This window comes from Lepisma saccharinum, chromosome 15 (assembly GCF_977018435.1).
Source record: "Lepisma saccharinum chromosome 15, izLepSacc3.1, whole genome shotgun sequence".
Lineage (NCBI taxonomy): Eukaryota > Metazoa > Arthropoda > Insecta > Zygentoma > Lepismatidae > Lepisma > Lepisma saccharinum.
Genome location: NC_139243.1, coordinates 41259743 through 41331831, shown reverse-complemented (window position 1 = coordinate 41331831; position 72089 = coordinate 41259743). Strand labels below are relative to the sequence as shown.

The 72089-nt window shown below is 36.4% G+C and overlaps 3 protein-coding genes across 3 annotated transcripts; 2 read left to right on the top strand and 1 right to left on the bottom strand.

The window, feature by feature from the left end:
* Window positions 1-33008: 33008 nt before the first annotated feature.
* Window positions 33009-47848, top strand: LOC145999215 (uncharacterized). Its single transcript, XM_083136148.1, has 2 exons — window positions 33009-34609; window positions 47764-47848. The coding sequence occupies exons 1-2, from the start codon at window positions 33009-33011 to the stop codon at window positions 47846-47848; spliced, it is 1686 nt and encodes a 561-aa protein (XP_082992274.1).
* An 11002-nt stretch (window positions 47849-58850) lies between these two features.
* LOC145999214 (uncharacterized) lies at window positions 58851-60756 on the top strand. The gene is made up of 2 exons (XM_083136147.1): window positions 58851-58881; window positions 59690-60756. Exons 1-2 carry the CDS (start codon window positions 58851-58853, stop codon window positions 60754-60756), a joined length of 1098 nt encoding a protein of 365 aa, XP_082992273.1.
* Window positions 60757-65567: 4811 nt separating this feature from the next.
* Window positions 65568-71529, bottom strand: LOC145999462 (uncharacterized). The gene is made up of 4 exons (XM_083136424.1): window positions 71050-71529; window positions 70263-70392; window positions 67876-68013; window positions 65568-66741 (listed from the first exon to the last, which is right to left on the bottom strand). The coding sequence occupies exons 1-4, from the start codon at window positions 71472-71474 to the stop codon at window positions 65899-65901; spliced, it is 1536 nt and encodes a 511-aa protein (XP_082992550.1). The 5' UTR covers window positions 71475-71529; the 3' UTR covers window positions 65568-65898.
* Window positions 71530-72089: the final 560 nt, after the last annotated feature.

Here is a 72089-nt window from a genome sequence, read left to right as displayed (position 1 = left end):
GTCGTTTCACATGGAGAAACTACAACTTAGAAAATTGAGGTTGTGACGTGGCTTCTTGTAGTGGTAGGGTAGATATTGGTATCCATTTTTTTTAAAAAAATACCACTTCTTTCTAATGATTTTTGAAAATTATTTTTCAGAATAGGTTTTCGAATTTCTCATCAAATTACAAACATTTGCATAAAAATCATCCATGTGTTATATTCGACGAAATGTCATAAATTTTTATTTTAGGGAAAATGAACAAGAAAGAAAAGAAATAAATACTATTGACATTTTTTGTGAGTACTATTTATTTTTCATTTTTTTGTTCACCATGCTTACATGTGTTCTTGTAATAGCATGAAAAATAATATATTTTTCTACATTTCGCAAAGCAAATAATATACGAATTTTTGCAATAAGTAAAATGCAATAAATATTTTTCGGTTTAATGAAAAAGAAAAATCGCAGGTTTAACCGAACGGGGAATCGAACACAGAATTCTACACCCCATAAAACACCTTGCAGTATTTGCAATGAAGTAATGTAGAGACAAGTATAAAAATTTCATGCAAAATCGCACGTTATAAGATTGTTCAAATAGATTTACTCATTTCAATGTGTCCACAACTTATTTTTCTGTCAGCAATTCTGCACATCTCGTTACAATGTCTCAGCATATCACCATTCACTAATTATTCGAATTGAATATTGATCCACTTCACAGTTCATCTCCTGCGTCTTTGGAGGCACATAGTGGTTCGGATCCCACTTTAAACTGTAGGTCCAGACTCGATTAGCCTTACTGTGCATAAAGTGGACTTAACACAACAAATCAATCAATCAATCTTCTCTTGCGTTTTGCTGCCAGACATTCTACGTTCCTGTTTGCTCCAGGTCTCTTCTGCATTTCATTATCATTGTTTTTATCTCTGTTTCATTCTCATCGTCGTTATCAACCTACGTAATTTCTACTGTATACTGTAGACAGAATCTACTGTTATCAATTGTCTCACTCTACTGTGTCTCTCGGAATATCTATTCAAAATCAATGATTTCCTACTGAACACTTCCAGTAGACCTAATATGCAATTACAGTTGAGGAACTACAAGTGAAATATTCTCTTCAGTATGCATGTAGTGTTAGCTCAGCATGTTGGATGTAAATATAACTTTTTATTCCTCCTGATTAACAATTTGTTTTTATATCTATTTAAAATCTAAACCACCCTCACTTCCAAATAGTACACCCTGGACTACATTTTGCACACTAACGAGGCTCTGTCGTTTAAACCTACTGCCAGTATAATCTTCGTATAGGACTGTGTGTGTTGTCCTGTGTTTTATCCTTGTCTGTGCTGATGTCCCTCAGCTTTTAACCCAGGTAAGGATATTTTAGTTTTCAGACACGCTTTTATTGTTGTAATGATAAGTGGCTGGGCCCCGTATAGTGTAACGGGTAAAAAATACCCTAAGTTTTGACGCACCCAAATTTTAATTGAAATTTAAAAAAAATCTTAACATATATGTTTCAAAACACCTATTGATCTACCGAAAGCAGTACAGTAGAGAAACTACAAGTGAAAATAATTTATTCAGTATAGTGTATATATAATATGTTAAGCTTAATATATTGGCTGTAAATATTACATTTCATTCCCCCTTATTATTTTATTTATATATTTTTGAAAATCTGAACAAAGTAGATGTTTCAAAACACCTATTGATCTACTGAAAACAGTAGACAAAAGTTTCAGAGGAGTAAGTAAAAAAGTGACATGAAATAATACCCAAAGAAGCCAACCATTATGAATTTATGTTACATACTTTTTTCTTTATTTCACTTTCCAAAACCTAGGAGCTCGAAATAATATATGGCATGCGATTTACTAGACAGTCTACTTTTCTGTGAATGTTTCGTCTTGCCCAGTCACAGGGATTACTACCGTTAAAGGTAAAAGGGGAAGGGGAAGGGGGAGAAATTCAGCCGTGACGTATGAAGTAACATGTTCAGAGGCATCCAATACAACTGATAAGAGTTCACCTGACCTTGCAAATGTGGGAAACACATTTCACGATGGTGTCCAGAATGCATATATGCTGTGGCTAAATCTGGAACTAACGGTGGAATGAGCAATCGTTTGTAACAATTAACAATGACACTTAGCATTTACAAAATATGAGATATGTATACCTTGATTTATTTATTATAGTAGACGATAGAAAATTACTTACCACAAAAGTCTAGTTCTAAATTGCAGTCCTCACAATCTATTCCAGGTTGTAAAATAGGTTCCAGATACGTTAATAATGTGTTCAAGATTGCTAACGACTCCTAAGACAAACGCTCGACGAAGCTTTTTGAGTGAGAAATTGTTAAAAATAGCGACCTAGTTGAGTGAAGATCGAAGGTTCAAATCTCTTATAGAACAGGCTATTTTTCGCACTCATTTTTGGTGCGTAATAGAATTAATGTATTGTCGACATTTATTATAAGAAACGAAATATGAAAGATCTCCTCCTCCGTGGCGTTGTGCTTTGGACTCCGACTGAGGGCCAGCATAGGTTCGAGTCCGCCTGGGTTCTCGGTCTGTGTATATATATAGGACCGGTGGCAACCCACCATGGCGAGAAAATTGGGGAGCTACGAGTGACTGGTGTAACCCGGTTTCAGATATCATCTATAATGGCTGAGGGTTCGACGTGTTGATCCACGTCACCTAGTTACCAGTTGAAGATCTCCACACCTCTAGATAGGATTTTGGGAGGGAGACTGACAGTCGAGAGATAGGCCAAGGCCCTTCGAGGGCTGTCGCGTCTTGGGTTATAAAATATGAAAACTATTCCTTCGGTAAATTTAATTGCTCGTCATTGTCACGTGTGATTTTTTCAGTATGATTCCTGTAATACTAATTAGTTCCCAAGTGAGATAATGAGATGGACAGAGGTGAAATTCGTAACTATTCGTAACCCAGCTGATATTAAAATATGAGTTAAATGTTTAAAAAATGAAGGAGCACTAACACCACTTTATATCCACATACATTTTTACAATTCCTGAGCACGTCACTCCAAATGAACCAAACTAGTGCACACTAGAGCCTTTACTTGTCAATACCTATGGGGTATACTACAGTTACAGTCACAACCACAACCTCAATTTTCTAAGTTGTAGTTTCTCCATGTGAAACGACTTCGACGTAAAAGTAGTAGACTTTGCTTTAATGTTTTGTGACATTCAATCATCTTTCTTTATATTTGCTAAAAAAAAGAGTGTGTGTTTGGACGTTTTGTTTATAAATAGGCGGGTGAGGATTATATTTCTAATTCACATTGAACGAATTCGTCTTCCTTATAATCATGCCGTATGAAGGAACGAACTCGTAGGATAGTGGTTAAAGCACTGGGTTGTCACTCTCATGGTCGTAGGTTCAAATCCCCAGCGTGGCAAAAACTTTTTGTAAGCTCTATTCGTTCCCCATTGTTACTATTTGAATTAGTCTTCTTTAAAATTAACAACGAAAGATTATACAATTAACTCTCTTTCTCTTTCAAAATGAAAAGATAAGGACAGGTTTCTTATTATAAGAATTGGTAATTTTAGTGGTCTCAACGCACCTAAATTCCAAAATACTAGACCGACGTTATTTTCCTACTGAATTTTAAGTCCATGTGCACTTTATGCACAGATGGGTTAATCGGGTCTGGATCTACAGTTAAAAGTGAGATACGAACCACTATGTGTCTCCACCGGGTATACGATCCGAACCCCTTGTTATCCTGCACTGAACTAAAAAAAGAAAAAAACAGATCACGCCCCCATTTCTAAAATAAATGTACATTAAATATGGCGTTTATAAGATAATCATTATTGATTGTTTTCATTACTGAATGTCAAATAAAATATTTTCTACAACTTCGTCCCATCTCTCCCAATATAATTCTGTTCCTCTCTTTCCCCCTTCCCCATCACACACATGTATCAAAATAAATCTTTTTAGGCTTGTATGTGTCTAAATATAAAATTCAATATCCAAAAAAATACTATATATCTTCTACTTTCCGTCAGCCCTCTCCCTCCCACAACTCCTCATTATTATAGGCGTTCGTCAGAGCATAGTGGTAATGTAATGACGTCTTGTAATCAGTGTGTCCTTTTCTGAGTTCCAGTCAGGTAGTATAATGTTTCAGATTCCAATTTAAATGTATCCCGAGTCGTGATTAGCCTATGTGTGCAAAAAGTGATGTTAAAACGCACTCTTGACCTCAATAATGCAATTTGTGTATTTTCTTTCAGCTGTTGTTCCCTCTTATCCCGAAAATAAACGAATTAACTTAATCATCAACTCAACAAATAAAAATTCATCTCTAACTCAATTAATGAAAAGTGTTATTACATCCAAACCACTATTTTAGCGTAAATGTAAATTAAATATCATCTCACGGAGTGAAAACTATTCTAATGAGTGATATATGATTGTCAAACACATACATGAATACATATATTAAGTTCGTGAACTATAATTGGGACAATTTAATACTAATTTGAAACGATTAAAGGCAATTAAAGAGACAAAGTAAACTTTTGCGCAATATTTCTGCTGAAACAATATTTAACCAATGGGGACGTTATCTCATATTTGAAAATGCTGTATTGGTTGAACTTCCTGTGAAGAAGACCGTGAGTCACGCCTCCTGCTCCTCCGAATCGAACTTCACTCTGATTGGAGGATCGTATATTTCACAACACTTCCTTGTTTCAGAGCTACCAACATAATTTCGTAAGACGTTGGACTTAGAAAAATTCCATGCGACAGATTTTTCTAACATGACTGTACCTTACAAAGTGAAATCAGCTCATGACTTTCTCTTCCTTTCTCTAGAACGAAGCAAAAAATAAAATATGAAAAAAATATTAATAGACGTTACTTGATGGTCTTTTCTGTGAACGTTGCCAAGAAGTTATCTTATCATTATATGAATATCTCCTGCTGGCTTGGTCTCGCCACCTCATGCAGCGATTAGATAATTACAGACACTAGTTTGTCGATGGTGCTTCAGAGATTGAGAGCTGCTTGCTTGTTAGATTTGCTTTATTTTATTTCACCTCTTGTGCCACTTTTGGCTAATTTGCAAAGATGGGGATGAATGATGATATGATGAAATAGATGAATGGACACTCACAAACATCCATGCCCAGGCCAGGATAAGAGCTGCTTGCTACGAGGAAACGTGTAGATCCTTTGAGTGGATGAAGGTAAGCCTACAACTAGCCATTTTTATGTTTTGTAATGCGATTGTAAGAAAAAAGGTTTCACTATAATAACCAGAGAATTACAGTGAATGGTTAGGCTGAGGACTTATTTTAAAATTTTAAATGGATACACCCAAAACTTACAAACATTCCCGTAAAAATTGCATGATATTTATGTAGTTAGGCATTTACTTTAGTAACTTTAATACGACTCATATAAATGCAAATATACTTACATTATACATCTATTAGTACACTGATTATTAATGCGCATTTATAATGACAACAATTTAAGTTCAGAAAACCCGGTGTGTGTTTTTCTCTAACAGTCTATATCTGATTCTGTTCTAATTGTCAGTATAATAGAGTTATGAAACATTCGGTCAGATCTCCGTGGTGCAATGGTTCGAACAACGTTCTACGACGTCAGGGATACCGGCTTTGAAAATCCGCTTGGTCATGGGCGTTCTTTGTGAGTATCCCTTCATCAATTTCATCATATCATCACTGATCCTCATCCTCGCGATTAAACAAATGTGGGACAAAATCGAATGACATAAACCATGTCAATATGGGTTATTTGTTCTCAATTCTGACTGAAGAAAAACTGATAAAACGTACTTTCTCCAAAATGTAGTTCCTTGTTTATTTTCTTCTCATAGCATGTCTAACATTTATGTAACACGTGCAGTTTATAGAAGAAGAACAAATGTTATCTGTGGAGAAAGATCTTCCCATGTCATTCTCTTTCTCTAGATATCAGGAATAAGAACACTAATCTTGTAGACGATTATAATAAATACTATTAATACGTTACCTGATTATCTTTTCTGCCACCTTTGTATAGAAATTATGTCATTATTACATTAACCTCTTCTACTTTCGGAATGTTGTCAGCGTCATACAGAGATTAGATAATTACAGACGCTATTTTCTAATGAAGACTGAGAGGTTGTGAGAAGTTTCGTCTGAGGAAAGATGTAGATCCCTTAACTGCCAAAGGTAAGCCTCAACCAGACAATTCCCATGTAAATTATGTGAGGATTACCATGAGTGGTTGGGATTCAATTAATTCAATTAATTCAATTATGCTTGTACCCAAAATTTTAACTGGACACACCCAACTTGCTACATTTAGTCATATTGCTTTATATTCGTATAATAATAATATTACTCTCAGAAGTATCAAGAGTAAATACTGGAAATGACTATAAAATAAAATAAAAAAACATTCTGCCTTTTTCTATATATTGTAACATGCTTCTAATAACAGCAATTTCAGACCTCCATGATGGCGCAGTGGTACCGTCGTCTCCTTGTAATCAAGGGGTCCTGGGTTCGGTACCCAGTGGAGGCACATAGTGGTTCGGATCCCACTTTAAACTGTAGGTCCAGTCCCGATTAGCCTTACTGTGCATAAAGTGGACTTAAAGAAACCAAATCAATCAATCAACAACAATTTCAGATTCGAAAATATCATACGTGTCACTTTTGAGCGATTTGTGCCCGCTAGTCTTCTAATATTCAGTATATTATAGTTGTGTAACGCAAAGTATCCTTATCTACGTTATAACCAGAAAAAGGATTTGTATGTAGTAAAAATGTGTTGAATATGTTAATACATATTTAGTTATTTTCACCAAAATAGGTATTTAAACATGGACTTAAAATTGTAAAACATATACGTATTTTTAATAATATAACACATTACATGAGCTACATTAAATACAGTCTCGGCATTGTAACTATTACTATGGCTGTCTTGAAGAGAAACCCGTTGGTGAGCTACAATATCGTTGCTTCTGACGCTGCTGTCGAGCGTGGAACTACAGGCAAAAGAGCCTGCGCAGACCTGCGACTCCCTTGCATCCTACTCCCACTTAGAGTAGAGTAGAGTAGAGTGGAGTTGAACCGATGGAGGGGAAGGTACGCGAGACTTTCAGCAGAACGAGAGTGGGGTTAGCAATGGGCTGGTGGATTTGGAACCAGTGGCGCAACCACAGGGGGCAGGGAGGTATTACCTCCCCAACCTTGGAAGGAAACCTATTGTAAGGGGCGCAAACATTGATGTAATGAAAAGCAAGGCTAGCAAAACCTAAGAGTAGAAGGACAAAATGATACTCAAGATGAAATTAGTTTTCATATATTTCATGCATTTTTCTTCCAGACGGCCAATAACACTTACAGGGAGAGGGAGCACATAGGGGCAATTTACCCCTCCCCTGGATTTCACATTTTATGCAACTATAAATACGATTCGTAAAATTTTATTCTTTGCTTCGCTTGCAACAACTGGTTTTCTTAGTCTCATCAAGTTCAGAACCGTAGCTAGATATTATCCCTCACCTGGATGCCGAACGATCTAAAGGAAAAAAGTTGTAAAAGAGAGAATTCCATGGCGCCCCGTGAAATTATTTGCGCCCTATTAAATCAATATTGTTTTCAGTTTGCAAAACTTGGATGTAAAAATTTTCTTGCTCGCTTCGCTCGCAATACCATTCTCCTTACTAGCGAATGAAGTAAGACCAAATATGTACTTCAGACTAAACAGTTTTCTTTTAAATGAACGAATGATAATTTTCAGGAAAAGAAGCAAACACATGTGAGAGAGAACTTACATCATTTTTGCTGTTGGTGTGTTATGAGTTGGATGAATTGATTATGTAACGTATTGAATACGTGCAAAATTTAGTGTTAACGTGTTGCATATGTATTTTCTTATTTTACGTCGCTCTATGTAGCACATGTAAAACATATGTTCTACATGAAAGTTACACATGTACAAAAATAATTGTAGTTGTCATTTGTATCTTTCAAAAAAAAAAGTTTGTGTTCTTGTTTTCAATTATTAACTAATGTGAAATTGAAAGTGTTGAAAAAATACCAGGATAAATGCCAATAATAACAACAACAATAATAATGCCATTATTAGAATTCCTATTATCATTATTATTGGCACGTTTATGCTCCTAGTACTTGCTACCCCCACCCCCCCCCCCCCCCGACAAAAAAATTGTGGTTGCACACTGCACTGCCAAAATAACGTTTGTAACAAGCAATAAGGTGAGAGGTGTAAAATTTAAAAAAAATAAACATGATTGTTCGGATGGAAAAAAACTTGCAATTAACGCAATTGGAGAGTACGAAAAAGGTCGTAAACTTTCGTTTGTTTAACGTCGCTTCGGACTTTGTCAGTTTTCACAAGAAATTCGCCCAACTCTCTCGGCCACATCTAGTAGTTGAGAAGTATTCTGAAATAACTCAAATATGTAACATTTGAGTCAAAACCTAATATATGCACAAATATGGAATATAAGAACTGACGTTTTCGAGTCTACATGACATGATGTGCTAAGATTATACAAAATATAACTGATTTCAGCTTCATACATATAAATCTGTTCCCTGCCTTCATGGCGTGGTGGAAAGCACAGGGGAGCACTTTACTTTTTTATTTTAAATTTAAATAAACCAGTTACAAGATCGAACTTTTTTTTCTTTTTTTTACAATTCAATGTCTCATATTTCTGCAATCTTCTTATAAATCGAAAATAACATTATTGGACTGAATTACTTAAAACATTACACCCTAAAATTCGCCCAAATTTGGCACCTTAAATGCTACACCTCGTTTTCTTTCCATTATATGATACTTTGTGTTGTACTGTAAGTCGAGGAAAGATAATGTCGTCTGGTTAACTAATTGCAATAGAAATGAAACCAACTGCCCCTGTAGTTAGAAAATGTGAGGAATCCGATTTTGATGAGTTTACCACTCTCTGACCTGTATCGCCGCTATCTTCATTAGTTGATTATGTGTTTTAAGATCACTTTATGCACAGTAAGGCTAATCGGGACTGGAACTACAGTTTAAAGTGAGATCCGAATCACTATGTGCCTCCACCGGGAATCGAACCCGGGACCCATTGATTGCGAGGTGACGGCGCTACGACTGTGCCATCGGGGAGGCCAAACCGCCATTCTGAGAAAATGACGCCAAAAATTCACCTTGAAAAGCAAAATAATAATCATGATAATAATATCTCGAAAACAGTGCATTGTACACAAAACGTGAAGATAACGAAAATGAGAGCGGAGAAAATCTGCTAATTATCATTTTTTGCTTGACAGAGCTACCACAATCCTTAATTGAATTACAAATCTGTGAAAAGTTTCTTTAATTTTTAGAATTATCGTAGACACAAATAACAGCAAATATGTAAGAAAGTATGTAATTTACGTCCCAAAGTCACTGAACCACAATCATAGATCACGATTGCCTCTAGAGAATTGTTTTTGATTCGTGCCTTTCGATTCAGGGGTTGAAGAGAGTCATGTGTTTCCCGATATTTTACGTGTTCCATTTCTTATGATATTGGTGAGAACGTAGTATATTTTTTTCTGCAGTGTTTTGTTCGCTTGTGTTTTTAACATGTTGTTTTTGTTGTTTTAAAATGTATGCACAAGTAGCGGCGAGTAGGTTTCTTAACTGACCGAGGGAAGGGGGGGAGGGACAGGGGCAGTTTACTTTCTGCTTTCTGCAATTAGAAAGAATCGTATTAAAAATGGAATGCGGGCAGATGATTTTGGGTCAAATCCACTGGTAGACAAAGCTTAGCATTAAGATACCGTAGTTCGGAGGCAAGAAGTGTGCGTTTGGAGTGGGGGACTGCTTCACATGCCTCGACCTCGCCGCCACTATCAATATATTGAACTAATATGATACGTAACCAGCTGCTTTATGTAACTTGGAATGCATTGCAGAATTTTTCGTAGCTACCTGATGGTAACATGTTCAATTTCATCATTTCCTGTACATACAGAAGTGCACTTGTAGCACAGGTATTACTCCTGATGCAGCAAAGAAGAACATATGCTTATCTGATTGAAGGTGTAATTTTTACTTCTCAATACGCTCGGAAGCAGCCCCACGCCCACACACACTTTCTGGACAAAGAACTATGATGCTAAGTCTTGTGTACCAGTTGATTTGACCCATAATCATCTGCTTGAATTCCATTTTGAATACGATTCTTTCTAATTGCAGTAAGTAGAAAGTAAACTGTCCTTGCCCCTTCCTCAGTTTAGACACCTGTGCGCATATATTTTTAACAAACGTAAGGGAACGAAACACTGAAGCAAAAAAACATACTACTTTCTCATCAATATCATACGAAATGGAACACGTACTGCATTAAACTATGTACTTATCTTCTCAACCCCTGACTCTCAAGACAAGAATCAAAAAACAACCTTTATAAGAAATCATGAGCTATGAATTTGGTCCAGTGAATTTGGGACGTAAATTACATAGCGTCTTACATACGTCTAGTATCTACTGTCATTTCGGTCAGAAACCAACTTCTATACTAATTATAGAAATTAAAGAACATTTTGAAGCTTTGTACTTCAAACAATATTTGTGGTAGCGCTATTAAACAAAAACGTAATTTAGCAATGTTTCTGCTCTTTCATTTTGGATATCTTCATTTTTTGTGTACAATGGATTGTTTTTGAGATATTATTTATTTTTACTCTTCAAGGTGAATTTGGGCGCCATTTTTCAAGATGGCGGCGAACCTACAGGTCAGAGTGTGGTAAACTCTTCAAAATCGGATTCCTCACATTTTTTTACTGCAGGGGCAGTTGATTTCATTTCTGTTGCATTTAGTTTCTCAAATGGACAAAAAAATTCTTAACTTTCCTCGACTATGTTGTTTTTGATAAATTTGTTAATTAAGAATATTTGTAAGATTTGTATATACTCGTATTTCAGATACGTAATGAAACTGAGCAAGTTGCATATTTACACCAATAAGAAAAAGTCAACCTGTTTATTCTGTTGGAAAAGTCCTTATTACTGAAGAGAGATCTTCATCTGTGTGATGAACTTCCGGCGAAATGGTAATTGATGATTTTAAAAACCTTTTAAGTTAACGTTGACAATAAAATCTACAATAAAAAGTTAGGAAGCCATTTCGAGTCATTTTTTCAGTAATGAAAGCTTCCATCTTTCCAAAATAATTCTTAAGGATCATCTTGGCGAAAGATAAAATACAAAAAAAGGAAAACTTATGAAAATAGTCTATTTGAATAACAAAGACAAGAGTTTTCATATAGTGTGGGCAGTTAATGAAATTTGAGAGTAAATATTGCACTCATGCGTACAAGCATCCCGTTTGACCCAGTCATGTACTACAAAGTTTTAAACAGAATTTAGACTCCACAGCAAAGACTTAGAAGAGAGAACTCTTTGTAAGCTCTTTTCAAAAATAAAAGCAATAGGAAGTTATAATCTTAATTGTAGTATACGTGGAGCCCGAAAGTAAGTTTAAAATGCACCATTGAAAAATATTAATACATTTTTATGTGATCATTTTCACACACAGATATTTTAAACATACTCTTGCAGTCTCAGTGGCCGAGCCCCTTGGGTGATGCACTAAAGATTTCGGTTTCGAAGTCTCCACGTTCGAGTCCTGGAGTGAGCATCAGTATTTTCTTGTGTTCCTTCATAAATTGCATTTATCATTACAATGAGCCAAATGTCGACAAGAGGATTTAAATTGATAGTAAAAGGCAAATTCAGAATCGTCATATATTAAACAACACATTTTGAACCGAACCTTAAGATCCTTATTTAAAAGGAGAGAGTCACTTCAGCATCTAGGCTAATTCTACTTTGACATTCAACATTAATCTTTTTGGTACAGAATTTGAATCCAGGAACTTCTCACTTGTAATGTACTACAAATACATTACTAGAAGTGAGATCTATACTTCATCATGGAAGTCTAAATACAAGCAAACTATGAGCAACATAGAAATGTTATGTTTTTAAAATAATATGTGGTCTTTGTGTTTGCTACTCGACTCATAATTTCTGCAGCTGCAGTCTATTCAAACAGAATGCAACACCTAACTCACACAACACAGAGTTGTTTTTCTTTTTTGTTGAAGTACTTCTATCAGTGGCGGCGATTAGAGGGGGCAGTTGCACCCCCCTTACTTTTTACCACTTTTGTTTCTACCAAGGGAAGGTGAACTGTCCTTGCCCCCCCCCCCCCCCCAGTTTTGTCACCTTGCCCCTTCCCCAGTTTTGGAACCCAATCGCCTCCACTACTCTTGTATTTCTTTTTACGTTATTTCCGTAGATTTTATTACCTTAGCAGTACTATATGTAGTTTTACTGTCTTGTCTGATTTCTCGTATTTTTTATAAAATGCATGTTAATTGTGACAATGAATTCGAATGGTTAATTAAGGAAATACATGAAGCTCCAGACACAATGAAATGTGATTGTGTTACCTGGGATTCGAACCTGGGATATTTGGCTTTGTTGTCCACCTTGGAAAGTAACTCCTAGTGACTCTTTACTTATTATATTACTTACGAATCCTTCATTATTTATTTTCAATATATTATTCATTATATGGACAGAAGAAACAAGACATGTGGGACATATTTGGAATCCTAGAAGATGGAAGAAAATATGAATGAAGATAAGGCATGGCTGAGAGATAGGGCTTCTAGAAGGTTTCCTTACTTTATATTCTCCACCCTTTTGAGCCCTGCAAAGTCATGGGTTCAAAGGGTGGAGAATAACAAGTGAAGATTCCAGCACTGTTTACGACCTAATCCATGTAGAAAGACAACGTTGGATACAATCTATTGGTTGAAGAAAAATCTGCTGGGAAGTTTGATGACGAAGTCTTCAAAGTTTATGAACACTCATAAGGAATACGGTTGTGCCTTTAAGACAAGCACAAGGAAGTAAGAGCAAAAATAAGTGAGACGTGTCACTTGTAAGCAGACCCTCAGTAATCCATTCAACCTTTTGACCCAAAGTGCAACAACGAGCTAAACATGACACTTGCAAGTTCCTCGGATTATATTGTTTTCTCAATGGCGTACATTGTGCAGTTTCGGTCTGTTGTTCTTCCATGCACGGTGAATGTTTTGCTTTATATTGAAGAAGACTTGTCATCTGTGACTTCAGTCTGAGAGTTCCTTTAATAGATTACATCATATCGCCTAAGTCTTGTTTGTGCATGTGTGGTGGATGCTTGCTTAGACTGAAGGGGCCCTTGTCAATTGTCAAACCCCCACTGGCATGTGTTGCTCCGGTCTGAATGTTCTATATACTTAACAAGACTGTCAGCTACTTCATCAGTGAAGATTTAATTTAACCTGTAAATCGCATAGAACAAATTGCAAGTACTATTGTTCAATCCTCAGTGGAGGCAGAGTGCTTCGGATCTCGTTTCAAAAAGTAGGTCCAGTCCACATTTCTTGAATAGATTTCTTTTTGCCATTTGCGGCCAGTCTTATTTGCTTCTGGATCATTTTTAGTGCCAGTGTTTTGCATCCGCCGGGCTGCAAAAGGTCCGTTGCACCCAGGGTTTGACGACTAATTTAAATCTAATTTTATATTTGACAGCAAGTCTATACATAATTGAACTATGATTATGCCATTGGTGATATATAGTATTAATATTAATTAAGGGTGCATATTAATTTCCATATGAAATTTAAAGATTAGAAATGTATTTATGAGTGAAATTTTTGGGATCAGGGGATTGACTTGTAAGAAATAAATTTGCTGGGCTGTGGTCTCACAAAGGTTGAGAACAACAGCAACAAGCAGCCAAAATACATCACTAGTTGCTCCGTGACCAGGTTTAGCGGCCATTTAATCAAATTACACATGATGTAATGGAAAAACAGAATACAAATATATTTTACTGAACACAAAATTTAATGTTAAGAGATTTGATACTAGGTTTTCAAAAGCTAGAGCAGTATTTTCCTTTTTGCTTCATGTGCATGTTCGTACAAAAAATTCAAACATTGAAAATCATATCATACTATCAGTATCTATTAAAACACATACAAAACTACTCTAGTTATGTGAATATGTTTATACTACATACATATATTAAATAAGCCTACCGAAATATGTAAACAACACTCGGAAAGAACAGCCCATTTAAAAAGGACAGCTTTCTTAAAAACACTGTTTATATCTACGAATTTCATATTGTAAATTGTATTTTATATTTAGAAATAAGTGCCTTTTTACAGCAGGAAGATAAACGAAAACCATGGAACAATAAAAATACTGCCAACTCCTGTATTTTCATTGATTTGAGACACTTTTGTGAAAAAAGCCGAAAAAACCAACCAAAAAAGGCATGAAAAAAAAACGGAGTAGGTTTTTTGGACCACTTCCAACTCTAGTTCCAAGTTTCAAGAGGACGTGCATTTCAACAATATAGCTGCTTAAGCTACAGGTAAAAAATGTAAAGTGTTCCCCTGTGCTTAGCACCACGCCATGAAGGCTACAATAAATTACTGAAATTAGCATGCGAATTTACTCACCACATGGTGATGATGATTGTCACAAACACGATTTTGTTTCTTGGTTACAACACAATTACAACCAATAAAATGTTTACTTTCTGCACTGAGAAATTTGTTTTGTCCAGAGAATTAACGCTTTGTAACAAAACAAACCAGATCTTCTGTCAGAGCTATCTATCCACATTGCCTGCAACTTAGTTGAGTTAGGGCGCGCTGCGTGGTAGCAATACTCAGAACCAATAAATATTCTAAGGTGCACTATGCTGTAGGTACAATTAGTCTCCCCTACCACAGCATGTTACTATTTATGTGTTGCGCACGTGTCTATACACGTAATGAAGCTCAAAAACTCATAATTATATTTAACATTAAAGAGACTAAAGCACACAATGCCATTATCTTTAAAGTTGTGTATACTTAAAACTAAGAAATCAGAAAATGTATTCGATATAAACTAGTATTTAAGAATTAATAAAAATTTCATACATGATTGTCAACATCCCCATCTCTTACGATGGATGGGCCAAAATAGAATGCTCATTTAAAGCTCCTTCTGTACGAAATGTTCTTGAACATAATTTACACATGTAAGGTTTTATTGCATAAATTTTTATATGAACTTTTAAATTTGATTGCTGATTGATGGCTTGTCACATATTGGACACGAATATGATTTGACTCCTGTGTGGATTCTTGAATTTAATCGAAGATTTCCCTTCACAGCAAATCCTCTGTTGCATGTTGAACATACGGAAGGCTTCTCACCAGTGTGAATTCTTGAATGAACATTCAGATGCTCTTTTGTCTTGAAACGTTTGTTGCAAGTTAAACACACACGAGGCTTTTCTCCCGTACGAATTTTCATGTGATATTTAAGCTTAGACTTATGATGAAACACCTTTCTATAATGACTGCAAGGAAAAGTAGTTTTGTGAGCTGCAGAAAATGGAGATACTTCTCTTCTTGGAAGATTGAGATTACTTGCATTACATTCCTTTTCAGAACCAACAAATGATGATGTGCTCGAGATTTGCAGTTTTCCTCTTGTTTGTGAGAAGTTGGAGTTAGGGAGGCATTTACTGGAAACCAAACCAGGTCCTCTGGATTGTGAATGTTCCTGTGCTGCATCTATTTTCTTAGTATATTCCAATAAGTACCTGTAATAAGAGTATATTCTGTAAACATGACTTTAGACACCAAGACTTTTTAGACATCATTATTATTATAATTCACAATGACCACTCAATATAGTCAAACATATGCAGGACAGAACAACTATACAGAACTGAATTTTGCAGACTAACGAGGTTCTGGCATCTGAAATCACTGTCAGTATAATCCTCTGTGGATTTGTGTTGTTCATGTGTGTTTTTGATTGTCCTTTCATTCATTTTATCACCACTTTCTCTCATACTCATAAATATTTAATGATCTAGTGATACCGTATGTTACCTACACAAATGCTAGGTGAGCAGTAGTATTCATCTGAGAAACTATGCAAATCGTTACGAGTTAAAGTTCTGTCTCAGGGCTGGTCCCTAGAGACACAATTGGAGGCGTTGAAACTTTAGCCGTACCGTATTTCACCCTCTGTATTTGAGGGTAGACCTAGTTGACCAACGGGCGACGGGTCAGAAGGACAGCAAGTAACTAACAACACAAATTGAGTAGCTATTTGACTGAGTTTATTTAGTAAGCTTCAATAGAATAATGAAAGGGAGAAGTTAGGGGCGAAAGGATTAGGACCATAAAGGGACAGGTACTTATCTCGGGATCGCCTGGACGTTGGAACGGTCGGCTGGGCGTTGTTCCCGCTGGCTGGCCTGAGGTGTCTCGCCTCTTAGACTGGGACAATTTTCGAAAATTCTGACTGTGGTAAGCATTTTTGAGGAAAAGCGGGCAAACAACATTTTCTGAATGTATTTGATGTGCTGATTACGAATATTTTGTTTGCCACTCTCGATTTTGGTGTTATATGCTCCAAATCGCTGAAAAACAAAATGGCGGCCATACGAAATGAGTTCCTATTAACTTTTGAAGGAGTAGAAACAAAATAGTGATCTTGGTGTCAAACATTATGTTTTTGGGTATGCTGAATCCAAATATTATGTCTTATAATCTGAAATTTTAAGCTATGTGCTCCAAATCGCTAAAACAACAAAATGGCGGCAATACGAAATGAGGTCCTAATAACTTTTGAGGGAGCAGAAAGAAAATAGTGATCTTGGAGTCAAACATTATGTTTTTGGGTATGCTGAATCCAAATATTATGTTTTCTAATCTGAAATTTTAAACTATGTGCTACAAATCGCTAAAAAACAAAATGGCGGCCATACGATATGAGCTCCTATTAACTTTTGAGTGAGCAAAATAAAATAGTGATCTTGGTGTCAAACATTATGTTTTTGGGTATGCTGAATCCAAATATTATGTTTTCTAATCTGAAATTTTAAGCTTTTTGTTCCAAATCGCTTAAAAACAAAATGGCGGCTACGTGCATCCATTCAATGTTTCGTATCCATCTTTTGAACTTGGAATAAAACAGTGTAACAATAGGTTTTTAATACAGAAAAAAGTATAGAACATTTCTGAAGTAAAGATGCAAAATAATAATATTATTCAAAGCATAAGACCATATTGAAATATTAACAGTATCAGTGTATGATAAATCCGCACGTTATCCTTATTCAACCTTATTTTGCCTAAAAAAAATATTATAACTAGTCACGGATAGTAATGCACTCCTTAGTGCTAGTATCTGCACATTTGCAAGCTGCAGTACATACAAGCTGGCCTTTCCTGTAGGGAAATGTAGCGGATGTACAACCACCCAAACATCCACAGGTGACAATGTCGTAGCAGGGTTGTGGAATTGGTGGCAGCGATTGAAGTTTTGGAACGAGCTGTCCATCAACCATTTTCCATCCCAAGATAGTAAGTAGCTGGTGGTAACACAGGTTTTGGTATGACCGACTGCCTCCACACCATGGCTTGATAGTGGGCCCGTTGTACATGTAACCGTAGAGCATCGGTAGTGGGGGGGGCAGTGTTTGTGGTGTTTTTCCTTTGCTGAACAGCTTTACTCTGGCTTCATCACAGCTGCTTGCCTCCGGTTCACCATACAACTCGCATATGAACTTCTCTGCCTTGTGTGCTGTTTCTTGTTTCAATTCGTCAACACCAAGATTTATTAGATCATTACTATTAGTGTTAAATATTTTCTATGCTGTCTTCTTACTGATCCCAGCAATGTAGGATACTGTGTCGCATCCTGTTATGGCGTGGAATGGGATGAGGATCCGTAAATGAGAGCTTCTGCCTGACTTATGTTCCTGCTTGTAACCACAATTTCGTACATCTAATCTTGTGAAATAACGCTACCAATTGCACTAATACATCTGCATCACGTGCTGAGACAACAATGTTATCAGCACCAGAATTAAGACAGTGATCTACAATGCTCGTCTCCGCATCTTCGTGGTTTGCCTGCAATCCTTCAATAGACAAATCACGATTGTTTGTTCGTACGTCATCCTTCTTGTGAAATCCACCGGAAACCACAAATATTTTGTCTTCAGGAGCATTGTTGATCAAATGATTAGAGAGAAAACAGGCCAAATCTTTTTTATTCTCCGAGTTAGCAAGAAAGTCACTGAATTTGTTGGGGATTGGCACGGATCCATTTTCTATTATTCTCCTTACTAAATGAGCATGTTTCAAGCGCCTATCCTTGTTCCAGCCTTTATTGAAGTTGCGTTATACCGATCAAAGGTGACATCAATCCTCTTAAAGCTTCTTCCCATAGAAAGATCAAGGTTAAGAAATACATCTGTCAGTTGACCAAAGTTTAAAAACTCCTGCAGGCTTTCCAAGTGCAACAACTAATGCTTGACCATCTATTATAAGGCATGACGCAGACGGAATTGATATATCAGGTGGACAAATTACATCCTTGGTCATCACATCAGCTAGAATGGCTTTGTTTCCTGTTCTCAGACTTCCGTTTGTGTTGGCAAGGGAGATTGGAATTGGCATTAGTTCATGACACAAAATGCGATTTAGATCCACATTACGACCTGCCTCATAGGCAGTTACGAGGCGCTGTAGAGGATCACTTAACTTGACTTGTGTGTAACTTTTACCAGGGGCCATCATCCTTTCCTTCACGAAGGTGTCTAGCTTTACCTGGTCCAGTGTTTCTGCTTTGAGGAGAGTATCTTGAATATCTGAAGTAAATAAATCCTTTGTTTGTGGCAATGTTCTGGAGGAACTGATAAGAAATATCTAAAGATGATGGCTCACAGGTGCAGGTCTTTTCAAATTTATAAGTGGATCCATGGTTCTATGTTTCTATCATCCTGAAATAAAGTAAAAAGAGAAAAAAATGTATCATAGGTTTAGTCATTTTTGTGGTTCTTTTGCTTAAAAAACAGGAAAAAACTACAACAACTTTCAAACATGTCAGATTAGAAAACATAATATTCGGATTCAGCATACACAAAAATATAATGTTTGACACCAAGATCACTATTTTCTTTCTGCTCCTTCAAAAGTTATTTGGAGCTCATTTCGTATGGCCGCCATTTTGTTTTTTAGCGATTTGGAGCACATAGCTTAAAATTTCAGATTGGAAAACATAATATTTGGATTCAGCATGCCCAAAAACATAATGTTTGACTAAAAGATAACTATTTTCTTTCTGCTCCTTCAAAAGTTATTTGGAGCTCATTTCGTATGGCCGCCATTTTGTTTTTTAGCGATTTGGAGCACATAGCTTAAAATTTCAGATTGGAAAACATAATATTTGGATTCAGCATACCCAAAAACATAATGTTTGACACCAAGATCACTATTTTGTTTCTGTTCCTTCAAAAGTTATTTGGAGCTCATTTCGTATGGCCGCCATTTTGTTTTTTAGCGATTTGAAGCACATAACATCAAAATCGAGAGTGGCAAACAAAATATTCAGAATCAGCACATCAATTACATTCAGAAAATGTTGTTTGCCCGCTTTTCCTCAAAAATGCTTCCTACACTTTTTACAGCCACATTTCTGAGAATTTGCACCAGGCTATCTGGACAGGTCCCGTCTTGGGCCCCACGGCTTCTGGATGGCCCTGTAGTCGATTTTCCACGTCCGGCAATGTCGCGCTCTCACGACACGATCTCGATCCCTTGGCGTTCTCGTTGGCTTCTCCCCTTTTGTAGTGCTCTTGGGAGTTGGGAAATGCTGAGGATAAGGTTTCCAGGAAAAAAATTATAGTATTTAGTCAGTAGTCCTGGTGTATAGTTCTAGAGTCCATAGTGTGAGTGATCTTGGATAGTGTTGCCCACGAGACGAGACTTCGGCCTGTCTCGTCTCGTGGAGCCTCGTGGAAATGCTGTCTCGTCTCGAAAATATTCGTTTGTCTTATGACACATGGTCAATCTCGTCTCGTCTCGAATTTTTAAAAGCCTGTCCCGTCTCGTCCCGTGGGCAACACTAATCTTGGAGATGTCTTCTTCCGTGGTTCTGCAATTATAGAATGAGAAGTTGAGAGATTCGATTAGTGGATGATGTTTTGGACCTGCCTGTGTTAAGGTGTTTTTCATGATTTAGGAAGGAGTAATGTGGAAGTAGAATTGATAGAAGGAGTGTTACAGTAAGTTAAGTGAATATGACATGTAGTGCTTTATTAAAAATATATGTTTATTCCTCCTCATTATTATTTTCAAGAGTGCTCCTCCGAACATGTCTACCACTGAAGAATAACAAAGAGCCTATCTCTTTAGAGGGTTTATGTCGTATCTTTGCTTTGTATTCCCAATGCAGGCACATTCGGTTGGGCGTGTTTGTTGATAGTACAGATACCTGGATTTACTGATAGCGGCGGAGCAAGCGGTCAGTGCTGCTGTGTTAAGTGATTCCTTTTTTCCCCTGACAGTGTGTTACTGGCACATATCGGGTATGATGACGTAATGTTAGAGTCGACACTTTTTGTTTGCCTTGCAGTTGCATCTCTCATGAGTCAGCCTTTCATTTTACATCCTGAGTGAGTGAAGGTACTTGGAATTGTAAGACTTGTGTTTATTTTTTTTCTAGTATATTCTATAAATATTACGAGCCAAATTTACTAAAGCAGAATGTTCCTGTTCGTTTCTGGTTGACTGTTAGTTTCTTAGTTACTAAACTGTTCGGGAAAATAAATGTTAAAAGGTCGTTGTAACGTTCTGTGTCTTTTTCATTGCTTATAACAAAGGAGATTGTCATGTTGGTGTTAGTATTTTCTTGTAGATAGTTTCTAACAGATTTAATTTGAACACTTGCAGCGTAGTCGCTCTCATAGTAAAATACATGGGTAACTAATGGTGGTAGGGCTATAGATTTAACTTTGAGTTCGAAATCCAATCTTAATGTGTTCTTGTATCCTTCCTGTAGCTACTTTATCTAGATCTTGTACTTGTGGTATTGATAGATGTATGATGCCATTGAATGGTAGATCGGATGAAGAGAGGTCAATGGCTTCTCCATGCAACACAGGTGCCACTATTTGATAGGTTTGGCTGTAACCAAGGCCGGCTGTTGCTGCAATTGATTTTGCGAGAGTGCTTTAATTACATAGAAGTTCATCTTTTGGGACTACGATCGCATCCACGGTCATGATTTGTACATCACATGTATCATGATGTATTTTGCCTTGTTTTGGGGTTTTGAGGCGGATGATTACTTGTTGTGAAAGTGTTGCCTTCTGTTGATTGTGGTTTCCTTTCTTGTTTGCATTTTTTAACAGCAAAGTTTACGCATTTCTTCGGTGTGTTTTCTTTTTGTTTGATGTCCGTTTCCTCCTGATCGGGTGAGATTTCGGGTTCTTCCAGGGGTATCGACTCAATCGCTCAACTGCTATGACATCTGTGGATGTGTGTTCCCAGCATTTGTAATTTCCACATCAACTGTATTTGGAGTCAGTATATTTGTGATGGTGACTGATACTTTGCATTTACACGAAAACGCTTTCACTTGCCCATTCTTTCTTGCTGGGTCATATATCAAAATTGTTCGTCCATTTTATAATTCAGTTTTGAAAATTTTAGGCTTTCCCTCGCTTTGTCTGTTTGAAAGCGGTTCAAGAGTTTCCAAGTGGCCAATACACTTGCTTCTTCGAGCGCTGTTAGACGATCCTGATTCGATATTTCTAGATCTTTCACGTGCATCTCATTATCTACTTCCGTGAAGAAGTTTGAAAGGGGAGACTCTCGTCGATGAATGATCTGTTATGTTAATCGCTAATATCGCACTAGGCAAGTACTTGTCCCAATTGTTTTGTTTGGAATTTACAAAGTGTTTTAGAATGAATTGTATGGTTGCGTGGGATCGTTCAACTTGTCCAATCTGGTTGTGTGCAAATGTACTTGCGAATTTAAGTTCGATTTTAATTTCTTAGCCAGTTGATTAGGCAACTCATATCTTGTGTGTGTGTGGATTACTCATAATTGCAGAATAATAAGAATTCTAAAAAATATTCAAAAAAGAAAATATTTAAAAAAACTAAACTTATTTTACTTACGATTAGTGAGTATGTAAAATTTCCAAACAACGTTTCAGCAATCAACTGTTCCCTTCATTAGGTTCCTCCTTGACTAGCGAGATCGCCTCAAGCCCACGTCAGATTGAATTGAAAACAAGGATAAAGGATATAGGAATAACTATGGTACAAAAGGAATCCTAAAAGCTCGTCCAATCCTGTTAAAAGTTCCATACCCACTACCGTCCCTAGGTAAAACCACAAAAGTTAAAAAGGCATTCTTAAAAGAACATTACGATCTGAAAAATTAAAAGGCGCACGACAATACACTTTCGCCCGTGAGGGTTTCGGATTGCCTTCTAGCAGAATGCAGGAAGTTGTCCGATTCCACTCCCCGCCCACAAATTTCCCCTTCCCACCATCTACCTGCTTTCGTCACTTCGTACTCAAAGTCACGGGTTTACCGAGCCTCCCGAATTACGTCCGGGGTGACATGAAAACCTATTTTATTTATACTCACGCTTTTCCCATCTTTTGAACATCCTAATCCAAATTTCATCAGCATTTCCATCGTCCCTATTTAATTTATTGGTCATATCTTTGCAGATGTATGCAGCCTCGTAAACATTCTTGCTAATTTGTTTGTTTTCATTCGGAACAACCTTCCTTTTCTTAATATTATGCCGCTCTTCAACAATATGTTCTGATAACCCCGTTCTAGGAACTCCCTCCCTAATATCTTTATTATGCTCACCCCATCTTATATCCATACTTCTACCCCTTTGTCCGACATATTCCTTATAGAACACGCATCTCATACTATGTACCCCTTTTTCTCTCTCTCCCCCCCCCCCCGTTTTCCACCCTTTTTGTACTCAGTGAAATGTTTTTCAAATGTTCTCGGAGCCATGATCTTATGTACATTTAATGCCATGGTCTCGTGCTACTTTTTCAACCATCTCGGAGACCCCTTTGAAATACGGGATCCCTATATATCTATACCTCAATCTTTTCCCCTTCACTTCTATCTCAACATCTTCCGCTTCTCTTTCATCCAATCTCTCTTTTGCAAATTTTGCGTGCCCTCCTTAGATTCCTCCTCAACTCGGACTCCTTATATCCATTCCTTTTGCCCACCACCCTAATCTAATTTTCCTCTTTTTTCAATTCATCTTTGTGATTACATAACCTTATTGCCGTTATGAAAAAGTTTAGAACAACATTGTTTTTAGTTCTCTTTGCGGGTGCGGATTCATTATTAGTGTATAAATCCTCGGTTAAGGCTTTGTGGAAAACTCCTGTCCTAATGCCCATTCTATTGTAGATAATCCGAAGATCCAAAAAGCTAATCACGTCATCTTTCATTTTATTCTTAGTGAATTTAATACGTTCCTCCTGTCCCCCCAATGTACTGAACATCTTGTTTAAGCCCTTTTCCTCTCCCATAATTAAAATGTCGTCAACATACATCCCGAAATATTTAATCTCGCCTATCATTTAGTCCATAGACGAGCCCTCGATGTAATGTAGGAAAATGCTATATATAATTCCAGAAATCGTGTTCCCCTTGGCCAACCCTTCCTTTTGCACGTAAATCTTGCCATTGAAACAAAAGTTGTTATATCCTGTACACAAGTGGAACCACCTTACATACTCCCATGCAGTAACGACATTTACCCCTTTTTCCATTAACCACCTTTGTAGGCAGTCCGCTGCTTTGTCCCTAGGGACACTCGGATAAAGGTTGACGACATCGAAGCTCAAATTCTTATCCGCGATTGTGATTTCAAGTTTTTCTATTTCATTTTTTAAATCCGAGAAATTCCTAACACTAAATTCGGCGCTTTCCCCAACCTCCTAAATATTAGATACAAGCGTCTTAGCTAATTAGTACCCCGGGTGCATATACATAGGGATTATTGACCTTAAAGGGATTTGGGATTCCAAAAGCTATTAGGATATTCCCTTTCTTGCAATCCTCAATTAATTTCATTTTCTCTATTCTTGCTAAGGTAATACTGGTTTCCACCCCTTTTTAACTTCCCTATTGATTTTATTAATTGGGTTTTGATCCACCATCTCAAAGTCATTACTATGAAAACAATCCTCCAACATTCTTTTGTACTGGTCCTTATCCATGATAATCATTTTGTTCTCTTTATCTGAACGGATCAAAAATGCATTCTCTTTTCTAATCTTTTCCTCAATAATGTCGTGAATCTTTTGTTTCACTTCCCTCGTCATCCTTATCGTCTAACATTGCCCCTATTCCTTCGGCCGCTATTATAAATTCCTCTTTTACGATCTTTTCATCCCGTATGGCAAACTTTTGCCCCTTTCCCATGATCTCCTTCAAATCACTCGGAAGTTCATGCTTAGTTAAATTTAACACCAAATCCCCTCCTTATCCCTCCCGTTTTCACATGATCCTATCTTCCCCTCCCTCTTCCCTCCTATCTTAGCTAATTTACTTTGAATCTTGATCCTTTGGTTATTTTTGGCTGCTTCAACAAACTTATGCAGCTGCAGCTTCAGACACGGTGTTTACAATTGAAAAAACTAAAATATTCTTCAACGTGTACAGGAAACGCTATAAAGTATGTATTTATCAGCGCCATTCTTTTGTACCTAAAACATTTAATACGAAACATTATTCCTCTCCGTTGGAAATTTATCGTCTTTTAAAAATGTGAAGTGATACATTCTTTACCTATCACCCGGCCATCATTACGCTGCATTTGTGACGTAGGGGTTGCTTTTCGATAATCGATTTCAACAGCATGTGCTCCGATTGGTCGACAGTCAGGTTTAGATCGTGTTAATTAGAGCCATTCCAAAAAATAAATTCTTTGACCAAACCTTCCACCCAATGAGAAAAATGGCGTTGTCTCTGACGTAATTTCCTTTTAAGCGATCGGTGGAGTCCAATCGTAGCCGACGTGAAAGACCGGCCCCGAAACACAACCGTGACGTCAGCAAGTGAGTCTTGTAGTAGGAAATATGGCGCGTGTAGTTTCAAATGCCAGGAATTCAGTATCTCATTAATTCATTTCTTCAGTAGTAATAAGGTAAGTTATTTGTATTTGGATATCTTTTACGTGTTCTTAAAACATCATAGAGCGTTAACATTTATGCAATTGTAGAAAATTCAAACATGTTGAAATTATATATTTGTAGAAAAAGCCAACACGTTATTTCAAGTTTGGCCCTAGAATGTGTTGTAAATATTTAAAGAAATATTGTTAATATTTAGAGAAATATTTTCTGTACCTAGTTGGTACACATTCCAAAATGACAATTATGAGTGTAAACGATAATTCCCCCAGTTATCGATATTTTTGTACTCTTAAGAAATGCATTTAGGGTACACACTTTATGACAGAGATAAATCGTGGTTTGTGTAAAAATTTAGTAGTCCTACATGACACAAAAATGCTCTATAGCTACTGTGAATTTTATGCAATTGCACTACGTGTTTTCATTTATATTTTTTAGTAAGTTTGTGTTTAATATATCTAAATGTGTGTGAAAATATACATTACATGGCTAGGCATAAAATGATCACATCTACTCTGTTCCATAATGGTCCACCCCAGAAAATTACATATTTGATAATTCTTTAATGTATCAAGAAATGTGTCTCCGATGTATGAAACTGTTACCCTTTAATGTTGTGTTCAGCAATAGTTTACAACTGTTCATGGAAATATAAACATTTGTTAAAATTTGTCATTAGTCAAGACTAGAATTAACATGTGATTCATTCCATGTCAAATTACGCAGGCCATGACACCCACTGATTCAGACTTGTATCTGTTCAAGGTATGAACACATGCAAATATTTTCTTCACAGTCCTCATAGTTACTGAGAAACAGAAGGCTAAAGTTTCAGAATTTTGCACATATCAGCCATTGCCGAGGTCATGGCAGCAACATGCAGTGCTTAACGTGAGAAGTCATATCTTAGTGAAATCGACTTCTTGCTAAGACATTTTTTCTGAAGTCCATAGATATGTGTGTATGTATTTCATAAAAAAAAAGTCCCCAAGATTCCTTTGCTGCGAGTGTCAATATATATTGTATAGCATATAGTGTTTATCTATTATTTTTTTCGGAGTGACTTTCATCACCAGGTGGTGAAGCTAGCTTTTGAGCTATTTTCACCAGATTTTAAATTGCGCATGTGCATGATCTACGGTACTAATTTACTGTAATTCAAACAGAATTTTACACAAGAAACTACTTACCGTAATAAGTTTCTGTAGCATTGTCTAACATCTGGAAGGTGTTTTCTGTTATGTGTGAATGTATCATGGCAGAAATTATTATTTTTTTTTAACTATGTTTGCCTAACCTAACCTTATGTAATGCTTCTTGGGGGTGGAACGAATTTTACCAAGAAACATTACGTAATGTTAGGTTAGGCAAGCATAGTTTAAAAAACAAAACAATTTCCACTTTGATACATTCAGACATGACAGAAAACACCTTCCAGATGTTAGACAATGCTACAGGAACTTATTACGGTAAGTAGTTTCTTCTGTAGAAATTAAGAAATCTGTTTGAACTATCGTAAATTAGGAGCGAATTTACAATATAGAGAAAGTCTCCAATTTTGTTAATTTTCAGTATACTAACTAATTTTGACCTCCTAATCACGAATCTGTTGAAAAAAACCGGGGGTCACGTCTGAAAATTTGAAAAAAAAAGCCGATTGAATTTTTTTATATATAGGTGTATATGCGTAGTTTTACGAACAAAAATGTACTCTCCTGTCATTGTGTCCAACCACGCCGTTGTTTTACAAGAAAATGATTTATGATGTTCAATTCTAGTAAGATCCCTATTTTTTCGATGAATTTAGGGGTGAAATGAGTGCTAATGGAACCTGACCTAACAGGCCTAACCTAACCTCGTGTGAATGGTTCGTGGGGCTACTCGTGGATGGTTTTTGGGGCTAACGTCAATGGTTTGTGGGGCTACCCATGGATGGTTTTTGGCGCTTTTTCGTTTTGTGAATTTTTGACATTCATACTTACCCATCTGCTTCGCGGAACATTCTTGAAGGTGCATTCACGTTTTTTTGATGAAAGTAATTGCAATTTTTTTTATTTAAAAAAAAAAGTGTTTTGTAACTGAAGAACGTATGTTTCCGCAAATGATTTGTGGGGCTATGGGAGAATGGTGTGTGGGGCTACGCATATTTTTTTCGAAACCATTTTTTAACTATTGTAACGTATACGTGACCCTACCTAACCTAACCTAACCTTACCAGAAATGGTTCGTGGAGCTATGCGTCAATGGTTGAATTGCCGCTATGAAACATTTCCACATCACACAAAACACCTTCCAGATGTTAGACAATACTACAGGAACTTATTATTGTAAGTAGTTTCTTCTGTAAAAATGAAGAAATCTGTCCGGGGAATATCAGATTAGTACCCATTTATTTTCATGCAGGAGACTGGTACTTTTTCCTGCATGCCATGGAGTTGGAAAAAGACCACAAGGCAAGGGGGGGGTCCTCCTCTGGAAATAGCTCTGAAATTCGAATGCTGAAAATGTGACGATATTTTACAACACAATATCTTGTTTTCTATGACTTACAGGCCACAAGTTACAGCAATTATTAATATTATTATTATTTGTAGCAGGGGTACATTTAAGCTTAGTTAATTTCACATGGATTTAACTATAAAAAACCAGCTTTTTTGACCAAGAATTAATGTTAGGTGTACTGTTATGCAGAGTATATGTAGATATACAGAATATGGACATTTCAAAGGTATGTAATTTTTTTAAATAACATAAGTAGTAGTAGTAGTAATAATTACAAAAGTAAAAGCAGTAATAATAAAAGTTGCTATGACTCCCCCCCAGAGGAAAAAATCCTGCAGGTGCCCTTGCCAGAAGGTGTTCTGATATCGGATACTAATATGTCACATGACACAAGTATGAAGGGGTATTATGTTCGTAACTGCTTTTGTTAGGTTAGGTTGGGCAGGACAAGTTTGGGGCTATTAGCATTAAAATCACTTCTGTAAGTACTTCCCAACACCTGATCATGTAGTCTGTTCTTCAGCACTTTCTATTCTCATCACGTGGTGACAGTAATAGTGGCACCCACTTTTCATTTAAAACATCTTCTTAGCAGTAATTTCAGCAACACTGCCAATTATAATAAAGTACAATGTTGTGGTACGATTAGGGTAATGACTTTTGCTAGTGAAAATAGCCACATAAGCTGTTCTCAACACCTGGTGAAAATAGTCGCAGCCTTTTTTTTTTGTCTCACATTACTAAATTTGCATTAACAACATAGGGCACATCAGTTACCATGCCAGTGCTGTTTTTAACTGATGCTTAAAGCATGTTCTGAAAAGTTATTAGATAAAAGTAGTACGGTTTGCATTGCTTAAATCTTAGTAAATATTTAGAGAAGTTTTATGTACATGAATATGTGAATAACGTGATCAGAATCTGAGAGAGAAAAAAGTAACTTACGTGCCTAAACACACTTTTGTAATGAAACATCATTTCGAAAGCACGTTTATGTTAATTAAAATTATACAGCATATAAAATACCATACACATATATCAGTCAAATAAGATGAGGTCCATGTGGAGATAGTTCTGTTTCTCTGTTGTTGTTCTTTTAATTTACAAATGAGTCAAGCTTCTTTTGCTTCAGCAGCACAAAAGAATTGTCCATAACTGTTCTTTTTTAGACTGAATGAACTTCAAACGACACTTTTAAAATTAATTCTTGGTTTGCATGCATGGAAAACAGTTTTTTTTTAATTATATATATATATTTGATATCCCAATATCACTTTAATTTTGCCAAAATAATGCTTAAATACAAAGTCCTTTCGGAAAAGTAATATCCTCTTGTAACCTGAATAATGGTTGATCCTGGAACATGACATACATCTTCATTTTCTTCAGGGGGCCAGTGAAAGGATCGTATTAATCCAATGGAGTGCATAAATTTGACTTGAACATCATTTTCTGCTGCAACTTTGGAGAATGCTAATCCAAGAAACTGACTGTGATCATGCACACACTCAACATAAGAGTTCGTGGTGATAAGGAAATCTGGATCAGCACCATTTGTTTTGTTTCAATTGAATTTTGGCTCTGGGGAGAGTAGTGATAAAAATTTTTGTTTCGTGGATTGTTTTTGCAATAGAAATTCTGTTGTGTAGTTGTTTTGTGTGTATGTTAGGGTTTCCTTTTTGCCAGCCAGAGTTGTATGTTTTCAGTTCTACATTTACAGAAACTGAAACATCTTTCTGCTGTATTAAATACATCACCATGCCATCTTGGAAGGCTTTCTTTGGTTTTTAAATGCTTAACCACCCCACCAATGCCATCTCTTATTAGGGAAAAATGATGATGCACTTGAAGAAGAATTCTCACTGTGAAAGCATATGTTTTTGCAATTATTTACTGTCCAGCACATTCAACACTGAAATAACATAGTTTTCGCCACTTGGAAAATGGCCTCTGTGCAAAATTTAAAAAAAATTAGCCTCCTGTTTCTCAGTAACTACAAGGTCTGCAGAAGAAAATTATTGCATGTGTGCATACCCTGGTAGTGTTAACAAATATACAAAATTTCGTTTAAATCTGAACCAGTGCATCATTCCTCAGATTTTGCTGGGTGATTTGATTTGGAATATCCAATATGAATTTGTGAATGAATCTGAATCTGCACACCATTCTGCACATAGCCTAAGTTAATTACATTGAATGTTACTGGAATTTCAATTCCTGTGCAATGGTAAAATGACCATTAAGATGGTGTCCAAATGTTATTTTTTTTTAAAATATTATGAGTTCTTTGAAAGAGAGTCTTTTCATGAGCTGTAGGTGGATAGTTTGATTACTCAGAACAAGGAATATTAGCCCTGTCTAGTTGGCTGCACTTTTTGACTCGATTTGACTCTGTTTGCACCGAAGCATCTAGTTGGTTGCACCGTGCAACACCGAGTCATCTAGTTCATTGATTTGGAGTCAAGTAGTGTATTTGGTGTCTGCACTACCGTCTGGACTGGTGTATGTTTGGTGTATGGTCACGTGGTGCATGCTATCTAATAAAATTACCGTTTAAAGTAGCAGACAGGCATTTGTTGAATATTCTGAACTTGAACACCGCTTTCCATCTAGTTGATTGAACGTCATATATCCTTGCACCACCATTACACCAACCTGACACTGGATACACCTGAACTGCACCGAGTGTCAAAAAGTGCAGCCAACTAGATTGTATGATTCATGTGCCATGTAACAGTTGTTGCTCCTAAAACTACGTAATGTATATTTCGAAGCTACATATGAGCCTTTATTTTTGCTCTTGGCCTGACCTCTTTGTTAGGTTAGGCATGTGAGTTTAAATTCTGTTTTGGATTTGTTTTGTAGTGTACTCCGGTTTCATAGTGTTAGCATATAATGAGATATTCATGAGTAAAGAAACAGTGGAACTACTCCAGGTTACATGAGGGTTATTTAGGTGGCCACATTTCAGGACCAAATGTCTTATTTGTGATTTTATGCACCTGTACACAAAGCATTAAGATCTGACAATTAAAGGAAAAAGATAAGAAATGTTAAGTTGTATACTCGGTCACAGGCTCCACTGGAAATGAGTTCTTTGAACTGTAGCAAGATATATTTACATTAAAGACACTTAGGTACTTCATATCATAGCATTCAACTTTAGTTTTACACATGTGAATGTCCAGGAATACATGATTAAATGCAGTGTGATAGAACTATGGATCATTTTTACCTTATGCACCATTACTGGGTGTACTGTCCGGAGTCACAGGGTACACAACATGATACCCCACGAGGGGACAAGAATTCACAACTGACAAGGCACCAGTGGTGCAGCAAAGATTGTATGTATATTACTTTTTATTTGTTTCATGATACTCCTCCTTATGTGTACCTCAAAATTTTATTGTTTCTCGCACTGTGTGAATTAAGGGGGGGGGGGGATACCATGGGATTTCCAACCACAAATAATTTTATACCCGACTAAAAACAAAACTTATTTTTATCCCTGCCAGACATGTTTATATCCCCCTTAGTTTATTTTAATGGCTTGTAAGGTATACAAATTTGCATACCCCCTCCCCAAATCTACCCTCTAAAGTGAAATTACAAATATGTCGCTGAGTGGCAGGCATATTGATATTGACATCAAAATTCATACTGAGTTGCATCCCCCCCAAAGATTATAGCTTCATTCGCAAAGTGGTTTCTAGTATATATGATCAAAATTAGCCATACAAAAGGTTTCACCAGCACTGAAAATGAACCCTCTTTAACTCTTAAAACTAGATTTAATTTTATTATTTGACCACCTGTAGTGGGTTTGTTGCTCATATATGTGGAGATGTGGCTTTATAGGCACTTTTGAAATTTATACACAGAATTAAATGCCCATTAATGGTAATTTTGTACTGGTGGTGTATTTCAGGCAGAAATCATGGTATACTTATTGGTTTCTTTCAAGCATGATAATATTTAATAGCGGTACTTATAGTTTTTAAGCACTACCATTCAATATCACACATCCAATAGTAATTTTATATTCTGCATTATACACCAAGAACTTGTCCTTCTCTTTTTCTTGTCTGCCACACCGACACCTTTTGCGTGGCAGAGAATCACTATTCAAACATATGTTATTAATTATATTTAATGTGTGTCATTTTCAATATTGTGCAAATTAATTAAAATTTTCATAAGTTTTGCCATATGAGGCCACAAATTTTGGAAGAAATCCTAGAAGGAATTGTTTTCACATTTCTACAACATAGGCATTTTATTTTGTGTGCAGTTATTCATTCCAAGTGAACATTTTTATCTTTTGCTAGATTGTTTATGATTAATATGAATGTTTGAACTTAATGCCTGCTATCTTCTGCAGGTTTGCATCAATTATGCCTAGACGTTGTAGTGTGGCTGGGTGCAGATCAAATTATGATGGTGAAGGAGAACATGTAACAACATTTGTTGTCCCAAAGACTGAACCACTTCGCAGCCAATGGCTACGGAAAATTCCTACAGACTTAACCAAATTAAAGTATCCAGTGGTGTGCTCAAAACATTTCCACGACTCCTGTATTGTGAGGGTAGATAAATTTTTAGTCAATGGTGAAATTAAAGAATTTGAAAGGAAAATACCAAAACTGATAGATGGAGCATTACCTACAATCTTTCCCAATCTACCTTCATATCTCACATCCAACCCAAGTTGTAGTCGCCGACTTGTTGATGCAGAAGAAGAAAACTTTCAACGAGCAGTTCAAGAGAGTTTGGTTGATTACAGGGTACATATGGAGCAAACCACATTTCATACCCTATCAGACATAGTTTCATATCTTAATTCACAAGAAAACAAGCTGCAACAGAAATGGCTGAGTGTCACACAAAATTCCAAACTGCATGTGTGTTTGTACAAAATTTGTGATACTTATCCAATTATTGTTGGTTGTATAGTTATTGAAACAGACCTTACATTTGACTTGTATGTCAATAAGGTAAAACTCAAGAGACATAAATTGCCCAAACACTGTGATAAGATCTGCAATGTGTCAACACTTGAAGTTGTTATGGGATATGTTGAAGAACATGTAAATGATCCTTCGAAGACAGAAACTCTCATTGCATTGATATCTGAACTGGAATCAATGGAAAAATTTTGTGAAAGTACCGAGTTGCAATTCATTGTTGAACAACTAAAATTTTCCATGCAGGATAAATATCAAAGACGGTATTCCAACCAGACACTAATTTTTGCAGCAGCAGTATATGTTCATTCTAGTACAGCATATAATGCATTGTTGAAATCTCGGTGTTTATTTCTACCACACATTCGCACACTGCAGTCAATGGTTAGTCAGTACTCTTTAAATGGAAATACAATTTCAGGCAGTATCAAGTATTTGAAGACAAAAATGAAACATATGAAAGATCACGAGTTGCTTGTAAATTTACTGATTGATGAAATATACATTGATCCTCAACTCAGTTTCAAAGCAGGCTCGTTATATGGCTACAGTAACTCCAACCCTGAAAAAATGGCAACAACTGCTCAAATTTTTATGATTTCATCTTTAGTCTCATCATATAATGATGTGGTTTGCATTGTGCCAGTGTACAATTTAACAGCAGATTTTCTGAAACCGTTATTACTCTCAGTCATAACAGAAATTGAAGGCATTGGTTTCAGGATTATATCTGTAATATCAGACAACAATGCAGTCAACAGAAAAACTTTTGAACTGTTTGATGACAACAAAACTTTACAGCCATATATTAAGCATCCTTTAGATGAAAGTAGGCTCCTTTTCTTCATATTCGATAGTGTGCACATAATTAAATGTGTTAGGAATAATTGGATAAATAAAAAGGAGGAGAAGACCTTTTTATTTCCTGACATGGAAGATGAACAAACTCTCCGCAGAGCACAATTCAAGCACCTTGAAGTGTTGTATGACATGGAGAAGAATTCCTTATTGAAATATGGCCATCTGCTGTCAAACAAGGTTTTGTACCCTTCAAGCATACAGAAGCAAAATGTGAAACTTGCCTTAAGCGTTTTCCATGAAAAAAACATTGCTGCTTTGAAGTGTGTGGCTAACGATCATCCAGCAAGATTTCCAGACTTTGAAGACACTTGTATATTGCTACAAATATTTGTGACATGGTGGAAAATTGTCAATGTTAAAAGTGCATTTGAAGGAAAACGCTTCAATGATGTGTATCGTGAACCCATCAGGCAAGGTAATGATATGCCTATTTCATTTTTGAAGAAAATGTCATTGTGGCTAAAGAAGTGGAGGCTATCTGTCCCCATTGCAAATGCCTTAACCTCCCAGACATTCCAGTCTCTAATAACCACAAATGATGCTTTTGTTGCCATGATATCATACATGTTTCAGCGATACAGACTGGATTATTTGCTGTTAGGCAAGTTTCAAAATGATGATTTGGAGGGTCGCTTCGGGATGTATCGCCAAATGTCAGGATCAAATTACTACATCCAGTATGTGCAAGTATTGGAGAATGAACGGAAACTTCGATTTAGAAGCAATGTTCTACTTTCCAGCAAAGAAGGAAATGTGTCTCTCAGATCTTTGGCACCAGGTGAAGAAGAACATAGATGTGATGTAGTAGATGTTGATATTTTCTTGGATGTTCTGCATGAAGATTTGTCACTTGAAGTTGTCCCAGATGATCTGATGCCTGTTATTACATACATTGCTGGCTATACAGTGAAGAAGGAAACCATGGGGAAGAAATGTGCTACTTGTACATCTTGGCTACAAATGGATCGAAGTGTTGAAGTTCCCGAGGCCCCATTTTCTCTTCTACATGCATTGGACCGTGGGAAATTAAGGCTTCCAACAGAAAATGTGGTGCTTGCTGTGTCTATTGTGTGGTTTCTACTTCAACAAATAATGTTGAATCATCATGATGATTTTCGGAGGTGTGAAAGACAGATGTCTGTTTTGCATAAACTATCCTGTATTCAGATAACTCGCTCCAACTTGCCTGTGCATGACACATGTGACTGCAAATTGTCATTAGGTGTACGTCTTGAGAATGTTTGTTTAGTAACATGTAAAATTTTGTTAAACAATTATGTAAAAAAGGAAAATAATAAGAGTTGTAAGAAATCTCAGTGTGGGAGAAAGATACAGAAATTGTGTCCAGTATGAATTTGGTAACTTTGTTGTTATGTAATTCATGAAGTGTAAGTGAAATTTTTTATGTATTTATGTCTTGTAACCTACAAGAATTGTCATATTTGTGTTGTATTCTACTTTGTTAGTTATTTGTAGTTTTATTAAGGGACTGTATGCTTTTTTTTCGGTTTGTACTTAATTTCTCCCAACATAGAAAGTGGAAATGCTCACATGTATTAGATACAAATTTAGGTTATACATCCAATAATGTATTCTATTTTATGTACAGTAAACCTATAAAGTGCAATATTCATAATTAAAGTACAATATTAAATCACAGTATTGAACTACGTGCCCAACAACTTTATAAGAGACTGAGAGAAATTACTTTCAAGATTCTCACATAATGTGAGTAATAACTCTCATCAACTTGTGCATACCTCAGTTTAGTTTATTTAATGTTTAATTTTGAACTGAATGTAAAAGTATTGTTAACTGCATCACACCTTTTTTATTGATGCATATATTCTGTTTGTCTCTTTCCATCATAATGTATAGTATTTTGATTTTGGTAGTATCGTTTGAGATGTTTCAGATATCAATGTTTAGAAAACTACTGTGTAGCCAAATGGTAACTAGTTTGCTTTACTTGCTAACTTTCTCTTTACTTTGGGGTTTTTGAATAATTTTAATATTGAGAATATAATTGTCAGTGGTAATATTATGCAATTCATTTAACATCTTTTGTTATTCTTTTTCTGTAGATTTTGAACAAATTTAAATTTCAGAATGAAGTTTCGAGATGTCACCAATGGCATTCAGTTTGAATTTAATTTCTTTTATTTAAATGTGAGTTTTTCTCTACCATTCTGACATCAATATATGTAATGTATATAGTAATTAAGATGAATATAAAATAATATAATTTTGCATGTTTTCTTTAATGTATTGATACCCTCTTCTACATTCTGTCCAACATTGGAAATCATTCATGTCAAGTACATCTGCATTATGTGGAAGTAAAAATGTTATTCACTGGAAGTACATGCTTTCATGAATATTAATAGTTTTTATTTTAGTGTGTGTACATGTTCAAACCTCAATAAGTTTGTCATTTACCATTTTGTGTATCCCCTCCCTCAAAAGGCCATACATCATTAGGGGTAAAAATTGAACATTTGCAGAATATATTGCCTAGCATTCATTTACATCTAGGTGTAACAACCTTTCTGTTTCAGGTTCTTATAAATTTCAGCCCCTATCAGATTGAAAATATTTTTTTAAGTGAAAATTCACATGTGGCTCTTAGTCTATGAAAATGTTAATATGAAGCCAGAGATGTTGCTACAATCTGTATCAACTATCTCTGGAGCAAGGCTGCACATAGCAGCAGAGAAGGGAGTGAGCAGAGCGAAGCAGTACATGCTGCTGGGAAGCCTCGTAACTGCAGCCACTTTCCCCCCTCCATACAATTCTGTTCCTGTCACATGTTCATTGGTGGAGGCATCTTGCGCATAAATTTGTTTTTCATTTGCCTGCTCCAGAGATAGTTGGGACAGGGTGTAGGTTCAAATATCAGCAAGGGTATTCTTTGAGTGTCCCATCATCAAATTCCACATATCACATCGCCATCGACACGATTAGCCAAAAGTTACAGGAAAGTTATGTAAAAAATCAATTGTATGGTTTCAGTAGTATTTTTTTAAAGTGTACTTTGAAATATTAATCATTCATCCTTAAATTAAATCTCATGCTTTAAAAAAATAACTTTCAAGTAGAATCTCAAATTTAATAGCCTCTTTGCAGTCAGAACTTTGACATGACTGTCTTGAGATGTCCATAATTTCAGCACTTGACTTGAAAATTCTGATTTGTGCGTAGAAAATTCCATTTTTTCCTCAGAGTAGGTAAGTAATTTTGAATTTTACAGATTATATGGAACACTTCCATGACATATTTGCACTTTGATATTTGTATAGATCTTTTACAAGCATATAACTGGCTGGTTCAAAACTACTTTTTATTAATGTTAATTTTCTTCATCATTTGTGAACATGATTATTTTCCACAAGTCATTTTCCCAAGAATGAGTTCTAACTTGCCTGTGTGTACACCCAACAGCGAAAGAAACAGTAGGCAAATTGTTCACCACCATCTTCATTCGGTCTGAATTACACAATATGATGACAATGAATTGAAATAAACACGTCAATAAACAGAGAACAATGCCTGCTTCGAACCAACATAGTTTCATTCCTTATAACAACACAGGATGTAGAATAAAAAGTAGCAAAAATAGCGGTGGAAAATTTGCCTATCATTATCTTTGCCGTTGACTGTACCAAAGTGCATAGGCTCAAGTTGCAAGATGCAATTTGTATGTATTTATTTTTACAAGGGACAGCTAGTGCAAGAAATTAGTGTGTATTCCATAGAATGCCGCAGAATTGAATGTAGCTGACAAGCAGGGCTGGTGTTGAAAGGGTAAATTGCAGCCAAAATGACCAAAATTTTCACTGCTGGGTCATTCCATGTCCAATCAACCAATGGTCTGAACTTTGACTTCTCAGAAATGGATATTTTTTGGTGCAGTGATAGTACCCGAAAAGTAAAGAAAAACTAAAATTTCAGATTTTTTGGGCTATTAACTTTCACAAACTCAACAATCGCAAAAATTTAACATTTTGGAATTTTTAAACAGCTGTAGAAAAAAAATTATTTGACCTAGACGGCTCAAATTTATGCCATTCTCTTTTGTTTTAATAAGCTTTGACTTGAAATGCAATATGACTGGTATTTGAATTTTGTAGTTTTTCAAAATCTCAAGAACCCCCTTTGAAATTTTTTGAAAAGGATAAAAGTTTCAAAGATATTAATTGACTGTGTGTGAAATTTTATAATGGGACTGCAATGGGTTTGTATGGAAATTAATTTTATATTGTGTATTAAATTTCCTAAATTGTTGACTTCCAGGTTAAAACTGTTACTTAAGCCGAGACGTTGATGGAAAAGTCTTTATAATAATTAATTAAACAATTTTTGGACTACAAATAACATGAAAATATCTCATATTTATCAATTTTAATGCTTGGTAAGCAAATTGAAAACTGCATGTGTGTGTTGATATATTAGAATAGGTTCTCGATTTCTTGCAATTGTTGAGTTTTTGAAAGTCAATATCTCAAAAACCAAGAGCCCCGAAAATCTAATTTTTTATGATTTTGATATGTGTAATGTATAAACAAAAAAATCTTTAAAAATCCGAATACTAAAGGTTCAAAATTATTTTTGTATAGGTTGCTTTGACATGGAATGACCTGCTGACTTCTCATTCATATATTCACACTACCATCTCGATTTTCGAGTGTGTTGCAATGCAATTGGAATGAAAAACTATCTGAAGATCTTATATTTTATCCAGCCTGAGTGAATGGATATTTTGACGTTTTCCATGCCCGTTAATAAAGGGTGTACAGAAGAAAATAATGTAATCGTGACGCGGTTTAAAACTGAAAAGTAAATTAATTTTTTAACATCACATTTAGTCAGTCAACAAGGTCTACAAAGTTCAGGTTTCTACTTTTTAAGAGCGCTATTAGTTAGGTTCGTTATCATTGGCGTGTTTTATCGCCAAAAAAAACTATTAGAACGTTTTTATTTTAACTGACAAAGAATGAAATAATCCTCTCTTTGTGAATTGTTTTGTAATTTCGTCCTCCGTTTGCCACTGTGTCAGTCCCTGAATAAAGAATGTATGTAGCATGTAATAGCACAAGAAGCAATCCTCCCGTCGTCTTGCTTGGGACTCACTTCATGACGTCAGCATCACTGGATGACGTAGCTTCGGGGCCGGTCTTTTTCGTCGGCTACGAGTCCAATAGTGTGACGTCACATCAGACGAAGCGCAAGGACTGAGTCTTCACAACGAGAGAATGTGTTCTCTTCGTATCCAATTCAATGCTATTTTCCTTCGGAAGGGGTAGCTTTAATTATTGTGACAGCAGTTAAGAAACAAAATTGTGATGTGCACCGTACATCAATGTAAAGATGAGATTTCGGAGAATACGTCAATATACAAGGGTTGGATAAAAAGTAATGGCAACACTGCTGTCCCGTGAAAGGGGCGAGTTACAGCGCCACAACCGTTTCGTGGTTGATAAAGGAATGTCAGACGAGGAAGTATAGTGAGTGGGGTGCGATTGTATGTTATTCAGTCAAAAACAGCAGTGCTCTGAAGCAGAGGACGAGAGTGCAAGCGCCCTAACAATATGTTTAGGCAAGAAGAACAACGTCTCTTAGGCAGACGGTCAATGCAGCCTACTACGGCACCTTCTTGCAACACCACCTTCGTCTCGCATTAAGAAGGAAGCGACGGCACGTTCTGACACGTTGTCCCATCATCCTGCTTGACAATGCAAAGTGTCACACTGCGAACAATGTGACGGCGCTCCTGCATAACTGGTAGTGGGAGGTACTGGAACATCCGCCGTATTTACCGGTATGAGACCGTGTGATTACGACCTTTTTGCCAAAATGAAGGAACCACTGGGCGGGAAGCACTACGACACGCGCGAAGCCATCATACGTGCTATAGGGCGGTCACTGCGGGACATCGACAGAGATGGACGCGCTGACGGTGTACGACGTCTTCCATACGTGTGGCAGAAGGTCGTAGAGATGGGGGGGGCGATTACATTGAAGGAATGTAACACGTGCTCCTCTGCCAATACAGTCAAGTAGCAATTATACCAGTGTTGCCATTACTTTTTATCCAACCCTTGTATAACATATACCTTACAGATGACAATGTAAAGAACAAATGGAGTAGGAAATCGAGTAAAGCTAATGCTCCAAAATAATTCTTAGCCAATGGGCGTCGTCTGTTCAATCGCCTGAGGCTGCTGGTTTTCCACGGTTTCCCGCTATCCATAGCGGCAGCGTGGCTGACTTCAGATCGGGTGAACTTCGTGTCGGGTTCGGCTGGGCTGGGAAGTGGAATGTTTTGAAAATGCATTATTTTCTTACCTTATCCTCTGTAAAGTATGTGTGATATATAGTCATATTCTCCGAAATCTCATCTTTACACTGGTGTACGATACGCATCATAATTGTGTTTCATAACTGCTGTCACAATAATAAAAGCTACCCCTTCCGAAGGAAAATAGCATTGAATCGGATAGGAAGAAAGCACGTTCTCTCGTTCTGAAGACTCAGTTCCAGCTCTTCGTCTGCTTGTGACGTCACCACTAATGGACTCCATTCAAGGACTTGTTCATGATCTATTTAGGGCCGGTTTTTCAATGTTCAGTTAAGGTTCATGTTAGCACGTTACTGGAAGTTTGTGAAAATTTCGGTTTTTCAATGTACAGTTAGCTCGTAACTGGAACTCTGGTGGCGATTATCTTTACTGCTACTTCATCTTGCAGTTACCAGCCTAACTGGAAGTTGCAAAGCAACATGGCTGTCTCATGCAGCTATCGACGTTCCACACTCGCAACTTCACTGTCAGGCTCTGTCCGAAAGGTACAAAGTACAGACTTGAAGTATGTTCTTGGCAGAAGTGACGTCACCTAGTGCGGTTCGAAAGCGCAAAGAACAGAAGTACGCAGTGCACATCTTGCAGTACAGATGGTTGGTGACTAGGTCACGTGGTTTCCGCACTCGTTATTCATTTGTTTAAAATCACGGAGGTAAAAGTCAGCAACACAGGTTAAATATACGTTATGGGCCATCAAGTTGCTGGTTAAAGTTCTTCTAATGTGTGTAAATGTATGTGTACGAACATTTGAAAACGCTATGTGATTTCTATGGTGAAAAACAAGTGTTTAATACGCGAGGAAAAAACGAGTACTCAGTTTTATCTACTGATCGTATTTGGCGCTGCAGTCGAAGTGCAATGGACATTTCCACTACTTTTTTTTAGATCACTTTTAAAATGTACACCATCGACAAATAACCCCTGCAATTTCCCAAGTTCATGTGCGAGTTTCTACTTTTCGAGCCGAGCGTTGCGCGCAAAACACACCTGCGTCATGTTGTGATGTCGTCGTTCGGCTCGTCCTGTCGTCTGCACTTCGCGTTGACCAAAGAGAATGGTTATGTTTGTTACTGCACAACAATAACTATTATAACTAATAAAATAAAAGTTTTTATTTCTATAATAATTTTATTACATCCTTCCTTGGGCAGGCTGTTCTATTCGGTCCACCAAATGAGCGAATATGCAGCGCAACTATTTTTTACATTTCAAATACAGTTAGTGTACTGAAATGTAAAGAACTATATTTGTTATTTACATTCACACGCCTTGTTCAAGAAAAAAAATAGTTAGGAGTAAATTTTGGTCATATAGTGCGTGCGACCTCTCACATAAGAAATCTAATTTTTGGAATTTTGAAAACTTGAACCACCTATTCCTTGGATTAAATAATAAAAATATGGTTCCTGCATTTTACACTCAACTTTTTCGATCTCGCGCATTTTTTACTTTGATTTTTCTGTTGGAATCATGTGTGTCGAAAGAAGGGAAGTCGGACGCGGTCCCCCTTTGGAAATTGGCATCGTTCATTTTAAGTAAAAAAAGAAGAAAGTTTGTTATAGTATTTATTGTTAATAGGGGAAAAAAGATCACTTAGTTAGTATTTGATCAGAATATAGCGACAGTATAAAGTGTGTTAGATCAAAAAAATTAAAGGAAAATATAGGAACCAAATTGTATCTCCATGTTCTACCATTTAATTCAACAAATAAATGATTCCACAGTTTTCAATTCCAAGAAATATAGTTTTATGGGAGAGGTCACAACATAAACCTTATGAGTAAAATTTTTCCCTACCTTTTACAGCCTTTTCGCAAATGATGTATGCAAAAGTTAATAACAAATGCAATAACTGTGAATTTCAGTACACTGAGTGAAATGTGAAAAAAAGTATGAAATAACTTTGTACTAGATATTCACTCATCTGTTTATTTTTATTAGTATATAATTTTTATCATTGTAAAATAACAATTTTATTATTATCAATTCTTATTATTGTTATTATTTCTACTATTCAAGTTTTATTATTTCCCGAGCTCCAGCAAAAAATTCTGGCAACGCCCATGATTGAACTGAAATCTAACTAAAATTTATTTCTGTTATTATTATTTACAATAAAAATAATATGCTTTCTGTTGTCTGTAACTTGAAATGAACTTCTAGGAGCTGGTCAACGGACCGGTTCAAACCCCCACCCTTCCCGACGCTCAATTCCATTTGCATTACATACATTTATTTTCAGCTACGCAAGAGAAAAAAACGCTGGTTTATAGCGTCGTGCAAAAAGACACTGATATTTTTCTCCAGGTAAACTTATTGCACTGCAGTAATACTAGCACTACTAATAATAACTGAAAATTAGGAATGATTGCTACTGAGAGAAATCTTTCAACAGAATAATATTAAATGATATTGAATAAGCTGTCGATGAAAGTAAACACCATGTCAAATTTCCCTTGCAAAACTTAACTCGCTGCTTTCGCTCCTCTTATGTCTGCTCCATCCAATATCCGTTGTGCAAAACATGGAACTACCGTGAATGCATCTGCACATGTTAGATTGCCGGAATTGGCTTTTGTACATCTCTCGCATGTCATAATCGAACCTTTAATATTGAAAATCACAGAGAACCCTCTTCAATATTCAGCGTTACAAACACGAGGAACAACAAACGCCTTCGTGCATGGATTTCTAGAGCGCTAATCAGATGACTGAGTTCACTGCCGAACGAGAACGTCAGAACTGGAATACCCAATCAGAGGCCATTCGGTTTTCGTGACGTATAGCATCAATGTGGCACAATTTCTAAGGCCAATTTTTTGCGAACTATTTCGAATTAACACAAACTATTTTGCACAACGTTAATATAAAACGAATGGCATGCAGTGATACAGTTAAAATCATATTTTACGTTAGAGTGGAAATGTCCATTCGAAAGACTTTCACTTCCAGTCCATGACTTGAAGACCGTACTCCAAGACCATACTCGGAAAATGCTCGCTTCAAGTACGGTCTTGCACCTTTCGGACACGGCCTCAGATTATACAAGATATGATTCATAAAAATGTTAAATTGGTACAGAAGGAGACTTGTTTTGTTTGGCAGAGCTTACCAATGTCTGGGCTACTAGGCGAGACAATCTCCAAACAGTAATTTGGTCCAGTGGTTAGCGGCACCACCTTTCGCAGCGTGTTGTGTTTTGTAATACGAGTTCAAGTCCTGGTCAAGGTTTTTTTTGGTCAATTATTTATTACAGTGTGTTGCCTTCAATTCATGTTTTAATCGTCTACAGGGCGCTTAACAACGAGCATCAGGTAATGTACTTTTTACAACACTCACCCTCCCGCGTAGTATAGACCGTGTTAAAAATGTAAACATAAACATGGTGAGGTCTTGCTCGGTCCCCCAGGAACATCCTGTTTAGGCCAGTCCCCGTTGTTTCCAGTGCAGATTCCCCGGCATACGAAGTATGAAATGAGTGCTTGTTTTCATTTTCATCATTTGTGCGACGATAGTCAAGAAAGGTATTTGTTAAAGTTCTGCTATGAAGGAGTGGACGTCTAGAATCAATCGGATGATCAACTGCAGAGCAGATTATTAAAATATGACGTGCCTTTGTGGCCGCCAGTTGTACGAGTATCCCATGTACACGCACGACTAAAGTTTAGATATATTCAGTTATTTTGTAAATGGAAAAGTGAGGGAAAGAGAATTCTATAAAACTAGTGATATTATTAATATATTATAAGGTATGCTTAAGTGAACCTTTGGCAACAGATCTGCAGAAGTAATGACACATACAAATGCTAGTAGTGTGCTTTCAACTGCGCCTTTCCGCCTGAGGGATTTAGGGAAAACCTATGATATAGCATGCCACTTTCACTTGCACGAATTTACTTCAAACAATAAGGGAGTTTTCAGACTGAAGCAACAAGCGATATCGGGATTTCACACAGAAGCATTCTATCCAAAGCAAACCATTCACCACGCTTGCGCAAATAACAGACCGTGGCAACACGATGCACGGAATTGATAAAACGGCTCAGTCCGAGCGACATGAAAGCAACAGATGCAATTTGTCGTGTCACTTTAGTTCGGAAGGTGTTGTTTATTTTTGAATGTTGGTTTCCAAGAGACACGTATCGCTTCAGTCTGAAATCTTCCTATCGAATCAATTCACCACGAGAAAATGCACTTGTTGCTTGGACTGGACTGTTTTCTCAGTACCATGCATCGTGTTGCCTCGGTCTGTTGTACTTGTATGCGACGTGAATTGTTTGCTTTAGAATAAAAGGGGGGGGGGTTGCTTGTCGCTTCGGTGTGTATTCTCCGTACCACTTGAAAATGAACACTCAGGGATCAATGAAATTTTTCGAACAGAAGCGACACGACAACCTGCACGTGTCGCTCAGATTCCTAATGGCGTGTATTGTGCCGCCTGAGACTTGATTTCCAATGTGCGGTAAATGCTTATTTATAGACTAAATGGTCCTATGTCCTATATTAACGTCCATAGCACCATAAGCATAACCGGATGTTCGAGGGGAACCAGACGAGTGCGCATGCTCCACAGTAACTCCGCCTTTAACACCGTCCATATTATTTTTTATTTTTTGTACTTTATGTCAGTGATTTTTTTTATTCAATATGTCACATACATTAGATACAAGTAAAATAGAACTATTTTTTCTAGAATCTTCACGCGAGAAGTACAACGTAGGCATAATTAGTGATTTAGATGAAAATGACAGCAATCTGAGTGAAGAATATTTTGAACATGATGACCATTTTGATGAGAATGAGATTGAAGGTGATGATGAATATTTAGTAGATGGATGTTTAGAGTTTCAAGAATGTGTTGTTACAGAATTTGTGCTTGTAAGAATTTAGAAACTACTTGATGTAAGACAGAAGTTGGACAGATTTAAAACATTCTCAGGAAGCTTCTTGGACCATGACACCAATATAAGATAATAAAGAATCTTATCCAATGAAACTAATTAAAACAATAAAAAATAATATAAAATATAAACATATTAAGCTTGTGAAAACAGCTAATTTATGTATGTTGTAAAAAGTACAAATCACGACTGATCGCGCGAGTGAAATAAGCGCGCGTCCCGAAAGGTTAAAAATGCATATTAAATATCAAACTATGTATTACAGGGTGAGTCAAAATTCGTGACCACGCAAATATCTTCAAAACTCTTGGAATGAAAATGTTCAATGCATTATCATTATATACGTATTAGATTATTTTTTGTGTGTTGGACTGTGTAACCATATCTCTCCTCCTTGGAAGGAATCATCTTGTACTCAAGGATAAAAGGTTTCCTATCGAAAACTTCAAAACTACAAAACTCGAACACGCATCACAAATATCCAAGAACACACATTGGATTCATGGATATATTTTTTTCCATATAAAGAAAGTCCAATGGATATTCAATGTATAGACGGTGTTAAAGGCGGAGTTACTGCGGAGCATGCGCACTTGCCCGGTCCCCCCACAAACATCCGGTTTCGTTAGGTGATATGGATGTTAACATGGAACAACGAATGGATGGAGTTTCTTTTACAAGAAAAAAGGGTACTAGCTGTGTAGCATATGGTTGCACGATTCGATCGGGAACAAATTTATTGAGTGAAGTATCATTCCATAGGTTTCCGAAGGACACAGAGAGAAGAAATCTGTGGATACAAGCGGTACGAAGAAAGGATTGGTACCCGACCGAGTGCAGTCGTTTGTGTGGCTTGCATTTTTCTACAGGTATGTGCAAATATACTCTCTTCGTTTATGGTTTTGTAGGAAAACGAACGTTTCTTGCTGTTTGAAGTACATTTGTACAGGAGAGAAAGTAGTAAAACAGAAAAGAAAGTAGATTGTGTTATCTGTGGTCCCGTAAACCTCTCCGATGCAAGTTCTCCACATTTTCTTCAGCCACAAATACAAGCCACGCCCACAATAGCACAAGCCACATCCACAAGAGCAGGGTTGCAACCCGCGAATATCACGAATTTCAGTGTAAGGTATAACGCACGTTTTCACGCAAAATAAGCTAAGTAAACTATGATTATACACATACGTAATGCTTAAATACATTAGCGAACAATATGAAATAAAAAAATTACAGTCACACCCCAAAAATAATAAAGATACATGCCCTAGAAGATAGACATGTTTCTCACATAATGATACCGGCCACGATCCAGCCACGAATTTTAACACGAGCCAAAAATGATAATTCTAAAGCTGAGACCTAATAGAAATTGGATATTAAGAATTTAAAATAAAGAAAAAACATTAACGAACAGTATGAAATAAAAAAATTACTGTCACACCCCACAAATAATAAAGATACATGCCCTAGAAGATAGACGTGTTTCTCGCATTATGATACCGGCCGCGATTCAGCTACGAATTTCAACCCGAGCCACAAATGGCAATTCCAAAGGAGAGATCTAATAGAAATTGGATTTTAAGAATTTAAAATAAAGAAAAAACATTAGCGAACAGTATGAAATAAAAAAATTACTGTCACACCCCACAAATAATAAAGATACATGCCCTAGAAGATAGACGTGTTTCTCGCATAATGATACCGGCCACGATCCAGCCACGAATTGTAACACGAGCCAAAAATGATAATTCTAAAGCTGAGATCTAATAGAAATTGGATTTTAAGAATTTAAAATAAAGAAAAAACATTAGCGAACAGTATGAAATAAAAAAATTACTGTCACACCCCACAAATAATAAAGATACATGCCCTAGAAGATAGACGTGTTTCTCGCATAATGATACCGGCCATGATCCAGCCACGAATTGTAACACGAGCCAAAAATGATAATTCTAAAGCTGAGACCTAATAGAAATTGGATATTAAGAATTTAAAATAAAGAAAAAACATTAACGAACAATATGAAATAAAAAAAATACTGTCACACCCCACAAATAATAAAGATACATGCCCTAGAAGATAGACGTGTTTCTCGCATTATGATACCGGCCGCGATTCAGCCACGAATTTGAACCCGAGCCACAAATGGCAATTCCAAAGGAGAGATCTAATAGAAATTGGATTTTATGAATTTAAAATAAAGAAAAAACATTAACGAACAATATGAAATAAAAAAATTACTGTCACACCCCACAAATAATAAAGATACATGCCCTAGAAAATAGACGTGTTTCTCGCATTATGATACCGGCCGCGATCCAGCCACGAATTTCAACGCAAGCCACAAATGACAATTCCAAAGGAGATCTAATAGAAATTGGATTTTATGAATTTAAAATAAAGAAAAAACATTAACGAACAATATGAAATAAAAAAATTACTGTCACACCCCACAAATAATAAAGATACATGCCCTAGAAGATAGACGTGTTTCTCGCATTATGATACCGGCCGCGATTCAGCCACGAATTTTAGCAAGAGCCACAAATGGCAATTATAGGAAAGAGACCTAATAGAAATTGGATTTTATGAATTTAAAATAAAGGAAAAACATTAACGTACCATACATAATAAGAAAAATTACATTCACATGCCCTCGAGGAAATATTTTATTTACGTTTTATCGTACCGCCCGCGATCCAAGGTTTGCTATCTTTTACTTCGCTTTTCGATTGTGCCATGTCTGACTAATTTGCGAATATGTGGATGAGTGAAGACATGATGAACTTGATGAATGCACACTCACATACATCCATGTTCAGCCGCGATTCGAACCCCGGCTTCGGGGCGCGATATGCTAACCACTCCGCCATGGGGGGCGGTTACGTGCCACGACTGACAATACTAGCAAAGCGACTTAATATAAATTGGATTTAATGACTTTAATATGAAGAAAAAACATACATGAATTATGCAAAATTGGATTCAAATAAGTTGTTAATGTGTTCCCTTTCAGTGTTTTAGCAGCCACCTTTGATATAGGGCGGAGGATGAGCAACTTCCGTGCTCTCTTATCTGGAGGCCACCTGCAGGTGGATTGACCTTGTGGAATTCCCTAAGGCTGGTTTCTTGCCATGCAGGTGTTTGTCTCCAATACCAGAAGATAGACGTGTTTCTCGCATGAAGATACCGGCCGCGATCCAGCCACGAATTTTAACATGCGCCACAAATGACAATATTATCAAACGGTCGTAACATAATTTGGATTTTATGACTTGAAAATAAAGAAAATACATTAACGAACAATATTAAATAAAAAAATTACTGTCACACCCCACAAATAACAAAGATACATGCCCTAGAAGAAAGACGTGTTTCTTGCATTATGATACCGGCCGCGATTCAGCCACGAATTTTTACACGAACCACAAACTAACAAGATGAACTAAAATTGCTTTCGTCTATAATAAAACAATTACACCAAAGGAGATTTTAAACTGATAAAGGGTCGAAATCATTAAGATTGTTGGTAACTTGGCGGGGGGTAAGGGGGCACTTGCCCTCTCCCAGCAAAAATTCTCGTTATTTAAGTCACGAGTTTAGTCACATGAAAATCGAGTTCCGCCATGCCATGTTCGTAGATATCCGAAGAACTAAGTACATAAACAAGATTTTGTTGTACCTGAAAAGAAACAATTATTCACATTCTTAAAATAGTTTGTTGTCAGTTCACTCCACGGCCGATAAAGGTCCGGATCACCGGGATTCGAATCCCGCACCTCCAAATTACAAGGAAGTCACGTTACCAGCTACGGCAAGAAGGAGATTGATGTGGACGAATTGAGTGTCACTCTCACGTAAATATTTCGGCTTCGAAATGTTTACACACCAGTCCGGCAACAATCAAGGAGTCCCGAATTCGTACCCTGCTGAGGTCTACGTCTCAAAAAACATCCACAGAGTCAGGTTCCGGCAGCCCAACACAAGAAGATTTTGTTCAAGGCTAACAAAGAAAGGTAAGAACCGGGTCTAGTTACTAAAAAAACGCCAGTCATTCCCTTTCTCAGGTAGCGGTTCCTTAAAAGGAACCTTGTCATCTCGTTTTCTCTCCTGGGTGGACGGCAAACCTAGCCTGGGAAATAATAATAATAACAAAAAAAAAAAAAACTAGGAGAGACACGTGTAAACATTATACATTATATACAAGACGATATAAATTGTGATATGCAGGTTAGTATTATTCTTCACAGTCATGTTTTCATGTTTTAGGTATTTATTATTATTTTTTAATAATGCCCAGTGAACCTGGAAAATAATAATCAAAGAAACAAGGAAATATCAAAAAATGTCATACTGAGTTGATTATAGAGAATTTTCTGTTATAGCTGGTGAACCTGAAAAAAAAAAGGAAGATATAATTGTGTACATTGTGAAGAAGATGAGATGAAGGAGAAGATTTATTCCCTCAGAAATAGAAAGGACAGAGAAGAATAATATATTAACAGAAACACGACATTCATTCACAGTCACACAAATAAATATTTACAGTATGTGCACTCTGTAGAATTATATTTTATATAAATAAGTTTAAGTAAATAAATAAGTAATCTTTATATATATATATATATAAATATACTATATATGTATATGTACAATTTTATACAATGTTACTATTTACTGTCCTGTTGCATGTTTTCGACACCTCCAGAGTTCCAGGGATTAAGAAAGCAAGAACTTAAAAAAAAAAAAATGTCTGGTATCTTCTAAATGGAAACCCCAACCAAAACACTTTTACTGTGCTGCTGAAGTTGAAGTACAGCAGCTCACATCACCCCTTCAGAGGTGTGGACATAGTTGCTGAACATTAAACTTCCAGCAGCAGCAATTTGTAACCCACAAAAACTAACTTGCAAGTGTATGAAATATAATAAATGCAGTCCTCCAATACTCAACAACAAATGCTTAATGTTCACATTAAATGGTCATTATTCAAAATATGCAGGTTTCGCCTGGTTAACTTGCATCTCACATCACCATAATGGCGTGGACATAGTTGCAAGTTTCAGACTAAACCAGCAATGTTATTGTTACATAGCATGGGCACCTATCCTACAAACCATTTGCATGGCAAAGTACGCACTTAAAGTTGCTTGACTCAAAGTAATCGCGACTCGCAGTTTTGCTCACACAAGGGATGTGCAGCCACCTTTTACAAACATCGCATCCAACCCAATCTACATCTTGTGTTAAACTACCTCTCCCACAATACATGCAAAAATCGTCAACTGCCCTTGAGGCTTTCAGCAAACTCATTTGTAACACCTTCCTGTACTCATTAGGATCAAAATTCTCTACTAGATTTCCCTCTACAAGTAGTTGTTTTATGAAATGTAGAACGAAAACACCACAGTTGTAACCGTCCGTTTGGTGCACGGTGTTCAAATTCAGCAAGTGCCACCTTTTGGTATCCAGCTTGTCTGTAGAAAAAGTGTTCCTTTTTTCTACGAACCTTTCAAACAATTGGAAATACTTCTCTTTGTGGGCAATGGACGTATATACAGAATCTAATATGGATACTGCACCTTTAACAATATCAGCAAAAATTAGACACCAGTGATTTTGATTAATTAAGATTGGCATAACAAGCAAGGCGTAATGGGAGATTGTCATGGAGTTCACACTACATTCCCTAACGAAATTACACTCAATCAAATTGGTTGCTAGTTCACACGGAATGTAAAGGATGTGGGATTTCTTACTTTGGATTATGATTAGCTCTGCACATAAGTCAATGATAAAATTAGTTAAGAACTTGTTGCAACTGAGAGTAAGAAAATCGGAATGATATAGCCCCTGGGTATCAAAGTTACCAATTACACAGTTTTTATCTCTTACTTGCACTGAGTAATAGACAGGACTCGAAACTAGCCCATTTGGGAGGAAGGATAGCTGGTTACTGATTGCAACATCTGATTGTGTTGAAGACACGAGTGGTGCCGAGCTTTCGGGACTCTCATCGCCATGTTGCAACCCTTGGACCGAAGCAGGTAACACACAGTTTTCTGATGGGGTTTCATGAATACCTGGGAACAAATTCTCACCTTTCAGAATGTGCCGCGCGAAGTAAGTGCGTTTCCTCTTAACACGCCTTTGCCATGTCTCCACTGACATTTCCTCAGCATCCTGATCGCATCTTTTTCTCTTCTGCGTACATTGGAAAGTGCTTGGGATATCCAAGAGAAATTGTTTACACAACGCATCTATTTTCCCTTTGAGTGCCCTCACAAACCTTCCACACTTCTGATGAAGTTCACTATTCAAGACGTTGTGTTTAACATGATTAAACCAAGACTCTACTGCTGCGTTACTAAGCCTGTCCATGGGCAGCTTATTTCCACCAGGAAGCAGTAGCCGAGACCACAAAACAATGTACGGCATGTACTTTTTAATTATTACATCCGCCATTTTGGGACAGTAGTACTCATTTTTTTCGCTTTCAGCTTCATTCGAAATATCTTGAGGAACAAGGCTGTTAAAGTGCTTGAAATAGGGACTTGCTTTATATATTGTTTTAATGTCTGGCATATCAGAGACCTGAACTTCAGACTGTACAACTTCATCTACGAAGTGTGGAACACCAAATGTTTGCAGAAGAGAAAAGGATTCCCTAACCTTATCATTTTTGTATTTGCTGTACAATATTATCAAAACGTTGGAAAATATCACCTCTTGTTGAGATAGCGTTGTTGAATTTGCTAGCATTCCAATACATTCCAGTACAAAACGTTTACACTGTTTGTCATTTGTTGCCTTTTTCGCATCCTGTGCAACAATGTGCATAAAATGCGCAACACACACATGTAGTTGAACCACTTGAAATGTCCCTCCCATGTTATTATTGGTCAACATGGTGTACGTTAATTTCAAGTAACTCAACATAGACATCTTATTCCACGCTTGAAGGACTGCATTCATTATGGCATAACTGAAGTCTGTCACAACATGAAAAAACGCTGGCCACCGTCTGAACTCGTTATAAAAAAAAGCTCTGAAGGAAAGAAGAAAACCTGCTATCTGAGCGGTGTTGTGCACTGTAGAGATCATTTCCATTATGGGGAACGATTTGCCTTTGAAACTTATAACTCCCGCATAATAAAGAGGTCTTTTCTCCATGATGTCTACAGAACGTATTACTGAACCTGTAGCATCAAAATGCAAAATGCAGGTTTCCGGTTGTTTCGCAGATGAATACAACTTCCATACCTCAAGCTGCGGTTTACTATACATGTACGTGCAGAATGGCAAACTCACAAATTGAATATATCTGTTGGGCGATTGAACAGTTTCAGCATATTCCAAACACAAGTCGAGAAAATCATCTCGTGATTTATCACCCCGCGAAAGAGCTTCAGATCTTACTTTACGAATTACTGCCTCGGACTTAATACCCTGGCAGTTGCCAGCCTTAATAGCCTCAATATCAGCTGCAGATATTTCGTTTTGGATATAGGCAGCAGGCTTCATGTGAAGCAGACGATTTTGGGCTATTTCCCTATCCAATCCCCTCAACTGGCTAGTTTTCTTCTTTCCATCATGATTTACCGATCCCTGAGACCACACTTGAAAACAAACTGATTCTGTGGTGTTCGGGTTCGGGTCAGCTGTCATCACAAATTTCATGCACCCTTCAAATGAACACTTTCCATAAACCTTTACCAAGGGGCAAGACTTTCGTTTTTTATCATTAATCCTACTCTCTTTGATTGCAAGTATACAACCGTTATTTATGTCAAAAAATTTCTTTCTAGCAAGAGATGGCCAAACGGATTTGTTCATGTGATCGCCTTCATACACTAAACGCCATTCTTCAGCACTAAGAAAAAACGATCCACAGTATTTCATATCTTTATGTTTTGTCCTACCGACCGATTTAACATTGGGGAGTTTTCTCTGAAGAAAGTAAGTTATTATTGAAATATAACAGAAAATTCTCTATAATCAACTCAGTATGACATTTTTTGATATTTCCTTGTTTCTTTGATTATTATTTTCCAGGTTCACTGGGCATTATTAAAAATAATAATAAATACCTAAAACATGAAAACATGACTGTGAAGAATAATACTAACCTGCATATCACAATTTATATCGTCTTGTATATAATGTATAATGTTTACACGTGTCTCTCCTAGTTTTTTTTTTTTTTTGTTATTATTATTATTTCCCAGGCTAGGTTTGCCGTCCACCCAGGAGAGAAAACGAGATGACAAGGTTCCTTTTAAGGAACCGCTACCTGAGAAAGGGAATGACTGGCGTTTTTTTAGTAACTAGACCCGGTTCTTACCTTTCTTTGTTAGCCTTGAACAAAATCTTCTTGTGTTGGGCTGCCGGAACCTGACTCTGTGGATGTTTTTTGAGACGTAGACCTCAGCAGGGTACGAATTCGGGACTCCTTGATTGTTGCCGGACTGGTGTGTAAACATTTCGAAGCCGAAATATTTACGTGAGAGTGACACTCAATTCGTCCACATCAATCTCCTTCTTGCCGTAGCTGGTAACGTGACTTCCTTGTAATTTGGAGGTGCGGGATTCGAATCCCGGTGATCCGGACCTTTATCGGCCGTGGAGTGAACTGACAACAAACTATTTTAAGAATGTGAATAATTGTTTCTTTTCAGGTACAACAAAATCTTGTTTATGTACTTAGTTCTTCGGATATCTACGAACATGGCATGGCGGAACTCGATTTTCATGTGACTAAACTCGTGACTTAAATAACGAGAATTTTTGCTGGGAGAGGGCAAGTGCCCCCTTACCCCCCGCCAAGTTACCAACAATCTTAATGATTTCGACCCTTTATCAGTTTAAAATCTCCTTTGGTGTAATTGTTTTATTATAGACGAAAGCAATTTTAGTTCATCTTGTTAGTTTGTGGTTCGTGTAAAAATTCGTGGCTGAATCGCGGCCGGTATCATAATGCAAGAAACACGTCTTTCTTCTAGGGCATGTATCTTTGTTATTTGTGGGGTGTGACAGTAATTTTTTTATTTAATATTGTTCGTTAATGTATTTTCTTTATTTTCAAGTCATAAAATCCAAATTATGTTACGACCGTTTGATAATATTGTCATTTGTGGCGCATGTTAAAATTCGTGGCTGGATCGCGGCCGGTATCTTCATGCGAGAAACACGTCTATCTTCTGGTATTGGAGACAAACACCTGCATGGCAAGAAACCAGCCTTAGGGAATTCCACAAGGTCAATCCACCTGCAGGTGGCCTCCAGATAAGAGAGCACGGAAGTTGCTCATCCTCCGCCCTATATCAAAGGTGGCTGCTAAAACACTGAAAGGGAACACATTAACAACTTATTTGAATCCAATTTTGCATAATTCATGTATGTTTTTTCTTCATATTAAAGTCATTAAATCCAATTTATATTAAGTCGCTTTGCTAGTATTATCAGTCGTGGCACGTAACCGCCCCCCATGGCGGAGTGGTTAGCATATCGCGCCCCGAAGCCGGGGTTCGAATCGCGGCTGAACATGGATGTATGTGAGTGTGCATTCATCAAGTTCATCATGTCTTCACTCATCCACATATTCGCAAATTAGTCAGACATGGCACAATCGAAAAGCGAAGTAAAAGATAGCAAACCTTGGATCGCGGGCGGTACGATAAAACGTAAATAAAATATTTCCTCGAGGGCATGTGAATGTAATTTTTCTTATTATGTATGGTACGTTAATGTTTTTCCTTTATTTTAAATTCATAAAATCCAATTTCTATTAGGTCTCTTTCCTATAATTGCCATTTGTGGCTCTTGTTAAAATTCGTGGCTGGATCGCGGCCGGTATCATTATGCGAGAGTCACGTCTATCTTCTAGGGCATGTATCTTTATTATTTGTGGGGTGTGAGAGTAATTTTTTTATTTCTTATTGTTCGTTAATGTTTTTTCTTTATTTTAAATTCATAAAATCCAATTTCTATTAGATCTCTCCTTTGGAATTGTCATTTGTTGCGCGGGTTGAAATTCGTGGCTGAATCGCGGCCGGTATCATAATGCGAGAAACACGTCTATCTTCTAGGGCATGTATCTTTATTATTTGTGGGGTGTGACAGTAATTTTTTTATTTCATATTGTTCGTTAATGTTTTTTCTTTATTTTAAATTCATAAAATCCAATTTCTATTAGATCTCCTTTGGAATTGCCATTTGTGGCTCGGGTTCAAATTCGTGGCTGAATCGCGGCCGGTATCATAATGCGAGAAACACGTCTATCTTCTAGGGCATGTATCTTTATTATTTGTGGGGTGTGACAGTAATTTTTTTATTTCATACTGTTCGCTAATGTTTTTTCTTTATTTTAAATTCTTAAAATCCAATTTCTATTAGATCTCAGCTTTAGAATTATCATTTTTGGCTCGTGTTACAATTCGTGGCTGGATCGTGGCCGGTATCATTATGCGAGAAACACGTCTATCTTCTAGGGCATGTATCTTTATTATTTGTGGGGTGTGACAGTAATTTTTTTATTTCATACTGTTCGCTAATGTTTTTTCTTTATTTTAAATTCTTAAAATCCAATTTCTATTAGATCTCTCCTTTGGAATTGCCATTTGTGGCTCGGGTTGAAATTCGTAGCTGAATCGCGGCCGGTATCATAATGCGAGAAACACGTCTATCTTCTAGGGCATGTATCTTTATTATTTGTGGGGTGTGACAGTAATTTTTTTATTTCATACTGTTCGTTAATGTTTTTTCTTTATTTTAAATTCTTAATATCCAATTTCTATTAGGTCTCAGCTTTAGAATTATCATTTTTGGCTCGTGTTAAAATTCGTGGCTGGATCGTGGCCGGTATCATTATGTGAGAAACATGTCTATCTTCTAGGGCATGTATCTTTATTATTTTTGGGGTGTGACTGTAATTTTTTTATTTCATATTGTTCGCTAATGTATTTAAGCATTACGTATGTGTATAATCATAGTTTACTTAGCTTATTTTGCGTGAAAACGTGCGTTATACCTTACACTGAAATTCGTGATATTCGCGGGTTGCAACCCTGCTCTTGTGGATGTGGCTTGTGCTATTGTGGGCGTGGCTTGTATTTGTGGCTGAAGAAAATGTGGAGAACTTCACAGACGTATTTGGCTTTACATTTCTAATAATTGTACAGCTTTTTCTGCGTCCTTTCTGAATAGTTGTAATATAAACGATAAAAATAAATGGACGGCATTATTTACATGTAACTTTAATGTCAACTTACATGATTTGCTTTGTATTTAGTAATGATGCAAATTGGCAAACCCATAAAATATTTAAGTATTTTCCGGAGCAGTTGAAGGTGACGGGAGTGTTCTCCGATTTATTTACTAGAGAATGTACTAACCAAATAAGTTTTCCGGATGAAGTATCAGAGGTTCTAATGTCCCGGTCACTGTTTGAAATTTGGATATTACGTATGTAAGGTGTAATAAGTATATTGCTTGGTAAAAATTTACTATCCTTCGGACACCTCTAATTTTTTCGTTTCGTCAATTTTTGACATTCGTACTTACGTATCTGCTTCGCGGAACATTCCTGAAGGTGTATCAATGTTTTGATGAAATTTGAACTATGTTTCCTAACCTAACCACGTGCCAATGGTTCGTGGGGCTAGCGCCAATGGTTCGCAATTATTTCCAATTTCTAGATCCTGATACTAACACGACACCAAATTTCAACTATGTTTCCTAACCTAACAGAACTAACCTATCCACGTGCCAATGGTTCGTAGGGCTAGCTATTCTCCGTCGGAGAATTAATGTTCAACAAACAACATGAATTTCAACTATGAAACATTCCCACATCACACAAAACACTTTCCCGATGTTCGACAATGCTACAGGAACTTATTACGGTAAGTAGTTTCTTTTGTAAAAATAAATAAATGTGTCCGAAGGATAGTAAATTAGTACTGTAAACTTAACCTTACCCAACCTAACGTTATGTGAAATTTTCAAGTTACAGACGTGATCGGGAAATTGTAATATCAGATTTGTGTTGAGGAGGCCTCATGTAGAAAATATACAAAATTTCAAACAAATCGGGGAACACTCCCATCATCTTCAATTAAGCCTATTTTCCTCCTGCAATGCCTTCATTATAAAATAAATCATATCTTGAGCCTGGTAAATGTGCAAATCTAATTACCAAAACTGATCAAACCTACATTTCAATGTAAAATTTCTATTTTAAATTGCCTACAAGAAATATATTTATATTATATTATATCTTATTTTATTATATTCATTTAAATTGTTGCTGAATTGGTAAAAAAAAATACTATTCCATAAACACATGCAACTTCTTCGTTTCATCACTTTTAACATTCGTACTTACCTATCTGCTTTCCGGAACATTCTTGAAGGTGTATTCACGTTTTTTTGATGCAAGTAATTTCAATTTTTCACATTACGAGTACTTATTTATTTGCATTGTTTCGCTTCCATAAGACACAGTGTTGGCACGTACACCTTTGTACATCGTCGTGCTTGTGTTTTGTCGTAACCCAAAGAATACCCCTGAAGTGCATTTTTTTTTGCTTCTTCGCATTATTTTATGAACAAAATTTTAACTATGCTTGCCTAACCTTGCTGGAAATGGTTTGTGGGTCTATGAACATGAATGGTTTGTGGGGCTACCAATTTTTCAACTACCCAATTACAAAATCCACTGGATCTTCCACACCCAGTATGAATTTCACCACGCATCCATGACACGTCATCTTTTCAGAAAACAATGGCGTGGTTGGAAACCCTGCAATCGACAAAACACAAGCACCGACGTGCCGATAATCTACGAAGGTGTACTCACCAAAGGCTATTGTGCATCGGAGAATTAATTTTCAACAAAAATAATGAATTTCCACTATGATACATTCCCACATGACAGAAAACACCTTCCAGATGTTAGACAATGCTACAGGAACTTATTACTGTAAGTAGTTTCTTGTGTAAAAATGAAGAAATCTGTTTTTGGAATAGTAAATTAGTACCAAAATGGATGTAACTACTACTGTAACCAGGTAGTGATAATAGAAAGTGCTGAAGACCAGAAATTACATGATCATGTGTTGGCAAGTATTTACCAAAGTAATTTTAATGCTAAAACCCTAAACCTGACCTGCTTAACCTAACAACAAAAGCATCTAGGAACGTAATACCCCTTCATATTTATATCATGTGACATATTAGCAACACCAGTTCACATCGGAACACCTTGCGGTGTTTTTTCAACTCCATGATGTGCAGAGAAAAGTACTTGTCTCCTGCACGAAAATAAATTCACATCAATGTAAGCTTCATAAACATAAACAACTATAGAGTACACTCATCCATGTAGCAGGTGCATCTGCAGGTTGCAGATCATGCTTATGCAGTTTAAAAACTGGTGAACAAAGCTCAAAAGCTAGCTTTACCTGGTGAAAATAGTCACTCCGTATATTTATACTTGAAACTACAAGAGCTCCATTGCTTTTGTAAAAGTGACTATATTTTTTGTAACTCCAGGTTGTTTACTTATATATGGTGCCTCTTTGTGAAAGTGGTTGGTTTGCCAATCCAACACCTTCCCTATCATGTAAAAATTTTAAAAAATTGACATACATATAAAGAGTTTTTTGCATGGTTCTTCCAATTAATGGATTTTTTTAAGCCCAGAAAATATAATTATAATTTGAAAATATTAATGTGAGCAAGTTAGGTAGGCTAGGTTAGCACACCTTCTGTTTGTAGTTTACATGTGTACATTGTTTTTTTTTTATGCATAAAGCACACATCTCCTTGTTTAAATTTATGTGTGCTAATACCAGAATATGGTATCAAATTACTGCATAATTACGATTTCTGTAACTTATGTACTACAGATTCATGCCTTACAAACTTTATGCAAGAATTAATCCACTTCTACCCATGTTTCGGTAACGGTTCTGATTGTTTTATGATTTTTTTTTCAAATTCTCGTTTTGGCAATCATTGTCACACAAAATTTGAACCTTCCTTAAACTAATGAGCATGAAAAAAAAAAACAACTTTAAAAATACCTTATGTGAACTTCGAATGGACAATGTATTTTCGTTGACAAGAGACTGTAAGTATCATAGACTAGTAGGAATTAATGTAGAAGTACATCAGAGTTTTAGTAGAATGCATTTAGGGACTGTATTTTATTGCTAAGAGAACCAAACCTGGCCTGTCTAACCTAACTACGAAAGCATATATTGAACAAAGTCTTAAGTAATCACTAAAACTCCACAGTATGTGTTAACAGAAGTAAATCGAACCATGTTAAATTGCATTCGTAGCATGATGAAATTGCAATAGAACAAAAGGAACTTCGGCCCATATTTCTTCTGCTCCCAGTTCATTGCAAGAAATCAACCATTATTAAGAAGTCGATCAAGTACCATGTATCCTATTAGCAAAAAAATCAAGTACTTCTGCTTTCGTATGACACAAATATTTGTGAGTTGAGATTTTTGTGGTTTCACTTCTTTAAATAATTGATGGTTTTCATAAGGCAAATGGGAGAATGAGAACATTTTGTGAAAATTTTGAAGTGAAGGTTAATTATTGAGTATTAAAGTTTATAGAACATGAATCTGTAGTATATAAATAGTGGAAAGCTGCTCTGAAAAGTGCTTTACCAAGTTTTCATTCATGTAAATTTCAGCATCTGGACATGCATTTTATGCATAAGAGGGGTGGGACGATGCAGATACATGAATATTCAACCTAAGCTGGCTAAAATACTTATGAGAATATTTTTGAAGGAATATGATGATATTGAGGCAGAACTAAAATCAATTAATCTGCAGTTGAGCCATTATTTTTGAAATACTAGATTTGCAACTGATTATTGAAAATTTTAATTTTTACTTTGTACCACTTCCTTCCAGGCAAACCTTCAAATGACCGAAATCATCCTGATTGGGTGCCAACCATTTTTGTGCACAAACCAATTGGACATCAAGAAAAAGCTATTTCTTCACTGACACGCTATGAACGAGTGAAGCGGCGCAGAAGTAAAGCTGATGAACCACAACCAGAGAAGACAATAGTGTGTCAGGAAGAAGAAGTTAGTATGGAGCAGCATGCAGAAAGAGCCACAGTTTCAAGTCAGACTGACTTAAACAGCAATGGTGTGACACACCTACAGGAGGGTGTACAGATATTGACAGCAGAAAATTCCTTGCTGAAAAATATTGTGAACAGTCAATTTAAAGTATTTGATTATAGGAATGATGATGAAAGAGTGAAGTTCTATACTGGGTTGCCAAACAGCAAGATATTTTTAAGTATCCTGAATTTTATTGTGCAAACATATAGTCAAGTTTTAAATATTTGTGGTGCACTATCTTTTGGCGATCAATTTCTGTTTACCCTGATGAAAGTAAGGGGTGGATTCAAAAACCAGGACTTGTCATATAGATTTGGGGTGCAAAGATGCCAGGTAAGCATTGTGTTTCATACATGGCTAAACCTAATTGCACAGGAAATGTATGACTTGATCATTTGGCCAAGCAAGGAGTCTGTATTGAAGAATTTACCTCCGATTTTCAGGAACAAAACATACCGTTCTGTGAGAGCAGTCATTGACTGTACTGAAGTCTTCATTGAGAGACCCACATCCCTTACTGCACGTGCACAAACATTTTCCAGCTATAAAAATCATAACACTATTAAGTTCCTTGTTGCGGTTAGCCCAAATGGTGCCATAACATTTGTGTCCCCTGCATATGGAGGCCGCATTAGTGATAAGGAATTGACAGTGAGATGTGGGTTTTTGGATAAGCTTGAACCACGTGATGTGATCCTTGCTGACCGCGGTTTCAACATTGGAGAATTAATTGCTGCCAAAAGTGCAAAATTAATGATTCCAGACTTCACGAGAGGAAAGAATCAGCTTTCACCGTTGGCAGTAGAAAGGTCAAGAAGTTTGAGTCGGGTTAGGATACATGTGTAGCGTGCCATAGGAAGACTGAAGACATTTAAGATCCTCAGTCATACTTTACCAGTTTCCTTGTTAAAAAGAAATGATGATGAAGTGTGGTCTACCATCGATAAGATCATCATTACATGTGCTGGTTTGGTCAACCTATGCCCTCCTCTTGTCAAAACAGGGAATGAATGAGGTTTGTGTGACTGCATTCTTTATGTTTTGTTTTTGTTTTGACAGTTCTGTTTTTTCTCCTGCTAGAAGATAATATCCCATATGCCTCATTTATGTTTTGTGCTGATGTGTAATATTTATGTATTTTGTTTCATTGCTAGAGAATTCAGTATTAGTTGTATTTACCTTGCATTCAAATAAGTCATGTATGAGAGAACATGATCAATAGCTGTAAACAGTTTGAATCTAGAAGCACACACGAATAAAAATACATCCCACAATGTATTAATGTCAATGTAAGAATTTGGTATTACTTCATGACAAATATTTCTAGTTTTGCACCATCAAATATTAACAAATATGCATTTACGTGTACATGTGTGTGTGCCTATATATATATACTTAAAATTGTATTTAGAATTTAGTTTATGTGTATACATATACTGATTAATTGTATCTTTACAGTTCTTATTTGATTTCAAATTGTCCATACGTTTTTCTTTCAACTTTCTTACTATTATTATTATTATTTTTTTTGGTTTTGTTTCTTTTTTTCTTATTGGATATATATACCTTTTGTAACTGTAGACTGTATTCTGACAAGGGTTAGGTTGGAGAACAGCGTACGCTGAACCTCGCCCGCTCAATGAAGATATATTATTATTATTATTGTCTGAAGTGTGTATGCTTCGTGTGGGTACATTGTGTATTGCTGTTACATTGTGAGATTTCAAATTATTTGCACCTCATTGCTTAGGTTTTTACTTGAGCAATCAATCAGTGTTTAAGTCTGCCAATTGTATGCTTTTTTCATCAATTTCACCATATCATCACACTGATTAGCCAAATGTGGCAGAAATGCGAAGTAAAAGCCCAAATCAGTCCAATTTAATCATTGATGTCAAGTGTTATCCCCTTTGCTTTTGTTTCAAGTTTTTCTTTATTTTTCTTTTTTTGCTCTTTGTTTTTGAAATGCTGAGTTGAATGATTGATTTGTTGTTTTAAGTCCACTTTATGCATAATTGGGACTGGACCTACAGTTTAAAGTGGGATCCGAACCACTGTGCCAAGTGCCTCCACTGGGTGTGGGGAGGAGGCAAAGGAAAGCTTCGAAGAGAGAGAGAAAACTTGCCCTTTAGTTAGGTTAGGTTAGTTATCGTACGAATCTTTCCTTACTAAGTGAATGGCGCCAGGGGTCACAGAAATTAGTAAAACAAATGAAAATAATATTACCTGCATGAGATTTGTTTGTCCATTGAACAACTGATTTTTTTTTCTCGATTAATACAGTCACTGTCCGCATCCATCATGAATTCAATTAAAATAAGTTTCATGGATAAAGTTAGTAATTTGCTCAAGTGTGCTTGTTTAAGAAGTTGAAGTATTTTTGTGGTATCCATGTGTGCAAGATGTGTTTCATTTATGTTTTGTGCTGAATGTGTAATGTTTATGCATTGTGTTCCATGGCCAGATAATTCAGTATTAGTTGTACTGGCCATGTATTCAAATATGTCTTGTGTTTAAGAGAACCTGATTTTTTTAAGTTGGCATGATTCATCTGGGCATTCTCACAACTGCTGTTACATTGTGAGATTTCAAAAATATTTGTACCTGATTGGTTGTTTTTACTTAGGTAATCATGTTTAAGTCTGCCATTGGTATGTTTTTCCCCCTCAATTTCACCATATCTTCACGCATCCTCATCTCTGTGATTAGCTAAAACTGACACAGTAGTGAAAAACCCACATCAAATTGATTGACTTGTTTGTTACTTTTTTTTTCCTCCTGTTCTTCAAGATGGAAGGAAGGTTGACATTTGGTGTTTTCAGATTTATAGAGCATGTAGAATGAAATTGTGGTTATCTTAGTACTGCTATTTATTTTCAAATAAATCCAAGTGTAAAGTTTGTATTTCTTCTTCAATGAATAAAGTAGTTTATTTTGTCTTAATTATGCTATTTTGTCTTACTTGTAGAGCATTTAAAATCTTAAGATTCATTGTTGCACCCCTGAGAGCCAAGTTTTCCATCCTTACAATTCATGTTTTTTTTGTTTTTTTTACATGTAAAACCATAACTTCTTTTGAAGGCCTACATTGGACAAGTATTTCTCAACCACTGGACCACGAGAGGTTCATTAGGTCCAGTGGTTGCAAGTTAACATACTTTAAATCAGATTTTATATTTAGATATATTCAAAGAATTCATCTTTGCAATTATGTAATATTTTTATAAATATCTAATTCAATTTGTATATATTAATTAATGTATAAAGTTTTAAAAAGGAAAGGTATTCACAAGTACAATTGTTGAAATCAGGGCATGGACTTAAGGTCCCAAGTTCTGATTATATCTATCAACACATACTTCTGATTATTAGTGGTTACTTACTGTGTGTTTTCCGGAGAATCATTTTATTCCTTCTATATACTCCCAAAGGCAAGAGCAGCCATGGCATGGCACTACCCTTGGAAAAAACACATGCCTCACCAAAGTATTGTTAAATTAATACATTAATAGAGTACAGACAAGGAGATTCGAATCTCGCAATTGGTCAAGCTGATGATCGCCAGCTGTTTTGTATCCTCACGAAGCAACAGTCCTGAGTCATCCAAGAGCTGCCCCAACCAAGTTGACACATGTGCAGAGGGTTGAAGAAGTCTCAGTGGGGAACAAGGTGGCAGGTAGCCAAGCTGGTCATAAGCCACCAGCCGAGCTTGTGTTCGCTTGGCACGATGAGGGATATAGTTGTCACCTTTAGAGATAAGTCGCTAAGTATGACCAATTTGTAAGAACCGCTGGGGCCGTAATTCGTGAGAAAGGTACCATCTACTTTTCGAGAACTGAACATAGTATTTTTCCAAAGTTAAATGAACATTTAGATAATAGATAGATGTGCCTAAAGGGTCATCCAGACTTTTTTAAAAAATATGAAAGTAAAAAATTAGAGTTTCCTTTGTAACTAGCATTTCGACAATTTCTTTTACAAAAAATGTCTAGGATACTTTCAACTTCCAGTTGGAATACGTGTGCATGGGGGAGGAAAGGTGAAAGGATTAGTTTACCCCTTCCTATTGTAATTGTGTTTTAACTTCTTCTTTAAGAGAAGTGTCCTATACAGTGTATAAACGATAGGATAGTGAGTGAAGATTAATCGGATTAGTGTTTTATTACTTATTACATACATTGTGTTCTACATTACCAAAGCAGGATAAATTAGAAGTTAAACATCTTGGCCAGTGGCGCAACCTCAAGGAGGGTCATTGCAGAGTTCCTTTTCTTTTTTATTTCTTGATCACGTTAGCCTTACCCATCCTAGTAGCCACCGGCTGCCACTGCTCCTATATGAACCTTTCTTATGAGTAGTAATATGTTTACTGTGTGTGAAGCAATATTTTGTCGCTAAATGCTTTCATTCAGGGTTACCACATGAACTCGAAGTGTATTTTCCCCGAGTTTTCACATTGATTATACATTGGCCTCCTGAATTTCCCCTCATATCCATACCATCGTCACCTTCTATATTATTATTTCACCCATCAACATCTCATCATTATACATATGCACTATCAATTTAAGCAGCATTCTTTGTAAGAATATTAGGGCAGAGCCAATACCACTTTGAACTGATACCAATGCTTATATTCCAACCAATTCCCTCCCATACCAATACTTGAAAAGTGAAAGTTGTTCAAAATATTGGTTAATATTAGTGTTAAGTATTCCACTCTGATTATATGCATCAATTTACGAGCACTTTGGATTCAAGTAATCGAAATACATCAGATTATTACATATTACGTTGTACAAAATTCAGTTTTTTCACACAAAATTGATACAAAAGAAACTTCGAATTTTGCATAATTACAGGATAATTAGACTCAAGAGAGGTTGTTGCGAGACATTTTTCCCCGATTCCAAGAATGGCTAAAATTGCCGGAAAAATATCTGCCAGTATCAGTACATAAATTTCAACCGATACTTTTTGATACCGATATACCACTGGTATTGGCCAATACCGATGCATCGGTATCAGCTCAACCCTAAAAATTATTGAATATTGTGAATGGAGGCTTTCCTGCATGAACATGGATGCATGTTTTGATGAATCAGCATTACTTTATTCCACTTTGCAAGGAAGTGAAGGAGTGGTACTAATAAAACGTAGACAGTATATACCTGCATCCAGTTTATTCACCTTCCGTGCAACAAAATTGGTCTGTCATTTCGAAAAATAATGCATATTTAAAGCTTGCCTGATCAACCATTTTTATATAATTTATTGCACTTCTGATAATGTAGCAGCTTATGCTGTTGCCTTTCAATGAACTATCCCAGGTTTGATCCCCAGTGCAGGCATATTGAATAATGATCCAGTTATATACTCTATTTTTTTAGATTATTAACCTATTTTTCTAAGATTACAATAAAGAAAAATAACCAGTTGGCTTTGGATTACATGGGACACAAAAGCCCGTAGTCAAAAGTTAATATGGGGGTATATTTTTTAATGCCACCTTAGAAACTTATCAGGCTACTTTATCAAAGGGTAGGTGTGTAATAGTAGGTAATAATAAAAATGAAAATCCCAAATTCCCTTCACTTACGCAACAAGAACTGTATTGTCAAATCAATCATAAATATAACATGGAAGGATACCTGAAAAAGTTTTATAAACAGCTAATCATGTAGTACTTGAATGTTGGTACATCATAATTTGATTTTAAATTATAGTTTAGAAGTACAAAGCAATTTCAATTTTCCTTTATTAAAAGGGTGAGGTTCAACCTGTAGCTGTTCTACCACCTAACCCCAATAGATACATATACATACATTCTACATGCTAAATGTTTGTACAAATAAGAAACATAAAAAACAAAAAGAACAAAATTGAGAATTGAGAACAGAGATTCATTCATCTACACATTCAAAAAAAAAAAATAATGAACACAAGTAATCAGTTTTTACTTGACAGTTGCACACCCCTGTTCACTTTCTACTTTAACATAGGGAACACATATTTTTCATAGAAGGATAGGAGGCTTGTTTTAGTTTGTTCCCAAAATTGCAAATCAAATTTTACAATGTCAATAACCACGGAGTTCTGTGTCCACACAACAAAACAACAGTAATCTACTTTTGTCACTGCCATTTGTCCCTGAACTTGGTAATAGTACTGGTGTTTTTTTTTCAAGTGACCTTCTTGGTCAAGGCAAAATTCCCTACCAGGCACAAAAGCACTTGAATTTAGGTTCTCATTGCGGTATTTGTAAGGGCATTTTATTTCCATTATTCCCTTACTGCAACAAGAACATGACACCAGTGCATCAGGAGTTGCACCTAAAAATGCATATTTGGCACATACGCGCAATCCTGAATTTTGAATTTCAAAATTGATATGGTCCCCGGCTAATACCAAGGCAACAGAGTTTCTGGCTTCTTCCTCGTGATCCCTTCCCCACCGCACAGACTTTACATTGAGGCCTTTTGGAGTGCTGCTCATAATTGTTTCAGCCAGTTTCTTCCTCCTTTCTTCAGTGGAAGCAACACACACACTGTGAAATAATGAGGCAGTAATTCTTCCTTGTCTCTGCAGGAACCATAAAGAACCTGCCGCTTGTTCTTTGGTTTTAGTTTCAATAGTTATCCTCTCTGGTGAGGAATAACTAATGTTGCGAATCACAGATTCAATTGTGGAAACATCTTCAAGTTTTTGCTTTTTGAAGCGGTTTGGAAATGGTGACGGCATGTTGAAATCTTCACCATCTTCACTGCAGGTATCTGTGTCGCTGTCTTCTCTTTGCAGCAGTGTAAAAACACCTGCAGTAGGAACAATTGCCTGTAAAAGTAATAATAATGAATACACATGATTTGCAGCTGGATTCTAAATTTTTGTCATGAACACGAGATATTTGTGCTTAAGAATATAACAAACACAATTATACAGTGGTGAGTATAGGACACAGCAGGTTTTTATCCAGGTTCAAATCCTCACGAAGGCATAGACATGTGTTCATACCATTCAGTATTTCATCATCATAGTCTGAACCCAAAAGGTAGCAAAGTTACATATTATGAGCAAAACAGTGCAGGCCACACAAACAGCTTTCCATTAGGAAATGCATTGGTCAGCACATAAAACCCCATTAGTGCTGCTGTCTTATCACATTCTTGAGCAGAATTTGCTACCTCTCATTTTCAAGTAGCTCTTGCTGGATCTGCACAAAAAAATTAGGAGATCGCACTGACGATGAACTCGTAACTTTAATTACACACATTATTCTTTGTCATTAAAAAAACTGATGTGCAATATCCAATACCTACTAACTTTTGATTTTTTTTTAATTCTAGGCTGTTTGAAAAAAAACACTTTAATAAAAAAAATGCAATGCTATTCTTGTAATGATATGCACGTTGAATCATAGCTGTTCAGAATTTTTTTTTAGAGATACGGAGTATGAAATTATACTTATAATATCCTCTTTGATCCAGAGTGACTTAAATGAAAGCAACAGGAAGTTGTAGTTTGTGACTTATGTGCCTTTTCCTGAAAAGGACAAGTCAGCACATAAGCATCTTGACTAAAACAAAATTGATGATATGACCATAACTGACCGTAACAAGATATTAATTTAAATTTTTACAACCAATATCATCATTCTTACCAACAACTCAAACTACATACACTGTTATGATTGCATTTCATGAACAGTAACACTTATCCTCATGTCTTGCAGTGAGATGCAGAATGAAAACAGATGAAAAGAGTACAAAAGAGAATTTGTTCAAGTTTGAATGCAGTCACATCTTGGCTCCAAGGAGGAGGAATGGCTCATGTACAGTTTGTACTGTGCCTGAATAAGCTTTAATTATTTTGCTACTTATCTTTTATTTGTCCTTGTCAACTAGTTTACGATAGGGATTTAGCATGAACACAATTGCAACATACCAAAACTTTCTAATATGTACTAACCTGCAAGTTCTCTAATAATTTCCCTGGGGCCTTGCTCCCTGGGAAAATGGCTGGTCCCACAGAAGGTGTAACTTCAGGTGGTGGTATCCCATGTTTGGGTTTATAAAAGTTTATATCCAAGACACGAGCAGTTGGTGCCTGCAAAATTGCAATTAATTTAAAATTTATAAAATAGTGTATGGAAGCAATGCAAATTTATTGATGTACGTAACGGGTTAAACATTGAAAGCACTGTAGTACACTAATTCTATTCCAAGCATGTTGTATTAATATCATAGTTATAAAAAAAAGTAACATCTCAAGAGCGCCTAAATGAATCTAAAATAAGTTTGTGTGTGAAATATCATCCTTGAGCAATAACGCTGAAATTCCACTTATTAATGTACGTGTATACACATACATATATCCAGGATGGATTGCACTGTGATGGACAGCACCTTGATCAGGCACACCAGTCAAATAGCACAAACTTAATTCCAGATCCATTTAACTGGCATCATATGCACAATTATGTTTTTTCTAGCATGACATGCTTAACCCTAGAGAGCTCATGTGTCCTGTGCCAAACGTTAAAGCTACCACTTGTCTGCTAGACGAGCCGTTAGTTTTCTAGGGTTAAAACCCATCAAGAAAATATCTGAAATGAATAGCACAGCTTCAGTACCCAAAGGAAGATACGTATTCTTTCCACAGATGTAGAATGAATAATAATAATTTGGTGTTTATGGTACATATCTATTAGTTTTTACTTTCTACTTTATCCTGGTTTTCCCTCCTACCCACACATTCTGTTTCATGATGTGCAAAAAAATATGGAGCAATTTTACAATACCGGACGCCTCTCCGATTCCTTTCATATTTGGCATAATCATTAATTGAGGCCTCGTAATCACGAATCTGAAGTTAAAATGTGGGGCTCGTGTTTTGAAAATGGGAAATAAGCGGAAAGAATGTTTTTTTTTTGCTAAATACATGTGGATTGCTTTACGAACAGAATTTTAACTATGCTTGCCTAACCTTACCTGGAATGGTTCGTGGGGATATCAGGAAATTGTTTTATGGCCAACTGTGAGCACATACATTAACAAAATCTTAGATTTGTAGCACTATAACGGCAAACAATTTCTCCTCACGGAAAATGCCATTTTCGTAACATCCATGCTTGTATACAGAAAATGATCGTGGTAATTGAAAAGCTTATTTTACAACTTTTGCACGTCAATTAACAATTTCTACATGTCACCCCCACATGTTAACCTGAGATACTTTATCGGGACTACGTATTTCGTGAATATAAGAAGTAGGATAGAAATTACGGAAGCGTCCAGCATTGTAAAATCTTACCAAAAATATAAATGCACCTGTGTACTTTTGACTTCTTGCGAGTTGAGTTACAGAGTAAAACTAGCACTTGAAGCATCTCACATTACAATAAACCTATTTCACTCCCAGCAAAAAGGAACAAAAATCAACAGCCTTAAAACTGTTCTTGACATGCACAAATGTAGGGATGAAAATATTATAGATTCAGACACACACACACTGACATGTATGGATGGCTAAGTTTGCTCAATATCCGGCAGAGTCACATGGTGGACTTACAACGTAAATACAAATAATGGTAAATTTTCCGTATCCGGAAAACACCTGAAACTTGCTATTTATGTCACTTTCCATATTCGTACTTACGTATTCTGCATTAAGAAACATTGATGAAGGTGGCATTTCGCTTTTTTCACGGAAATAATCTATATATTCGACGTATGAAGTAAGTTCCGTTCGTTTCTTTTTCCCTTCGGTAACATGCTAAATGGAGGTCACAGTTTCAATACCGTAGTCGGCATGCAGTGTTTTCACCCCACTCCACCCAAAAATACCTACGTAGCCCCACAAACCATTGATGCATAGCCCCATGAACCATTTCCGGTAAGGTTAGGTTAGGTTGGGTCACGTTTGTTAGAATAGTTAAAAATTGGTTTAGAAAAAAAAATGCGTAGCCACCACACACCATTCTCGAAAAGCCCCACAAACCATTTGCAGAAACGAACCTTCTTCAGTTACTAAAACACGTGTTTGGAAGCACTGACCGGGATTATGTCATCACACACAGGCAACATCCGGCTGGAAGGAAATGGATGCAAGAGCTTTCGTGCATCGGTCACACATTTATATCGAAAAATACATGATTTACCGGCAAAATTCAATGAACGAAGCAAGAAAACACTTCCCCGAACTTCCTCAAGTCTAAAGAAATGACATTCGGTAAGTAATTTCTCCTGAAAATGTTAAGAAACACATTTTCCGGATGCAGAAAATTTATCCAAATAATAATAAAATAGAGAAAAAAAACCTTAGCTACGAATAGTTAATAAAGTAAATGATCTTACCTGCTTTTTAACCTTGATCCACTCACATTCTTTGGATGTACAAGCTTCTGTTGTGCTCATATGTCTCTGTTTGGCAGTGCATTCAACTGCAAACAGCAGTGCAGCAACATGGCTACAAACTTCACCCAACCTGAAAAAACAACATTTTTTGTGCATAATTACTACAAAGAATTTTGTACAGCTACAGTATAAAAGGACAAATTACAAATCCAGAAGTGTATGGAAATATAAAATCTTTTGAATAATTACTTACATCATATAAATTTTCTTTGATCTAAAAATAAATGACAATTACTAATAATCACCTTGTAAAGCTTGGAAACTTTCTGGTGGACAGATGTGCAATCCGTGATATATGTAAATTTAGGAATTCATCTCTTTCTCTGTGTGGTGCATTTTTCTCGCTTTCCAATCGAATAAATAATTTTTAAATGCATTATTTTAATGTACGTTATCAGTAACTTCTCATCTGTTTCATATCTTCAAGTGCAAGGCCATTTATTCCAAAATACTCTAGTGTAAACCAATATACTGGAATTTTATAACAAATGCTAATGCCTCAATATGACATTAAATATATGGAACATACATTTAATAAAATATTCAAAACTTAGCATATATTTCTCAATTTTTGGAACTATATCGTTGGAATCATCCTCATTTGAAATCTAGCCTATCCTGATTGGGCTATGAATGCGTAAGGTGGTTTTAAATCACAATCTAAGAAGTGTCAACAAAAATAAATATGATAGAGTCGACAAATATTTAAAAATTCACTTGTACTTACCCTGCCATACAGGTGCAATGACCATTCACTATTTCTCCCGATGCTTTCATCATGCACCAGCATTTGTATCTGTCATTTCTGCTTCTAGAGATGTGTTGTCCAGGCTCCACTTCAGCATAGATTATGGCAATATCACCGGTTTTGTAACATTCCATTTCCTTCACCTTCCCATTTACAAAGTAATTGTATCCATCTAAACTTTTGTAAGCCTTCAGTTCATCGTGTGTGTACTGGCCCGTAGTGTGTATCAAATATTTATATATGTCGGCATACTCAACCGGTGGCCACAAAGACACGTCGTTCTTGAATAACCGGCACCGCAGTTGGTCATCAAAAGGATCCGGAAAATCCACACCGTCATTATAAAGTTTTAATAAATATCTCTCTTGACTACTGTCGCACAATTGTTGAAAATAATTGCTCATTTCTACCTTAGTTCTGTGCGGTGTAACGCATGTATCTGTATTGTAAACAACGGGAGTGAGCCAAACCGGAAGTTCCGGGGGGACCGAGTCAAGACGTCACCAATGTTTATGTTGACATTTTTAACAGGGTCTATTGCTATTCATATCATTTTTAAAAATGGACATTAATATTTGGGTCATTCTTCAACATTAAACATGAATTTTGATTGTAATTTATGTAACTATTGCTCAAATTACATATTATATGACGTGCCAGCATTTGAATCGTTTAATTTATTACATAACAAAATATTGCACATATGTTTCCTTATGGGTCCTTTATCATTTGTTTAGGAATAAAGTGTCTCTTTAATCATATGCACTCTGTTATATATACAAGGTGCGTCTGAAAAGTTCGGTGAATGGTCTCAGAAAATAAAGGAAACAAGAGTTACAAACAAAATACCTTTACTGGCCTTCAAAGTAATCACCATTAGCTACAACACACGTCTGACATTGGTTGTACGTAAAGCTGTTGGAAACTGGCAGCAAACGCTTGTTGTGGAATCGCTCGAAGCGCCGTAGTCACGCTTTGCTGGATATCCGCAACGTCTGCGAAGCGGAAGCATTTCAGGG

What these genes read in the sequence shown, in the direction of transcription:
- LOC145999215 (XM_083136148.1), top strand. Translation starts at nt 33,009, where the DNA reads ATGGTTAGTCAGTACTCTTTAAATGGAAATACAATTTCAGGCAGTATC. An exon ending in CATCATGATGATTTTCGGAG is followed by an intron (nt 34,610 to 47,763) that starts GTGTGAAAGACA and finishes GTTCCCTTTCAG; the next exon opens with TGTTTTAGCAGCCACCTTTG.
- LOC145999462 (XM_083136424.1), bottom strand. Translation starts at nt 71,474, where the DNA reads ATGAGCAATTATTTTCAACAATTGTGCGACAGTAGTCAAGAGAGATAT. An exon ending in CATTGCACCTGTATGGCAGG is followed by an intron (nt 70,393 to 71,049) that starts GTAAGTACAAGT and finishes TTGTTTTTTCAG; the next exon opens with GTTGGGTGAAGTTTGTAGCC. An exon ending in AATTATTAGAGAACTTGCAG is followed by an intron (nt 66,742 to 67,875) that starts GTTAGTACATAT and finishes TTACTTTTACAG; the next exon opens with GCAATTGTTCCTACTGCAGG.
- LOC145999214 (XM_083136147.1), top strand. Translation starts at nt 58,851, where the DNA reads ATGGACAATGTATTTTCGTTGACAAGAGACT. An exon ending in ATTTTCGTTGACAAGAGACT is followed by an intron (nt 58,882 to 59,689) that starts GTAAGTATCATA and finishes ACTTCCTTCCAG; the next exon opens with GCAAACCTTCAAATGACCGA.